The sequence below is a fragment of the Miscanthus floridulus genome, chromosome 2, assembly GCF_019320115.1.
Source record: "Miscanthus floridulus cultivar M001 chromosome 2, ASM1932011v1, whole genome shotgun sequence".
Taxonomy (NCBI): Eukaryota; Viridiplantae; Streptophyta; class Magnoliopsida; order Poales; family Poaceae; genus Miscanthus; species Miscanthus floridulus.
Window position 1 is genome coordinate 113,766,177 of NC_089581.1, and position 72,089 is coordinate 113,838,265.

General features: G+C 46.1%; 3 protein-coding genes and 1 pseudogene across 3 annotated transcripts; 2 read left to right on the plus strand and 2 right to left on the minus strand.

Moving 5' to 3' along the window:
• Positions 1–20,486: 20,486 nt before the first annotated feature.
• On the minus strand, positions 20,487–24,020 carry LOC136539392 (putative glucuronosyltransferase PGSIP8). The gene is made up of 5 exons (XM_066531350.1): positions 23,374–24,020; positions 22,183–22,444; positions 21,582–21,783; positions 21,345–21,492; positions 20,487–21,244 (listed from the first exon to the last, which is right to left on the minus strand). The coding sequence occupies exons 1-5, from the start codon at positions 23,637–23,639 to the stop codon at positions 20,701–20,703; spliced, it is 1,422 nt and encodes a 473-aa protein (XP_066387447.1). The 5' UTR covers positions 23,640–24,020; the 3' UTR covers positions 20,487–20,700.
• Positions 24,021–24,743: 723 nt separating this feature from the next.
• Positions 24,744–25,592, plus strand: LOC136536886 (probable carboxylesterase 18; the record flags this gene model as incomplete). Its single annotated transcript, XM_066529032.1, has 2 exons — positions 24,744–24,799; positions 24,866–25,592. Coding segments are annotated over exons 1-2 (783 nt in total), but the record flags the coding sequence as incomplete, so codon positions are not given.
• A 7-nt stretch (positions 25,593–25,599) lies between these two features.
• On the minus strand, positions 25,600–26,878 carry LOC136536887 (DIMBOA UDP-glucosyltransferase BX8-like; annotated as a pseudogene).
• Positions 26,879–46,297: 19,419 nt separating this feature from the next.
• Positions 46,298–46,750, plus strand: LOC136536888 (uncharacterized). Its single transcript, XM_066529033.1, has one exon. The coding sequence runs from the start codon at positions 46,298–46,300 to the stop codon at positions 46,748–46,750; it is 453 nt and encodes a 150-aa protein (XP_066385130.1).
• Positions 46,751–72,089: the final 25,339 nt, after the last annotated feature.

Genomic DNA, 72,089 nt, shown 5'->3' on the forward strand with positions numbered 1-72,089 from the left:
TGTTATCAACGGCAAGGGTGCATATAATCTGCTTCTAGGGAGGGATTGGATTCATGCTAATTGTTGTGTTCCTTCTACAATGCATCAATGCCTCGTACAGTGGATTGGGGATAAGATTGAGGTCGTCCCTGGTGATTCTTCTTATATCATCGCATCGGCAGAATCAGATACTTATGAGCGAACTAAATGCATATCAGGAGAAGCTTGGGAAAAAGAGTTCCTTAGAGTTGCTGATTATGAAATTCCACCGATCCAAGCAGTCGGTTCTGAAGAGGAGTTTTAATGGATAGGTTTGCCGATGATGGAAAATTAGGCCAAGGGTTCACATCGGCAGATGATTTAGTAGAAGTAGATATCGGTGATGGTGATAGGTCGAGGCCTACTTTTATTAGTGCTAAGTTAGATTCTAAGTGTAAGCAGCGAATAACAGATTTGTTAAAAGAATATAAAGATTGTTTTGCTTGGGATTATACTGAGATGCCTGGGTTAGACCGATCGATAGTTGAACATCGGTTACCTATCAAATCTGGATTTCGGCCACATCAGCAGCCAGCGCGCCGATGCAACCCTAATGTACTTCCTGACATTAAGGCCGAAATAACTAAATTAATTGAAGCAAAGTTTATTCGGCAATGTCGATACGCAGAGTGGATCTCTAATGTGGTTCCTGTTTATAAGAAAAATGGAAAACTTCGTGTTTGTATTGATTTCAGGAATCTCAACAAAGCCACACCGATGGATGGCTATCCAATGCCGATTGCTGATTTGTTGATTGATGCTGCGGCTGGACATCAAATTATTAGCTTCATGGATGGTAATGCAGGTTACAATCAAATATTCATGGCTGAGGAGGATATTCCCAAGACTGCTTTCAGATGTCCAGGACATGTGGGGTTGTTCGAGTGGATAGTCATGACGTTTGGTTTGAAAAATGCCGGTGCTACTTATCAAAGGGCTATGAACTTTATTTTTCATGAGTACATCGGCACATTAGTGGAGATCTACATTGATGATGTAGTGATTAAGTCTGGAGATATCACAGCACATTTAGCCGATCTGCGAAAGATACTGGAGTGCACAAGGAGGCATGGATTGAAGATGAATCCTAATAAATGTGCATTCGGTGTATCGGCAGGACAATTCTTGGGTTTTATGGTGCATCAACGGGGCATTGAAATCAGTGGGAAGTCTATTGATGCAATTAACAAGGTGATTGCTCCTGCCAATAAGACTGAATTGCAATCTTTGATCGGTAAGATTAATTTCATTAGAAGATTCATATCTAATCTGTCGGGTAAGATCAAGGCTTTCAGCCCACTACTTAAATTAAAAGCTGATCAGGAATTTGTATGGGGAGTTGAACAGCAATTAGCCCTTGATGAAATTAAGAAATATTTATCAAATCCTCCAGTGCTAGTTCCACCTCAACATGGGAAGCCTTTCAGGTTGTATTTGTCAGCTGATGATACAGTTATCGGTTCAGCTCTTATTCAAGAATTTGAAGGGAAGGAGCGTGTTGTTTATTATTTGAGCAGAAGATTAGTGGATGCTGAGACGAGGTATTCGGCTATCGAGAAATTGTGTCTGTGCTTATACTTTTCTTGTGTCAAATTAAGGCATTATTTGTTATCTGCCGAGTGTATGGTCATATGCAAAGACGATGTGGTCAAGTATATGCTGTCGATGCCGATATTAAGTGGTAGAATCGGCAAATGGATTTTAGCATTATCAGAATTTGAGCTACGCTACAAATCAACTAAGGCAGTTAAAGGGCAAGTGATGGCTGATTTTGTCACTCAGCATTGTAATACGGTGGATTCTTTGGGGATTGCTCCCTGGACACTTTTCTTCGATGGGTCCACATGTGGTGAAGGAGCAGGTATCGGCATTGTGTTAATTTCACCTCAAGGAAAGAAGTATGAGTTTTCATTGCCGATTGTTGCTACAGCGACAAATAATCAAGCTGAATACCAAGCCTTGATAAAGGGGTTAGAATTGCTGAAGGAGATACGTGCCGATGTTGTTGAAATCTTTGGCGATTCTATGCTAGTTATAAATCAATTAGATGGAATTTATGAATGCCGAAGTGAAGCTTTGATTCCGTATTATGAAAGATGTTTGCAATTGTTGAAAGGATTTAGAGATTTTCGTCTTGAACATATCTCTCGATTGCATAATGAGGAAGCTAATCGACTAGCTCAGCATGCTTCAGGGTATCAGCCTATTCAGGAAGTGCTAACATCGGCAGTTGATACCGATGACTGGAGGAAAGAGATTGTCGATTATTTAAAGGATCCATGTAGAAAGGTCGAGAGACGTATAAGGTTCCAAGCTACCAAATATGTGCTCCTCGATGATGAATTATATTATCGAACTATAGATGGAGTTTTACTCAGATGTGTTAGCAATGATGAATCGAAAAGCTTGATGGGTGAAATTCATGAAGGAGTATGTGGGGCACATCAATCGGCTTTCAAGATGAAATGGATGATCAGAAGGAATGGGTACTATTGGCCGACTATTCTTGAAGATTGTTTTAAATATTTTAAGGGATGCCAGGGGTGTCAAAAGTTTGGTAATATTCAAAGAGCGCCTGCATCGGCTATGAATCCTATAATCAAACCATGGCCGTTCCGGGGATGGGCTATTGATCTCATTGGTCAGATCTATCCGCCATCGAGTAAAGGACATAAATTTATTCTGGTTGCTACCGATTATTTCACAAAGTGGGTTGAGGCAATTCCTTTAAAGAAGGTGACATCGGTCAATATGATTGATTTTGTGAAAGAGCATATTGTTTACCGATTTGGTATTCCTCAGACTATCACTACCGATCAGGGTACTATGTTTACATCAGGAGAATTTGATGAGTTTGCTGTAGGTATGGGAATTAAAATTTTAAATTCTTCTCCATATTATGCTCAAGCTAATGGTCAAGCTGAGGCTTCTAACAAAGGGATCATCAAACTCATTAAGCGCAAAATTGAAGAAAATCCTAGGAGGTGGCATACAGTATTAAATGAAGCCTTGTGGTCATATCGGATGTCATGCCATGGTGCAACCAAAGTAACGCCTTATCAGTTAGTATATGGACACGATGCAGTGTTGCCTTGGGAAATTAAGGTTGGCTCTAGACGAATACGTTCTCAAAATCAGCTGACAGCCGATGAGTATAATACTCTTATGAAAGATGAGTTGGAAGATGTGGCGGGTCATCGGTTAAGGGCTTTAGTTAGTATTGAAGAAAATAAGAAAAGAGTAGCTAGATGGTATGACAAGAAGGTGAAAGTAAAAGAGTTTGCCGATGGAGATCTGGTCTGGAAATTGATTTTACCGATTGGGACTAAAAGTTCAAAGTTTGGAAAGTGGTCTCCTAATTGGGAAGGTCCATATCGGATAAATCAGTCTATTCCTGGTAATGCATATATTTTAGAAACCCTCGAAGGGGTTGTGTTTCCCAGAGCGTTAAATGGAAAATATTTAAAGAAATATTACCCTAGTATCTGGACAGATGCATAAAAGTATAAGTGCCGATAACAGTACTATCGGCTAAGAATTATGCAAGGGTATCAATGTCTCATAAAGTGCCGATACAATAAATAAGATTACACGTTCAGCAAGGATTGGATAGCTAATATCGCACGCAGGCGAATCTGGTCGGCTTCTTCCATTTCTTTGATATCGTCATCGGCAGCACCCTCCACAGGCTTGAGTTTCTTCTTCATGGCTAAAGCTTTGCGAGCTTGGATATCTCTTTCTTGCTGAAGGGCTTTGACGGCATTGGGTAGCTGGCTTTCTTCTTGTTGAGCATGAGTTAAGGCTGCATCAATTTCTTTCAATTCAGCCAATAGAGCTGCCTTCCTTGCCGATAGATCCAAGATTTTCTGCTTAAGTGCAGCACCCGAAGTCTGCAAGTTGACGATGCCCTTGTGCTTCTCATCAGCGATTTGTTTCAGTTGTAGCATCTCTCCTTTAAGTTGAGCTTGAGCTGCTCTATCGGCAATGCGCTGAGCAGCCCGTTGATATTGCAGTTGACGGCTTTCTAAGTGAGCTGCTGGGAAGAGTATTTCTTCAACATCGGCAGGGACCTGGCCACGAATTGTTTTGAAGATTGCCTTTGCGGGGTCCGAGTCATCTACCAGTTGGGCGGTACTTTGCTGTAGCAAGTTCAGGAGGGTTTCCAACTTGGATTTAGTTTCTGCCGATATTGTTCCCAGTGCAAGGGAAGAACTTGTTTCCTCTCCATCGTCGTCAGAAATGTCAATGGCAAAGGAAAATAGGCTGTTCGGGGAATCTTGTTCCTGAAAGAAAGACAAGGAGATCAATCAGGGGTAAGTATGAGTATTGTAAAATCAGATAGGTTGATCGGTTTACCTGTTTCAAGGCAATTTCCTGTGCTTGACTGGAGGAAGCAACCTGGAGTATGTCGTGTGGATCGGCTGAGCTTGCCGATGGGATATCCTCTGTGACTTCATCGGTGGTAGGCTCTTGAGGTATGATGACCGATGACATTGGGGCAGATGTAGGGATCGGCATAGACCTTTGTCGTTTTGGCTTGTGCTTCAGTATCTGTTGAAGCTTTGCGCTTTGCTTGGACATCGGCAACGATCGGCTGGGGGGCATCGACACTTGTTGGTTGTGAAGCTTGGGCATCTGGTACGTTTGCCGATGTACCCAATTGTTGCTGTAAAACAAGTGTGAGATATGATATTTAACAGATAAAATGTAAAGTCAAGAAGCTACCTCTGAAGGAGTGGTGCTTGATATCGGCGGAATTGCCGATGATGATCCAGTAGCAGCTCTTACCCCCTGATGATTAAGGTTAATATAGTTTGTGATTGGCATAAGTGAAAATAAACAAGGTTGTTACCTTAAAGGCTTTGACCAAGGTTGTAGCAGCGGCCGATGGAGTAGCCCTGGATATAGCCAATTTGGACTTAGAAGTGATGGTCTTGGTACGAATCTTCTGGTGGGTCAAAGCGGCTAAGGTGGGAGCGTTGTAGCCGATCGGCGATGTTGGGGAAATAGGCCGGAGGTTGAAGGGTTTCCCACTTTTGCTCACCGATGGTGCTGGGTGGTTAACCTGTTACAAGGGAGTCAGTTATTGATAAATGAAAGGAAAAGCAGAAGGGAGTTCAAAGAAACTTACCGCGTCGTCAGGGATGGCATATTCAGAATCGATCATGTGCCGATATGTGTGAGCAGAAGTCGCGAACAGTTGCTCTTTCCACTCTCGCCACCATTGCTTGTATGACTCGGTGATGAAAGATATTGGTGTCCAGGTGGATATATCAACATCTGTGGTATCGGCATCAGGAGAAAGTTGTACTACCTTGTTCCAGTCTGTTCCGCAGGTGATTGTTTCCCTGGGTTTGATCACATCGGCAAAGCAGAGTTTGATTGGCAGTTGCCCAAAAGCCAATTGGCGGGATACTGCCGATGGGTTGTAAAATTCATATGTAATGTTGGTGTTTTTCCCGCTGCCGAATGTGTTTACTGGAATTGCCCTGGGAGTGATGATAGCCATCATGAGCTCATTATCTTGATTCAGAGTGTCATCGGCAAAGTTGAAAAGAAGGGGGAATCTGTTTTCTTCGTCGATATAAGGCACCCAGGCCCTATGATCACGAGAAAGACCATTATAGAAGCTTTGAAAGAATCTGCCGATTTGGTCTTCGTTGGCTTCTGTTCCAGGAAGGACAATTATGGCTTCACCAAAATTGAGGGGTGAGCGTGTTGCCGATTCATCATCCCCGAGCACATAATCTTCGGCAATTTCTCGTGGGAATTGTTGAGCAAAAAAGTCCCATTGCAAACGTTTGTGCATATGGGCATTCAGCCACATGTTGATGAACCACCACGGGCCTCCCAGGTTGCCGATGGGTTCGCCAAGCAGAAGTTTCTGAGACACTTGGTGAAGAAGATGATAAGTGGAGCTCAGAAGGTATCGGCCAAGAGGAAACCTTACGCCATTAGCCAGAAGTTCAGCTGCAGGGAGGAAGGCGTTGGTTGGTCCTACTGATCGACCACAGAAGATAAATTTTTCTAACCACATATTCAGGAATGTGGCATGTTCCCTCTGGCTAGGTGTCCCGGTTTTCTGGTATTCTTGAATATATCCTGTCCAACCGCCGATGTTACGGGTATTCACTCTATATTCAGGCTTTCTACCATAGATGGAGCCTTCATCGGCAGTTGAGATGTCCAAGCCAGTAAGCATGTGGACATCGGCAAGGGTAGGGGTAGCTGGGCCATGTCCAAACATAAAAGTATTGGTCGTATCTGACCAGAAATAAGCAGCTGCAATTATCATTGATTCATTTTTCTGCATATCGGCAATAGAGAGCCTGATACATTGGTCTAACTTTCGTTCTGCCCAGTATACTTGCATCGATCTATTAACCCTCAAATACCAATCTTTCCACCCTTTGGTGGTTTTGGGCCAAGATCGGAATGTGTCTTTCCACAAGTTCAGAGAGAAATTTTGGGCTCTAAAGGGGATTCTGTTAACCTCTGCGTTGATCAGATCGGTTGGATCTGGGTTGCCCATTGGTCCAAGGCATTGGACGTGTGGCTGATCGGTTGGGATAATTAATTTGTTGCGCAGTTCCTAAGGTTATGGAATCCAGAAGACAGAAGAAAGGAAAAATCACCAACTGAATAAATTTGCAAAAAGATCAAAGTAAAAGGTAGTGGAAGTGGAGCGAACCGCGGGGACAGTCGAAGTTGATGGCCATTGTCTTGAGGAAGGTGGAGATACGAGCCGAGAACTTGAAGTTAGCGCCGGAGAAGGGTTCTTGTTGGTTGAGGTCGCGCGGTTGTTCGTCGGAGTCGCCGCCGGAGAGAGAGAATGCCAAGGATTGGAGGCTGAAGATAGAGGATGAGGGTTCCGGAGAAATCTATTTATAAGCCGGCCAGAATAAGGGTATTTTGGACTTATCTCTATGACGCGCGCATATAGGTCAAGGCGGTGCAGAGGGGATATGGTAACTATTCGCGCGATAATCAGGGGATTGTACAGATGAGTTGATAACAAGTAATCATGACTTGGAAGGGATATTGATACATGATATTTTAATTCTTAAAATGGCAGCATTATCATGTTAAGATCTTGCCGATGGGTTGTTGTTTTGGTATCTCAATCAAGGCAAGAGTGGTTGGCGATTGTGCGATATTTACTGAAGTGCGTGGATCAAGATTAGATTTGATTGGATTTGACAACAAATCAAGTTTTGGCTTGGGGAATGAGTTACGGTAATTGGGCAAAGGCAAGCGTTATCTGGAGTAAATTTTGGAGCATTAATGGTTTTATACTCCGAAATTGGGGGGCATGTGTTGACACCGTTTTTTGCACGTGTCAAAATAATCGGAGTGGACCAATCGGCAAGGGGAAAGTTATTGAATACTTTGATAGCCAATGAAAGCCAGTTTGTAAAAATGGTTGCCGATAGTTGGTGATGATCGATGGAAAGGTTGATTTGGACTCGGGCGTTGCCGATGAGGTTGGAGGAGTTGTTGTCGATGCCGATGAAAGGAGGCTTGAAGACTACTGCCGATGAGACAGGGAGTATGCCGATGAAGGAAGACTTGAAGACTACTGCCGATGAAGCAGAGAGTATGCCGATGAAGGAAGACTTGAAGCCTACTGCCGATGAAATAGGGAGTATGCCGATGGGAAGGAGGACAGTGAGATTTCCATCGTAATTGAGGCGGACAGGGAAATAGATAGGGGTTGATTTCCTTTTCTGTATTTGTTAGGTTATGATTCGTGTAAGAGTCACGTGTTTCCTTAGATATGGGATTGGTGTCCTAGTTGTGTTTGGTTGTGTCTCTTTAGATCAGGGTATAAATATGGAGTAAGGGGCAATGTAATAAAAAAGATCAATCAATATCAAAACCAACTTTTTACCCCTATTTGCATCTACTTACTTTTCGGCGACTTCGTCAATTTGCATATTTTTCCTTTTTACGAGTTCTCATTGATTCGGCGAGCTGCATCGCTTCAGTGCGACCTTCGGCGATTCTCGAGTTCCGTGTGAGCACCTCTTGGCCGTGACTTCCGGGCGTATCGCTGTTGTCAGGACCAAAGTGTTCGTGTCTTCATCCTTGTCGATTAGCAGGTCAAATCGACTGGCACGCTTTGGATATCGATTCGGGTATTAGCCCTTTGTGTTTGCAGATCACTTTTGCATCAACAGCACAGGAGGCAAGTGTTCAGTGTGACTGATCTCATTGCTACTCTTGGTGTGGAGGAGAATGCTAGGGCAAAGGACACTCATGGCAAGAAAGCGCATGAGGAAGGTTCTAGCGCCAATCTGATGCAAAAGAAGAACTTTCATGCCGCACAGAGGAAGAAGAAAAATAAGCCTGCAGTCAAGCCTAAAGCTGCAACTTTTAAGAAGAAGGGCAAGGAAAAAGAAAAGGGTCTTTGCTTTGTCTGCGGTGCATCTGACCATTGGGCAAAAGAGTGCCCTGACCGCAAGGACAAGCAGAAGAAGACCGCAAACATGGTTGTTAGCGAATCTGGAGGAACTGGGTACGGTAATCATCTACCTATAGTTTTTTCAGTTTGTCTCTCGCCTGAGTGGTGGGTTGACACGGGTGCTAACATTCATGTATGTTCTGATGTTTCTTTGTTTTCTTCTTATCAGAAACAAAGAGGTTGCTCCTTGCTGATGGGAAATGGTATGCATGCTGCTGTACTTGGTGTTGGTACGATCAATCTGAAGTTTACTTCGGGAAAGATCGTGCAACTAAAGAACGTGCAGCATGTCCCCTCCATCAAGAAGAATCTCGTTAGTGGGTCTCTATTGTGTAGAGACGGCTTTAGACTTGTGTTTGAGTCCAATAAATGTGTTGTATCCAAGTATGGAACCTTTGTTGGAAAAGGCTATGAAAGCGGAGGCTTGTTCCGCTTCTCTTTGATGGATTCTTGTGATAAAATTGTGAACCATGTGAGAAATGATGATGAGTCTAATGTTTCGCATTCCCGACTCTGTCACATCAATGTTGGTTGTATGACGCGCTTAGCTAGTTTAAAATTAATCCCTAAAATTGATCTGGTCAAAGGGTCTAATGCCATGCTTGTATTCAAGCGAAGCAACCTCGCAAGCCTCACAAGGCTGTGAAAGAGGCAAGAAATTTGGCACCGCTAGATCTCATTTATTCTGATCTGTGCGAGATGAATGGTGTACTAACCAAAGGAGGAAAGAAATATTTCATGACTCTTATTGATGATAGCACTAGATTTTGCTATGTGTACTTGCTAAAAACAAAGGATGAAGCAATGCATTATTTTAAAATCTATAAAGCTGAAGTAGAGAACCAATTAGAAAGAAAAATCAAATGGTTGAGGTCTGATCGTGGGGGAGAATACTTTTCACATGAGTTTGATTCATTATGCGAGGAACATGGAATTATTCATGAGAGAACGCCTCCATACTCCCCCCAATCCAATGGGATCGCCGAACAAAAGAATCGCACTCTAACTGATTTGGTTAACGCCATGTTAGACACTGCGGGACTTTCCAACGAATGGTGGGGTGAGGCTATATCGACGGCATGTCATGTCCTGAATAGAGTTCCTACAAAGAATAAAGAAGTAACACCATTCGAGGAATAGGAAAAGAAAAAGGTTGACTCTCTCATACCTACGTACTTGGGGATGCTTGGCCAAGGTGAATGTGTCAATCATCAAAAAGCGCAAACTTGGACCAAAAACTGTAGATTGTGTGTTCCTCGATTACGCTTTACACAGCGTCGGCTATAGATTCCTAGTTGTAAGCTCTGGAGTACCTGACATGCGTGTCGGTGCAGTGATTGAGTCCAGAGATGCTACATTCTTTAAGAATGAATTTCCTATGAGAGAAAATGTACCTAGCACATCTAGTCAAAAACCTGTTGATTCCCTCGTGGCGCCAACAGAACATCTTAAACAAACATGTGTTGAGAATCCTAAGGAGGATAATAGTGGAGCTACTCGAAAGAGTAAGAGACAGAGGACTATAAAGTCTTTTGGTGATGTTTTCACTATATACCTCGTGGATGACACTCCAAGCACCATTGTTGAGGCATTTTCCTCTCCCGACGCTGACTACTGGAAGGAAGCAGTGCGAAGTGAGATGGATTCAATTATGACCAATGGAACTTGAGAGATTGTTGATCGTCCTTATGGGTGCAAGCCTGTAGGATGTAAATGGGTGTTCAAGAAAAGGCTTAGGCCTGATGGTACGATTGAAAAGTACAAGGCAAGGCTTGTGGCTAAGGGTTATACCCAGAAAGAAGGCGAGGACTTCTTTGATACTTATTCACCAGTGGCCCGATTGACCACAATTCGAGTACTGCTTGCCCTGGCTGCGTTTCATGGTCTTTTCGTTCATCAGATGGATGTTAAGACGGCTTTCCTAAATGGAGAGCTAGATGAGGAGATCTACATGGATCAACCTGATGGTTTCATAGTAGAAGGTCAAGAAGGAAAGGTGTGTAAATTATTGAAGTCTTTGTATGGCCTAAAACAAGCACCTAAGCAATGGCATGAAAAGTTTGATAAAACTATGACATCTGCTAGCTTTGTTGCGAATGAAGCCGACAAATGTGTGTACTACCGCTATGGTGGGGGAGGAGTAATCCTGTGCTTGTATGTGGATGACATACTAATCTTTGGGACAAGCCTCAATGAGATTGAGGAAGTTAAGGACTTTCTGTCAAAGAGCTTTGACATGAAGGATTTGGGAGTGGCTGATGTGATACTAAACATCAAACTACTAAGGGGAGAAAATGGTGGGGTAACACTTGTACAAACTTACTATGTGGAAAAGGTACTGAGTCGCTTTGGTTATAGTGACTACAAGCCTGTGTCCACTCCCTATGATCCAAGCGTGATCCTGAGAAAGAACCGAAGAATAATGAGGGATCAGTTGAGATACTCCCAAATCATTGGCTCGCTAATGTACTTGGCTAGTGCAACGAGGCCTGACATCTCATTTGCTGTGAGCAAATTAAGCAAGTTTGTTTCAAATCCGGGAGATGATCACTGGCGTGCTCTTGAAAGAGTATTGCGCTATCTAAAGGGAGCGTCGAGCTTTGGCATTCACTATACTGGGTACCCGAAGGTACTCGAGGGCTATTGTGATGCAAATTGGATATCTGATGCTGATGAGTTAAAAGCCACAAGTGGATATACATTCACACTTGGAGGTGGCGCTATTTCCTGGAAGTCTTGCAAGCAGACCATCTTAACAAGGTCAATAATGGAAGCAGAACTTGCAGCACTTGATACCGCTACTGTTGAGGCTGAATGGCTCTGTGAGCTCCTTATGGATTTGCCGGTGGTTGAAAAACCTGTGCCCGCAATTTCTATGAACTGTGATAATCAAACAGTAATTATCAAGATAAACAGTTCAAAGGACAACATGAAGACCACTAGGCATGTAAAGCGGCGGTTAAAATCTGTCAGAAAATTGAGAAACTCCGGAGTAATAGCATTGGACTATGTCCATACGTCTAAAAATCTGGTAGATCAATTTACTAAGGGACTATCGCGTAATGTGATAGATAGTGCATCGAGTGAGATGGGACTGAGACCCACATGAAGTTCTAACGTAGTGGCAACCTGTCCTATGTGATCGGAGATCCCGTGAATTAGGATGGTGAAACAAGCTATGGGTAGACTGAGGGAAGAGACCCTTTTAATAAAGGTCAATCTCTTGAGTAATGCACTTCTCTTCCTATCTGTATGGTAGGTTGGTAAATACCTCAATGTGATCCGAGTGGCTTAATGAGAAGCAAAGATGTCGGCCTACAGGGCATCTTAAAGGAACACACCTATATGAGTTCGATTGCTAGTCACAATCTATGAGATTTGGGTAATCTCTAGATACTCATGAATAGGCCAGGAGTATGACTTATATGCTCCAACCAGAGGAGATGCTACAGGCAGCCTAGTATCAGTAAAGGAATCGAGTGAGCCTCACTTTGCACAAAACTATCAATTCAAGGCATAGTCCATTGGTCAGTTGTAAATGAGTGTAAACTCCTTTTCTAGATGGATGTTCAACTTAACAGTCTCCATTGAAACACTGGTATATCAAACAAGCTCAGAACTGAAGTCATTAACTGTGGACTTCTGAAGTTTGGTGGGGATTGTTAGATTAATTTGGGCGCCAGGCTCATTATTTATTCTAATTAATCAAATAAACTTTAAAGGCCCACAATTATTGTTAAGTGGAAAAGTGATTAGTACCACATGGGAAATTCACTAAAAAGGTTCTCAACTTAAATAGTGAGTCTTAGGACTCTCACATAGACAAGTTGAGAGGGAGAACCGGGAGGCCACACGCGCGCGCCGCCGCTGCCGTCGAGCCAAGCCGAGCCGAGACGCGCCGCCCGCCCATGCGCGCGCGCGCCGCGCCGGGCTGAGGTCGTGGGCGTGGGCGTGGGCATGGGCCATGGCCTGGTTTTGTCGCTTGGCCCAACTGAAACCCTAGCCGCCGCAGCCAACGCCCAACCACCCTATCCAGGTTTATTCCCCCGATAGGGCCTAACAGACAGATGGGGAATGGTGCAGCTATATGGGGGAGCGCCCCTGTCCGGTAGGGGATAGACCCGACTCATCCTCTTTCTCCTCTCCGCAACATCTGAGCACTGAGCTATTCGTCTGCATCTCCGATCGGAGTTCCCTGCGCGCACAGGGAGCTTCGGTAGCAGGCCTCCGAAACTTCCCCCGTCAAGCATACCTGCACAGGTAGGCGGGGAATCAAGTTTTTGGGGAGCGCCGGCTTTCCGGCGTGACTGCTGTCCCGTCTCCGCTTCTGCAGGTTCCTGTTCGGGGGCTTCTGCTTCCTAACGGGAGAGTCCCGTACTACTGCTCCGACACCGCACCTGTAGGAGTCTCCCGGTGCGACCTCCTATGCAACATGGTAGACACGAGGAGGACTGGTGGCCGCACCAACACCACCGACGGAGAAGATGGTGGCTCACTGTCCGCGGGTACCGGCAGTCCCACCCTAGGGTATAAATCTAATCCCACTGTGCGCTATTGTTCATATGCTATTCTGTTAGCGTTGTTAGCGTACTTGGTTGCTACACTGTTAAATACTATCTGCAGTAATGGTGGTGTTACAGTATGGTTAGTGGTACTGTTACTATTGTTTAAGTCATTTTTATAGATTAATATAAGTCATAAATTGACCAAATCTTCAACAATTTACACCAAAATTTAGGAGAAGAGCGTGGAAACTCGTAGGCTTTTAAGATTGTGCCAATCAAGGAGTCGATTATGTAAGGATTGGTATCTGCCGGATCGAATGCGACACTAGGATCGTTTTTCTTTAAATGACGTCAGCAGATAACGATGGTGAGATATGATTGACATCGAGAAGATACATATTGAACTCTGCAAAAGAGAAAAGATTAGAGTTCAAGTTATCTTAAAATAGGAATATTTTCTTTGTGACAAAGATTGTACTGAGTCGTACTCTAGTAGCATTCGTTTTAGTTTCCGGGTATAAATATCAAACCCCGGCTATTGTAAAGACAGAATCAATTAAATATCAGTTATTTACTTTTTTCGGTTCCAGCCACCCCTTAGGAGTAGGAGTAGAGTAGATCTTGACGAGTTCTTCAGCAAGTACGGCTGCATCGATCCGTCGACCTCCACTACTTGTCTGTAGGTACCGTCATGGCTTATACCTCTGTTCGTACGACTGCATCGATCCGATCGACTTCCACTACGACTCTGGTATAAGTTAGTTATCGACTTTTATCTAGTTCAAGTATGGCTGTATTGATCTGGTCGACCTCCACAGCTCGAACCAGATTAAGGTCAAGTTATCGGCTCTATCTAAGGGTGGCGTTCCTTAGGATAGATTCATTAAGTTACCGATATTGCTTATTGCTTTCATTATTTATTTAATTACAGCAATATCACTTCGCTCGATTGGGATTGATCTAGATCGGTCTTGCATCTTTTTTAACCAATCGTTTGTTAATCTAAACTGATCTAATCTGCACTTTAAACGATGAGTTATGTATTATCGGCTGTTTTACATCAATCTTGATCGTGCATAACGTGCGGTTAAGACATGTTTGATCTTAAGTAGATCTATTGGCTAGCGAAAACTGTTCTATGACTCGTTATCATGACCTGTGTGATTCTGCCTCACACCCCACTGTTAGCACCGTGGAGTGAGGATCATTATTTGGTAGATCTATTCCTGAGAGGGCATGACCTTAACTATACGCTATGCCTGAATCGGCTGTTTTAGTTGATATCAAGCGCTTTCACGAACAGTTCGCATCACGAGATCGTTGAAGTAGCGATAGGTTGAAAGATGTGTTAGCCCTATGATCTTATTATTGTATTACGACCTACATGATTCTGCCTCATACCCCACTGATATTAGTAATAAGTTAGGGTCATCAAGTCTATTGTTGTTTCTACGGCCTGCATGATTCAGCCTCATGCCCCACTGGTTATAGCGATAGATGAGATCTAACATGTTCATTAGATTTATTTCTGTTAAATGGTTGAATGTTGATGAACTATTTCTTTTATAAAGGAGTTCGATTGCTTACAGTCATTGGCTTAGCATGAATTAATTACTGTTGACATCGTATTGCCATTGACTAATATTTATCAAAAGAATAATATTCATCCTGAACGATAACCGATTCTTCTTATATAACCCCATGTGCTTTAACTGATTTATTCTTATGGATATGCTGGAATCGACTATTTAGTCGATCTCTTTTCATATCGGCTCTCAAAGCCACACATTCAGTACTGTCTGGCAACACTGATATGTTCCACCCTTAATTACTAATAAACTTTTTCTCCTTATCAATTGTAGGGTCAAATTGACTGGCACGTCTCGGGAGGAGTGCGCAGGATTAACCATCCCTGTGCTGAAGCTAGGCGGATCTCTAGCTCCATCGAGTGGACCCTTCTGGCTTGCTCTTGTGCCCTCGGCATGGGACAAAATTCTATGTCGACACATGTTTCTGGCATGCCCGGTGAGACACCACAATCGTCATGGCGGTTCACAACAACAACGATATCCTTATGATACATTATGAAGATCTATCTGATGGAGATAAAAGGTGTCATCAGCAAAGCTACAAAAGAGTTTCAGAACAAGTGGTTGTTGTTCTACACCAAAACACGTGACAACACAATTGTTCAGAAATTTTCACTACCAATAGTTCTATTACACGGGCAGACAGATACAACTGAAGCTGAAGATAGACGTTTCTTTACAGAAGTTGTAGATAAATCTATTCATGATGCCATATCAAGCCATAACGAAGCTTTCTTGGACATATTCCACAACGTCATGAAAGAGGCGATTCATGGGTTTCCAGTTGGTCAAGTTGGGCCAGCTTATTACAATATTTTAGATCCGTTGACCCAAGAAACTAATTAAGTCGGTACCAGCCATCAAGAAACAACAACAACTGGTAATAATGATATCCAGACAGTTCAAGGTTCATCTGAACAGACTCAAGAAACTACTACAAAGATGACAAGACTCTGGAGAGGGCTAGGGATGGATCACCCTTGATAACCAAGAAGGGTCTCTGCGTTGAATCAGTATCTTAGACCAAATCGGCTATGTTCCTCTCAAATATTGGTAGTATATTTCTTAGCCAATTTCTGGTCTCCTCCGACAAAGCTTCATTAGAGGAAGTGGCTGACGATCTGATCTCATCTTCATCAAAATATTCCTCAAGATTGAAAGAATAGCTCTGGGCTAGAGGATCGAGTGCCTATGTATAATGAAAATCTTGATTAGAAGAATTGGATCAGTTTATAATAGAATAAACAAGTAAAATGAGATACAATACCTTTTCTATGGTAGCTTCTATCTAAAGGGGAGGAACAACTGACGATACACCAGTAATATCTGGTTGAATCGGCTCGAAAATCACAACGTCGACATCTACAAGCATTGGAAGATTTTTAGTTCATGTTTACTACAGATAGATAAGTTGAGCAAATAACTCCCTTACCATTAGTTGTTTGTTGGACTAGGGAATCAACAATCTGAGTGTCAACGGCAGCAAGACCACCTTCAATGTCGGCAGGATTGTTGAGCGGGCTGTCAGGCTCCCGATCCTGCACAGGTGTTTCCTCAAGAAGTATCTGGCACAGTAAGAAATCAGATGAAGGGTAAAAAACTAAATGAAGGAAGTTAAGGAAAGTACCCCAATAAGCATCAAGGATAAAACTCACATTTTCTGCTGTTGTGGAAGTATCGGTTATTTCAACCGAAATCGGCTCCTTTCGTGGATTAGCCGATGGAGGTTTAGTTGATGCCGAGTCAGACGCCTAGGATGGTAGTTCCACACCCAGGGCAGGTTGAGACGCAACGCTCAATAACTGTGATGTAATGAAATCAACAATGGGATATCATTTTGAGAAGAAGATGAATTGGTTACCTAAGCAGCTGATGGCCTTGTTCTGCGGAGTCTCTTCCTAGTGGTGGTATTTTGGATTGTCCCTTGAGCTGCCTTGCGCTTTGAAGATTGGTACGTCACGATAGTAGAGGCAGCCTAAGTTTTCATCAATTTTTCAGTGAAGGTGCAACCGATCCCATTCTTGAAACCGGGCACGGTGGCTGGTAATCTACTGGACCCCCTTCCTATCCAAGCTCGGAGGATCAAATTCAACGTCCTGAAAATGTCGATTAGGATGGTTGGCAGAGGAACCGGTCAAGCATTTTTTGAAAAGAAATAGCAAATTACCTCTCTGTCAGAAGCAAATTCTCCATTCAGAGCTATATACAAAGGGTGGACCGATCCACAGAAAAGATGGGAATGCCATTCTTGCCATCAGGAGTCGAAGAGAGTAGAAGAGAGGTTGACTCTAATCCAATCATGTAAACAGAGGGAAGGAAGATCTGATCCCAGCTGAAAAACTCTTTCGGCTTCTAGTACTTGACTAATATCTTCCCATGGCTTCAGTATGTTCTTGAAGAATAGCTGAGCAGGCAATTGGCCAAACCAAACTGATGAGCTACAAATGATGGGTTATAAAATTCATATGTTGGGAGGTTGTTTGGAATGAAAGAGCCTGTAGCTATTTTGCAACGACCATGATGAAACTCAGCTGGAAGAACACAGGGCTTGACAAAAGAATTGAAGATTGCAGCCGTCACATCGTCTGAACAACCTGACTCAAATCAAAACTTGAATGGGAAGGCCAGCTCATCATTCTCATCATCATACGATAGCCAAGTCAGGATGTCTACACCAAACCCTCTGTAGAACTTTTTGAAGAGATGACCAATATCGAAATCGATTGTTATGGCCGATGCAGCCTCACCATAGCTCATGCACTATCGAGTTCTTCCTTCTTCACCTCTATATTCCTCATCAAAGTTGGAAGAAGGAAAACTCAGACTTTTAAGATCAGGCCTCACAAACTTATGCATATACATGTTAAGCCACAGTTGTATTAACCACCAAGGGCCACTGATAGTATGCACTGGTTTATTCTTCAACAATTGGGCAGCCACCTGGTACATCAGATGATAAGCAGCTCCTAGCAAATACTTTCCAAGAGGGATATCCTTGCTTAATGCTAGGTGCTCTGCCATGAGCTTGTGATTATAGGTTGGACCACAGGATGACCCGTAGAAAATGAATCTTTCCAGCCACATGTTCAGAAAGGTCACATATTCCCTTTCACTGATAGCTGATCCATCTTTAATGTGGTTCAAAATATAACCAGCTCATCCTGTGCAGTCTGCAATTTTGGCTAATTTCTTGGATCCAGCACTCAAGTACTCGTAAGGCTGCATTGATCCAGTAATTCTAAGGCCGATCAACATGTAAACATCAGCTAGAGTGATGGTCATTGGACCATGACCAAATACAAATACTTTCAGGGCATTGGACCAGAAATAAGATGCAGAGATGAGGAGTGAGTCGTTCCTCTCTATCCCAAACAACGAGAGGGTCAGACATTGATTCAGATCATAAAGCTCTCAATCTCCACCTTTTTTCTCAGACACCCTACGAAACCAATTTCTCCATCCTTTAGGCATCTTTGACCAATTTCTAAAGAGAGTTTTGTTATTCCAAGAGGACAAATCCATTACAGATTGTTTGAAAGGGATTTGGTTGGTTTCTTGGCGGATGAAATCAGATGGATCGGGATCGCCCATAGGCCCAAGAAAATAGATATTGGGGGCAACAGCTGATGGGATCAAGATTTCATTCCTCATTTCCTAAGAAATCGGACAAAATCAGTTTGAGGAGAAAAGAAATGCAAGGTAGCGGCCGATAATTAGAGAGTAGAAACTCGAAAACGTACCTCAGGGACATGGTCGATGGTCGCCATTACAGCCAAAAAAATGGTTTGAATCTGGCAAGGATCGCTTGGATGACGGCTTATTGGAACTGATGGTTTGCTAGGGTTTGGGGCCTTGACGATGATGACATTGACTGTTAAAGTTGGCTCGACAAAGAAGGAGAAAGCAAATAGGCCGAGTGGGTTGGAAAAGATACTGTTGGGATGTTATATAAAACTCGGGCCAAAAAGTCAGGAGTCATGCGTGTACCTCAGGATAGAGCAGTTGCAGCATGGTAAATCAATGAACTAGAATTTTGGGATAAAATTATTTTATCCTAAAATTGGGGGACATATGTTTACACCAAAATTAGGAGAAGAGCGCGGGAACTCACAGGCTTCCAAGATTGTGCTAATCAATAAGTCGATTGTGTAAATATTGATATCTACCGGATTGGATGCGACACTGATATTAGTAAAAAAAATTAGGGTCGTCGAGTCTATTATTGTTTCTACGGCCTGCATGATTCTGCCTCATGCCCCACTGGTTATAGCGATAGATGAGATCTAACATGTTCATTAGATTTATTTCTATTAAATGATTGAATGTTGATGAAGTGTTTCTTTTATAAAGGAGTTCGGTTGCTTATAGTCATTGGCTTAGCATGGATTAATTATTGTTGACATCTTATTGCCATTGACTAATATTTGTCTAAAGAATGATATTCATCCTGAACGATAACCGATTTTTCTTACACAACCCCATGAGCTTTAACCGATATATTCTTATGGATATGCTGGAATCGATTATTTAGTCGATCTTCTTTCATATCGGCTCTCAGAGCCACACTTCGGGACTGTCTGGCAACACCGGCATGTTCCGCTTTTAATTACTGATAAATTTTCTCTCCTTGTCAATTGCAGGGTCAAATTAACTGGCACGTCTCGGAAGGAGTGTGCAGGATCGACCATCCCTGCGCTGAAGCTAGGCGGATCTCCAGCTCCATCGAGCGGACCCTTCCGGCTTGCTCGTGTGCCCTTAGCACGGGACAAAATTCTGTGTCGACAGATGCTACCTTAGTATATGTTTCTAGAAAAAGGACGTACCCAGTGCAGAGAGCTTCTGCTCTGGGGAAGGGTGTTAGTGGGGCCTTACCCTTAGTTTATGTTTCTACTTAGTATTTATTTACTCATGTTTCTGATTGCTTCTGGCTAAAGTTACAGCTGATTACTTTTGTTGTAGATGATTTTGATGAGATATTTCACGTCATCAGGTCAAGGGGCTAAGATTGTTCTTCGCAACCTGAATCACAGGACAAGTTAATAGTTCAGTCTAGGCAAGATGCTGAAATTTAGAAAGGCATGTCTTCTTTTTCTCCATCAGTAGAGAACATGTCCAGTTGAGAGCACCTCATTTTCTATTCCATCTCATCCGCTGTGATGTAGATGATTGTTTGAGGTACTCTGATTGCAAATTGAGTATCGTCCCAAAACAAAATTTAGAGTACTGCATCCCAAGCTGTTATTGTACTGCATCAAAATCACAATCGGGACCATTGTTGCATTTCGTGATTTTATTTTTCTGGGTAGGATAAAGAAGCAATTTAGAGTTTAAAATTTGTATCAAAATATAAGATGTTCTGAATCCTCAATCTTCTCTCTCTTCTGTTTTTGGCAAGAAATATTGAGATTACTTTTAAACTGATGTCATTAAAACAACCAATCAGTAATTAAGGAAATTAACAATTGAACTACTCCCTCCCTTCTATTTACTCAGGCGTAAGAAACAAGCTAAAACACTGTTTCGGCTGAAAAAACAAGCTGAAAAGTATGAATTTCTATTTACTCCCTCCCGTTCGCTTCGCTGAAAAAACAAGCTAAAACACTGTTTCGGCTGATTTGTTGTGAGAGAAAAACACTATTTTAACTAAAAAAACAAGCTGAAAAGTATGAATTATAAGAGAAGCTATCAACGCTAAAATTCGCTTAGATATACTTCCGGACGGAGTAGCTCTGTTGAGCAAATCTGTGACATACTGCTAGCTTGTTTACCATATAGCACTTATTAATGGGATCGTGTATTTACATAGTTTCCACCATGGAGACTGCAAAAAGGAATTTGTTCAGAAATAGTTTGGACGATCCAAGTTGGCAAGAAGTAAGGTACTTTGCAACAATCCCCTGTCCCGTTCCATGCAGCAAATATGCTTTTTTTTTTCCAATTCAGTACAACTGGCCTACTTTCCTGTATCTGCATCAATCATGGTTGCTGCAGGCAATGTTTATACATTACTACGAGTACACAATGGAATGCCTGAGCGGAAACCACCAGAATCAATCGAGAATTAACTGATCTGAATCAGCTGTTCATATGGAGACGAAGCATCTCAAATCTGTGCATAAAAGAATCAGAACAGCTTGCTGAATTCAGTCTCCTGTGTTGGTTCACCAATTCGGGGGAAGAATGGATCCCTCTCCAGCATCGTCTGCAGTGAGTCCATCATCCTCACCATGGATGCCCACAAGAACGGCGCCGAGCAAAATGCATATCCAAAGACTGCCAGAGCCCTCACAACACCATCATGGTACCATGGGAATGCCATAACTATGAGCATGCCCACAATCGCGAGCCACGTTGTAAGCACGTCAAGTGGTGGGAGCAGAAAAACATTGATAACGAGCACTGACAAGGCAAGCACACCAAATAGGTAGATAGACCAGCCCATGATCGGGTGAACTGTGCGTGGGATCACAAAGAATGGAACGGAATATGCAGCCACCACGGCCACAATTGCAGCCAGCTTGATCAGCCACTGCACCAGAGCACTTAGCTTCTCAGGCCGTCGGTTATAGCACAGTTTGGTCATCCCTGGCCTTGCCAATCTGGTGACTGTTATGATAACTATGTACATTAAAACCTCCATCAGTATCACTGGCATTTCAGCAGCATACCTGTGAAATGTAAGCAGGTACTTGTTAAGTGGATATAACAGAAAATGAATTATGTCTGCTCAGGTACGTAATTTGCTTCTGTGTTGCTTTATTGACTCACCCAAGATCGTCCCAGCGCTGCTTGTGCCAGGAAAGTCCTAGTGGCAAGACCGGCCAGGACCACCAGTACCAAGGTTTAAACCAAGGTGCGCTGGGGAATGTGATAACACTGTTTGGCCCACACGGGACATGCCAATGTAGCTTGAGATCTGTAATGTTCAATCAAAAGGATGGTTGAAATTTTCAGAAGCAATAGCCACAAGCATTGGTATTGAAGCTGTGTAGCTGCAGCACTCACAGTAGTAGGATGCATCCATTTGATAGCCAAGAGGAAGGCGATAGGTCCCATTGAGCTTCGTGCCATTCTCAGGAGGGTGAAACATTGGTTTGTCGAGCAAGTCTGGGTAGCACCCAATCAAAAAGCCTTGGTCAGCACCATCAGAGTTTTCACGGCCAGTCTCTAGGTCATGAAGCATGCCCTTGAATACATCAATAGAAGGCTGCAGATTGAAGAATCCAATATTAGTCTAGTTGGCCATTACATGTCTGAGCACAACATATCTCAGTGTGTGAGTTTAACAAGAATCAATTTATGGATGGTGGGTATTTTCTTTTCTATGCATCATTCATACTGGCAGAAGACGTATACTTCATCTTTGGGGGTATGCATGCTCAAATTCTATTAGTTTGTAATTGGCATATGACTAACTTGTGCCATTATTAACACAGCTGTATATGCAGGGAGACTGTTTCAATTTATGATACATATTGTTACTAGACTAAAGAGGTTTTGTACGACATAGCTAAGTCAACAAGCCCTCACGATTTCAAGCAAAATGACACAAATTCTGGTTGTATCGGACAGGTCACAAGTGGAACAACAAAAGTTCAGGACATACCTGGAGCACGAAAAGACCAGTGTGGAAGTAGCACGGGTTGATGAAAACAGCACAGAACTGTCCACATTGGAATAGCTCGTCTGTGTTCTGGAGGAAGATGTTATCGGAATCAATCATGACGACACGCTCATAGTCCACCAGGGTCCACGCATACAGCTTGTTCAGTGTCAGCTTGAACCTCTTGTTGATCCCTCCTAGGTTGCCCTCGTAAGGATTCCTGAGGTTCTCCACTATCACCACCCTCAAGCCATCCTCTTCTGTCCTGCATAAGTCCCCATGTATTGTCAAAAGGTGCTCATTTCATTTCACATTCTGCAGTAAAAAAACTCGTAGTTCATGAAATAAGTATTCCTATGGAAATAAAACAAGCAGAAAAATGTTTTGTTGACCGTCGTGAAATGATCAAGTCATGTCTTCGGGAGATTCACTGATCGCTATTAATCATTTGGGACTGACATTGAGACCACCAATGAAAAGAGATTCACCGATCGCTATTAATTATTTGGGACTGACATTATGACCACCAATGAAAGACACAAGTATTAGCTATGAACCTGGTCAGACAAACTACGGAAAACATTTATTTTCCTACAAAAGAAAATCCACTGTGCAATCACTATTTAAAGAAAAAGGAAAGTTGACCAGTGCAATTGGATAGCAGACAATTGAAAAGTACAGGTTGCAACCAGCGACAGGAGGCGAATAGTCAAAGCTTCAGAGCTGGTGCATCCATGACAGCATATATAACGGCAAAATAGCATTGCAGATGCAGTGCATATGTCTCCATGTGAATGGCCGAAGTTACCCCCACAAGAATTTGAAAAAACAAAGGCAACCAGGAGAAGCTCCCTCTCTGCAGGTGGTCCCTGCTCCACTTTCCAAACCTGCAAGTCATCGTGCTCCTGGTACCCGAGACACGTCACCCCCTTCCTAGTCTTGGCCTTCAGTTTCTATACTGTAGTTTGTGCCGCAGGGAGACGCGACGCGGGTTTGCAGTGCGTAATAAAAATTCGAATTAATTACTGCTAAAAAATGGCATGGAAAGTTTTCCTAGGAATGGCATCAAAATCTGGATTCGCTATTGGTTGATGATCAAGTAGTGCCCCTAGGGGAGTCGAAGTCGAACAACGAAGACGCGTCGGAGGAGCGGAAGAAGAAGGAGGGGCGGGCGGCGGAAGCAGCAGCACTCACATTGCGCGGATCCAGTCGCGCGGCACGTCGGCGGAGGCGATGAGGACGCGGTCGGCGTCGGCGCGGACACGGGTGAGGGAGCGCATCATGACGCGCACGGCGACGTAGAACTCGTAGTCCCGCGGCGTGCCCATGTACATCATGGCGGCGTACGCGTGGCGGTGCCGCGGCGGCGGGCCCTCCACCCGCGCCGCCGCCGCGGTCACCGCGAGCAGCAGCAGCAGCAGCGACGCCGTCGCGCTGGCGACCGGCGGCAGCCCCGCCATCGCCGCCGTTCCCGCGGTCCCACTTCCCCTCGAGCGCGCGCGAGGCGAGGGTCGGTCGCCTCAGCCGGCCGTTGACTAGCCTGGTGATCAGCGAACTAATAGGCGCGCCGCGCGGCGCCGGGGCCCGGTGGTCGCTAGGCGCTGCTGGCCTATTTGCCTTGCTCGGCAGTCGGCACCCGCTGGGTATGTACTGTACGCCCCCGGATGGTGTTTTGGGGGGAGGAGAGATGAGGGGGAAGATGCTTGGATCGGATGCCTCGGCTCGATGCTTCTCGTCGGCAAAAGCAAGAGACGAACAGGGGGGAGAGGGACTAGGAGGGAGGTCAGCAGAGGGGATGCAGGGGAAACGGGGCGGCGTGCGTTTACTTATGAGTTCTCGGAGAGACACCTGCCCTGCCTTCTGCCGGAGTAGCAGATGCTTTCCCCTTGTCCCGCTGGTACGCTCGGGTACGCCCACCTGGTACGCATCTGACACGCGGGACCGAGTCTCCGTCTCCGGTTGGCCCCGCCGTCCAGCGACGGCGACGGTTCGGCTACGCGCTACGCGTCGGGTGGCCGACGGGGGCGGGGGAGGGAGAGGGAGACGACTGGGCGGTGCGCTGCGACTCCGGTGTGGGTTGGTGGGACGGCCGGGATGGACCGGACCCGTTCTACACGCGCTTGACGACTCTACACGTTTTTGTTGGTGGGAGGGAAGGCATGGCTGGCTGGCTGGCCGATTGATGAATGGGCGCACTTATTTTTCTTCCGAGAAGACAACCAGATTTTTACGCCTCGGATTGGTTATTTGGTGTACTAGTAGAGGCTAGGCCGGCTGGACCGCTGGAGTAGATGGTGTTCACGTAGCTGGACTTCAGCATTTGTCCTTCCGATTTTGGCAACTGGAGGTCCCGTGGGCTTTCATTTCATCCGTGGTGCTGGTAATAAAGAGGGGGCAATTATGTATTTGACACTGGAATAAATCAGTCTTTTTTATTTAGCACTAAAAATTTTAAACTTTTTTATTTGGTATCAAGTTAAAAAAATTTTCTGTAAATGGTACTACCATCCATTTCCGTCAGTTGATTGCGTTAACTCTGTCATGTTTCTTTTAGAAGTACCAAAATGCCCCTTCTCTTCTTTGACTTCGTTCCGTGCAGACTTTGTTTGACACTGCTTCGGTACTGAGTACTGTGGCAGACTGGCAGTGAGGTGGAGTGCCGGTGCGTATCCTAACGGACTGCCAGAAATGGGAGGCTCGACGACCACGCCCCCCAGACGCTGTCCCTGCCGTGGACGTTGCACGTCCAGCTGGCCGCGCTCGCGCTAGCGCACCGCCGGGATGGCAGTGTCCGGCACCTTCTATTCTCCCTCGGCGACCTCAAGTCTGGTGCCACGTCCCGCCCGGATGCCTCGGGGGTGCGCTCCGCCGACGTCACCATCGACGCCTCCTGCGGCCTGTGGGCGCGCATCTTCTCCCCCTCGCCCGCCACGAACGCGGACGCCGAGCCGGCCCCCGTTCCCGTCGTCGTCTACTTCCACGGCGGTTCCCCGCGGCGTACGATGACGGCGTTGCGGCATACGACGATGGCGTACGACGACGGCGTCGTGGCGCTCCGCTACCTCGACGCCAACGCCGACTCCCTGCCGGTGGCCCACGTCCCCGTCGACCTCTCCAGCTGCCTCCTCGCGGGCGACAGCGCGGGCGGCAATATCACGCACCACGTGTCGCAGCGCTGGGCGGCGGCGTCCGTGTCCGCGTCACTGCCCGTGAACCTCCGCATCGCCGGCGCTATCCTGATCCAGCCGTTCTTTGGCGGGGAGGAGCAGACGACGGCCGAGGTGGCGCTGGATGGGGTGTCCGCGCTGTCGGTGTCGGGGACCGACCACTACTGGAGGGAGTTCCTGCCGGATGGCGCCACGCGGGACCACGAGGCCGCGCGCTTGTGCGGTGAGGGCGTCGAGCTTGCCGACACGTTGGCTATGCCCCAGGCGGTTTCCACAGGAAGGGGTGGCCACTGTTGGCTATGCCCCAGGCGGTTTCCACCAGCTCGGCCGCGGACATGCTGGCGAGGCTGCCGAAGCTGACATAGAGCACGGACGCCGGGGCTTGCGCGTCGAGCCACTCAAGGCAGCTACGGTCTTGCAAGAGCAGGCTGCTCGAGGCCGCTGGAGAGAGCTTGTGGAGCGGGCCGATGTCGAACATGGGCACGCCAAGGTCTCGCCGGAGCGACGCGAGTTCGCCGGACTCGAGCGTATCCATGGTGTTGAGGATGAGGCCCAAAGGAGGTCGTCACAGCCGTCACTATACGGGAAATCACCTCGCTTATTACGCCGTGATAGGCTCTGGTGGTGGACGGAAAGTCCCGGACGCGGTATGGCGGCATCTCCCTCATCGGCCCCTCCAGCTACGACTCTGCAGCGGACCGAATCATGGAACACTCAGGAGCATGCATGAGGTGGGTTCTAGTGTCGTGCACTTGCGTTTGTCATGGATGAGAGCGTGCGCGTACTTACCTTGCGCCGTCTGGTACCCCTTGTCGCAGAGCATGGGGAACGCCGTGAACATGCGGAGGCACGCAGCGCTGCCGGTGAGCAGCGCCAGCGTGGGCACGTCGAGCCCCCGCGCCACGTCCAGCAGCGTCAGCAGGTGGGCGTCAGCGACCAGGCACGCGACGTCGTCCCGCGCTGCCTGATCCTCCGACAGCAGGGCGGCTAGGCGCCCCCGGAACGGAGCCTCGCAGGCGCGGTTCACGGCGAGGATGTGCTCGACGGTCACCTGGAAGACATCCGACGGTCTATTTATTTTTTTTCTATTTAGCATCATGGACTTTTGCTACAATCAAGGACATTTATGTCATTTTGCTAGCCACTTAACACCGTTACTGGTTTAAATGGACGACAGTGCTATTTACGAAAGAAAATTTCAACTCGATGCTAGATAAGGAAGTTCAAATTTTCTACTGCCAAATATGAAAGACCGATTTATTTTAGTGCCAAATACATAATTATCTCAATAAACAGCCCTAGGATAGGGAGGGAGTGAGGGACGCGTCAGCACGGCTACGGCTAACGTGTCATCCAGCTGGGTGCGGACGTGTCACGTGTGGTCCTTCCGCCGTTGCAAACTCCCTGACCTTATTACTACCGGCACCTGACGTGATAAAACCTAGCTCCGTCTGTTTCATCTCCTGTGTCTCATCCAAGCCGCCGGACGGCGGGACGGGCGCCCGTATTTCGAATTCGATGGTTAGCAGCATGGATCCAGGACGAACATGTTTGGACCATCACTCCATCAGCTTCAACCTTGAAAGGGACAAGAAAAAGAAAATGACCCCCGGACGTGTATGGACCTGACCGTCGGACCCCTAGGTCGAGCTCGGCTGCTCGGGTCCACTCCCTCCGTCAAAAAGAATATAAAAATCTTGTTTTTTTTTTTCAAGAAATCAAACAATCCCAAACGAGAGTTAAGGAGTTCCTAGTTGCTAGTACGAGTACTATAAATCTCGTTTTTTCAAGAAATAAAACAATCTCAAACCAGAGTTATGGAGTTCCTAGTTGTTAGTACGAGTACTGCCTTTGGCTCGGCTCACCGGACTGGAACCACACGCGATACGCATGTGCAGCAGAAGGGTTCTGAGGTGTTTGGAACATATGACTAAAATTTAGGAGGTGTGTCGGAAGGATATTGTACGGGGTATTCGGATATTAATAAAAAAATAAATTACATAATTCGTTAGTACTCCACGAGATGAATTTTTAAGTCTAATTAATCCATCATTAGCACATAATTACTGTAGCATCATATATATTATCAAATCATGGACTAATTAGACTTAAAAGATTCATCTATCAAATTAATCATAAACTATACAATTAATTTTATAATTAATCTATATTTAGTACTCTATGCATATGTTAAACATTCGATGGAACGACGACTAAAATTCAGACACCACCTAAAGCACCGGAGGATAGTTACAGCTGCCTGTGTCCGTGTGTTGAGGACTTGAGGTGCGCTCTACTAGCTACTGCTCACTTTTTCTGGCACTGACAGATGGTGCCGCATCAACGTCATCAGCGACAGTTCGGAGATCATAACAAGGTGATGACGTAACCAAACGAGTTAGTCCCAAACGAGTCCGGAAAATACTGGTTGGTTTGGTTACGTCATAACAAGGTCAACCGCCCTGCGTTAATTATAACAACGTCATAATTAACAAGGTCACCGATCATAACAAGGTCATCAGCGACAGTTTGGTTACGTCATAACAAGGTCAACCGCCCTGCGTTAATTATGGCACACCCTAGTTAAAGATACAAAGGCACGCCGAATCGGCGGCCTCACAGGCTGTCCATGTACGTTCTTTTTATTTAGTGCGTTAGATAGAAATTCCACGGCTCAGACGAGGCAAGTAACAACCGGCCTTCCTACGCATTCAATAAAAAGGTAGTTGTGAGTGGACAGATAAAGGCAGCCTTCGCTGTCGACCGGTTGGGCTGGCTGAAAAATATCTACCTCTCCACTCGCTTCTCCCTGCCTTGGCTCTCTACCTCGCTGCTCCTCTCTCTCTCTCTCTCTCTTCTTTGCGGTGCGGGCATACGGATGGACGGATCCGGCGGAGGCTCTAGTGGGCGTCACAGCGGCCCTGGCGTGCGGTCCCACCTAAGGCAGGCCCCAGGCGGATGTGGCGCGGGGCGAGCGCGCAGCGGGCGTGGTGGCGCAGCGGTGCGGGCCGGGAGCGCACCGCGGCGGCGCAGCGTCCCGGCATCATGGCCTCAGCAATGGCGGCCTCCCACGTGGAGGCGGCGCGGCGGTGCTGGGTGAGTGCTCTCCTCGGCACGGTGGTGCGACGGCGGGGTGGGCCCCAAGGGTGGACGTGAGCTCAGGCGGGTCCCCCTCTCTTCTTTACCTGCACGGCTACACCATGGGTTGCTCACTGGTGGCTGCTCCGGCAGCTCCACGGCCGGATCCGGTGCCTCCATAGCCAGATCCATCCATCCTGGTAAGTCTCCTCATCTCGTGAGTGCGCGGGCACTGGTTCTAAGCCAGCCGACCACCAGTAGGGCGGGCTAGCCAATATCTAGCCGCCCGTCAGCCGCTATAGGTGCTTGGGAAGGCGTGCGCGAGCTGGGCCTACAGGGCACCGCCCGACCAGCCGCTAGCCTCGGCCTCAGGGCACGCGCAAGGCGCGGCTTACGCCAGCAGCCTAGCCCCACTGGAATGCGAGCACGCAGACGTCTGACCTTCCTAGCTCACCACCGCGGCCACGGGGCGCGAGCGATGCTAGAGGGGCACAAGTGCGGCCCTGCCCCACGGGCGTGAGCGCGCGCGGGCGCCTTCGGCCCTGCCGCCGCTGCCGCCGGCCTCGGCCACAGGTGCGCACGAGCCTAGTCGGCCGCCGTAGATGACGCCCCGCCGCCGGCCAGGCGCCTCACCGCCGTCTTGGAGTACGTCACCACCGTCCTCACACTGAGAGGTTCATGTGCCATCCTTCTCGATCTCGATCTGTGTCCGATTTTCACCTTCTTCTCGATCTCGATCTGATTGTTGCGTCTTTTCTAGATCTGATTTGGTTATGTATTGTGATTACTTACGTGATTTCCATGCCAAAGAATCGCTCCAGACGTCGGCAACAGCCCCCCCTCTACCAGGTTTGCCAGGCGGACCGGCGGTGGCAGACATCGAGATGACCAAACCAATTCTGTTTTTTTCAGAGAACACCGGACAGTGATGGTTCAGTTTGCTGCATGCCAAATTGACTTGGATTGCCTCATACTGTTGCTCCATACTTATTTATGTATATGTACATGCCATCTTTATATGCACAAATATGATGTTATAGCATTTCCTTATTGTTGATTCATGCTAAAAAATCGCTTTGTCTTCACAGTTATATGCCAATGGAGATATGGAGGATCTTGATTCACAATGGAACCTCATGCTAATTATAGTCTCCACTTTTCTTCTTTCAATAATGAGAATATAAGATTAGGAGTGTTTCTAGATTTATGGTAGTCCTTCTGCCATTTCTGTTTGGCCTAAAGTTTCTTTATGCTTGGATGCTAATAGTACTTAATAAACTCACCAATACTTTTGTAATTACGTTTGGTTTGATCTGTAGTTTTCTCCATGTGTGCGGAATATAATTTCACTACCATCATCCCTTACATGATGGCGTGCTTATCCTAAGTGTCGCCTCAGCAATGTATACATCAATCGTCTATTTAATTTGGATCCCTCTCTACAGGAGAATGGCGAAAAGGGAAATAATTTCTTATCCAACTACCCAATCATGCTATCAGCTTTTCATTGCCTGTTCCATCTATAATTCAAGATACTTGGTTACCTAGCAAGTGAATTAGATATTTCATTGTTTGTTTTGACTGCAGCAATATTGTCCATTTATATCCTATGATATTATCTTGACAGCAGTTCACTTTGAAAAAGGAAATTTTGTTCATCTATAGAGTCCCACCGTTTCACCAAATTAAGATTCCGTGTTAATATATTGTGATGCAAGAACTATTCAGCTCAGAATGCGAAAGTTCGCCTAATCAACATTGCTTTTTATAGGTCAGGGATGGGACGAGGCACAACTAAAATATATTGTGTCCAAATCAATGTGCAATTGAAGCAACTGACACCAAATCAATCTTTCAAGGTTTGGTCTCAAGGTATTTCATATTACATCTTCAGTTTGTTGCTTGATATTTGCTATCCCCTATTGTTCATAGAAATATCCAGTTTCTGATATAGCGAGCCATGCATTTGGATAGATATACTTATTGTGGGCTATCATGCTGCAAAACATGAATCGTGTCAGATCATGTATCCTTGCATAATGATAGATCCTGAACGTGATCTAGCCTAGCCAGATTGATCAAACAGTTGACCTGGCTCTGATCATGTCATCTGTTTGATCTATTGTTGCCTCTAGAATGCATCTAGCGCAGGTAGATTGACCAGTCATTATTGCTACTATAGCTCTCTTTCAAAAAGACATTATTCATATAGTTATTTATCTTTATCCTCTCATCCTTAGTTGGGCTGGCAAGGAGATGCCTCTGGCTTGAACTCTGATTTCTTTGTGCTGATGCATCAATCCTTCACCTGTACAGCTCCAGTTTACTTTGATGCATTTCACAGTACTGCCTTATAGATTGCTACATTCTAGATGGGCATGCCTTGGTAGGGTTCTTCTACCAAATGATAAAATTGAAGCATCCAGATAGGGTTAGTATTTCTTACATGAAACCTGCCAACTATTTAGGTTCTCCATTCAACTTGGGATAGCCTACTCCTGCTCTAATTTCTCCTTGCCAGGTTTTTAGATGCCCATGCTATAGTTTCTATATATGTAGGTTTCTAATTTCTCTTTATCATCATACATGCACATATACACTTTCTGAACCTTCCCCTGTTCTAATTTTTCTGATCAATTCTTTAGATATGCTCATTATTTGTTATTTTACAATGCCAGTTCTTTAGATTCCCCAGCACAAAGAAACCAGAGTTCAAGCCGGAGGCATCTCCTTGCCAGCCCAACTAAGGATGAGAGGATAAAGATAAACAACTATATAAATAGTGTCTTCCTAAAAGGACACCCTGGAAGAGTTGGTGCAAGATTCTTCAGCAAGTATGCAATGCCTATGATACTGAGCTGGTTCCTTTGGTGCCAACAGGTGCATACCAAAATTGTTAGTTACTGTTGTGTGTTCCCATTTCAACCACATATGCAATAGTAATAGGTGGACGATGCATATTACTAAATGTGGTTTCACTTCTCCACGTAGCTGCGTAATCCATTTGATTGCATCGACAAAACTGAGTGACGAGTAAGAATCACAAGGTCCTTGATTTAGATGTTTGTGACTTGCTTCATGCCTCATTTGTAACAACGAATTTTTTAGTGCATAGTATACAGATTGCTACATTCAGAAAATTCAGATTCATGTCATACTTAAAATTTATTCACTATTTTGTTGGATGATATGCTACAACAACAACAACAACAAAGCCTTTAAGTCCCAAACAAGTTGGGGTAGGCTAGAGTTGAAACCCAGCAGAAGCAATCAAGGTTCTGGTATGTGAATAGCTGTTTTCCAAGCACTCTTATCTAAGTTCTAAGGCTAAGTCTTTGGGTATATTCCATCCTTTCAAGTCTCCTTTTATTGCCTCTACCTAAGTCAACTTCAGTCTTCCTCTGCCTCTCTTCACATTACTATTCTGGCTTAGGATTCCACTACGCACCTGTGCCTCTGGAGGTCTCCGCTGGGATAAAATTATTCTTTTGCCAATATGGTGACCAGCTACTACCTCTGACAAAAATGGCAGTGGAAAATCTAATCAACGGTTCATGCCTTTCATTTTCACCTTCTAATTGATATTTCAATGCTTCATCACATTACTGCTTCTATTGAGATATTTTGCTATTTTTCATATGGATCAATTTTTACAGGAATCTCTTTACAGGAAATTATAATAGTTCAATTTCGGTGTCCATGGGTATGTTGTGATGTTGGACCTATCTATTTTTTTGATACCTGGTGCTTTTTGTGCTGCTGGTCTCCTAGGCTGGGAAAATACTATAGTTCAAATCTGCAGTTCCTCTCATCGAGCGCTACCTTTGGGTTCTTTAGGTTCAAAATTCTAATGTCCTTTATAGACAATACTGAGTGTACCTGCCCTCTGAAACTTGGTTGTTTTTCCACATTTCAATTATTGATTTTTTGGCTTTCAAAGTGCCTGTTCTGTTTGTTTTCTCATGCAGACTTTAGGCTGAGTGCAATATGTTCTATATTTTTACCTTCTCCTTACATGTCTACATTTGAATTTTTCCTAATCTAGTGTGTTCCTTTTAACAATGTTCTATCTAAACTTGTATTTTATTTCCTTTTAACGCTGGGGTGAGAAGCGAAGGTTCAGCTCACCACTAATGACGGCGGGCGGCGCTGGCTGTTGATGCTTGTCATCGTTCCTGCCACGCGGTCTGCGTCCCTCGACTCACTGCATCCTCCCTGCGCCGACAGGTAGGACCAGACCTCTCTATCTTGTCCTAGGTCCCTCCATCGACCTCGCCCTCGCCGAGGCATCCAGCCATGCCAGCAGGCCGCTACCAGCTGTGCTTGCTACTAGTCGGCCCAGACACTTGGGTGGTTGCCACGCTGGATGTGATTTTCCTATGCTTGTTGCTCTGTACTGCTACTGCTTGCACTTTAGGTGCTCGATGAAATGCCAGTTCTATTTGATAAATTCATTGCAGTTTCTTTCAATATATGTTCTTGGTTTCCATGGTTACTACCTTTCAGTGTGGTTGCACACCTTCACTCAGGCATTTCAAAGACTAGCATCACTCGGTCATTTGAAAGAGAATTAGCATCTGCGTTAAAGAGGTTCTTTCAGCCAGAAGTGCTTGGAGATAGATGCTAATGATTTTTTTTATTTGTGTGAGCCCATCTGCCTAGCTTTGCATTCTTAGTTGTTCCAATCTCATCTTCATTGATAGAAAATAGGGTTTTAAAGTTTCGTCTCAACTCATGTGCAATGCTCTTTTCAGGATATCGCACAGGGATAGATATCACACAGGGATGGATATTGCTTAGGAGCCAAAATGTGTAGTTCAGTTTAGATAGATTTACTGATGCTCCTTCTGTTATCTAAGGTACTGGGTAATATAAAGAGTAATTATTTTATCTTGCTCTGTTATGAAACTATAGATGTATAAGTATAGATAAAGGTGGAGCTGTTGCAAATGAGAATGAATGGTCCTTCGTATCTTTGTTCCTATTCAAGTAAAGCTATTTACTACATCTTCCCACTTTTATGCAGTCTACTATACCTTTTAATTTAGCAGCGTATCAGACAACATTGCTCCCATGTATAATGAAAGCTAAAACAAAATATTATGAATAATTGATGGAGGTTTATACCCAGGACGGTAAATGTAATTTTACCTTAGTGCACATATCAGCATTGCCCAATTAAAATATAATTTCCTTTTATTTAGTGCACTGTATGGAATATGATGCCATTTATGAAGGGCTCCATGCAATGAATTGCTATCTTAGATAGGGAGTGCACTGTATTAACTACGCAATTCTCATATTGGTGTTTACATGGTGAATGGAGAGAAAAGTTTGCTTCATCTATCACTCTTATTTTAGCCTACTCAATTCCATTGAGATTATTTTTGGATGCTTAATACTGAAACATGTGTGAAAACATGGTCGTAGGTTGCCTCTTAATCTCAGGTCTTTTCACGGCTGATATGTCTTATGTTAGGGAATAAGATCGCTTTGGGGTGTCTTGGACATGATATATTCCGTCTGCCTAGCATTATTGTCTTAGATAAGAAAAAAACCTCTTCCCTGTGTGTTTTGTTAGCTGATATAAATGCTCATTGTCCTTAGCAATTGGGACCTCAATCGGATACATCCTCTCTATTTTATCTTTGGATTGAAATTGTTTTTGTCTCTGGATTGGCTACATAGATTCAAATATTTATTCTTTTTTTTAACTACTTGCAACCTGGCATTATGCAGTCTGCAGCGGGCTTGATTGGGATTTGTGCAGGTAGCGAGTTTAGGGATTTTAGATAGTGAAATACGAGCAATACACTTTGTTGTTCTTCTGGTTTGTTTTGCCTTTCCTGACTTCGCATTTATATACTATGGTAGTCTATCTGTGTCCCTCGAGCCTCTTAGATTTTCTTTAAAAAAATATTAGGAAAACCTTCTACCGCAATTGTTAGGTTGTTCCTTCTTTCAATCTTTGTTTTAATAATTTTCCCTTTGTCTTTATTTCTCTCATTGGTAGGGTCTCCTAGTTTTTTGCATTGGTGTTTGACATAGCACATATGACAGAGCTTCGGTAATTACTTTGATGCCTCCTATTTGTTTACTATGCTACAGCTAAAGCCAAAATCATGAATTGTCTGCTTCTAGCCTTTCACTGTATGCCGTGGACACGTTTACCTTTCGGAGGTTGATTCAGGTTTTGCCTGTACTACAAAAGTAGCCGGTGACCCAAATCATGATCTTATTCAACTAACTTTATTTTATTTGTGCCCTTGTGCTTCTTTCAACTGACATATATCATATATCATCTATGCGAATTCTACAAAATTATAGTATAACATGGGTTAATTTTTTTGATCTTAGCAGCTGCAATGAACTATGGGGTTTATGCAAGTTGACAACTTAATATCGACTAGGCTTCTCCAACTGCGTTTTGATCTAAGAAAAAAAATCGAAACCTATTGCCCTTTGGTGGAGTTTAGGATGGTTGTCATGCCAACCTAATGCCGCTTGCTGCTTCTTGTTGATCTGGATCATTCAAGCCCAGCTACATCGCCTTTTAATTAAGATTTGTAGACTTTGCAACAGGTTCTGAAGTTTTTCCCCTAAACAGACTCGGCCAACGCCTGTGTGTTTTTTGTTTCCCGACTAATAATGCTATTCCTCCTTCAATCTAATTCTGCACATCATTAGCTGATTAAAGATAATGTTTCCCTCAGCTAAACTTTGTCATGTTCATGATTGGTAGTTAGCACAAGCCTTGGTTCTTCTTGTGTTGTTAATTTACTCTTGTTTCCCTCTCTCTTTGCTGATTACCTGACTATGGGGTGCTTCTGATGCCTAGATCGTCTATGCATTGTGATGGTCTGTAAAGGCTCAGGCATACAGTCCTATGGGATATAATCTATGAAGGCTTAAACATGGTTGCCCTGTCAGGCTGCCATCTGCCCCTTCCTTTTGCTTAGAAATTATTACTATATTTATGACTGATGCGATATTCCTTTGCTTCAAGTTCTGTAGGCTGACGGTAGATATGTAGTTGCTGGACCACCTGCCAGAAAAGAAGAGATCAGCTTGTGTGCTGCCATTTCACCGATTGCTGCTGTAGCAACACCCCGGTATTCTAACTTTCCTTTCTTACTTTGGTCCGTTTGCTTGATTCCCATTACCTGTCCTCATCTCCTTTTTATTTGTTTTGCAAGGATGTACTGGTCCAGGTCCTTGTTTGGGGTCTTGCTTATACTATACCACACCATGTAGCTGTGATATTGCCTAGGCAAAGGTTAGACACCTCCCTATCAACTTTGCCATCTCATCCTCTTTGTTTGACCCCTTCAGTATTCTGTTATGGTTTTCCCGATTCAGTTCTGTAGCGGAAAAAGACTTATGAGACTTACTTTATGTAGTCTATGCCCAATTCCCTCATAGTTGTGGGACTTATACTCTGTGCTCTTACTAAACTCTATGCGCTTAGCTCCATTATCTGCCGCTGTTAGCATATAATTTTACAATTATTATAACCTGCCTTTCTCTCATGAAACTTGGCACTTAGGCTACAATTTCTGTTGTATGCAAAAATTGCTCTGTTTTGTGGAGACTAAATGCTTGCAATGTTGCTACATTTCTAAGGCATGATTATACATACTCTCATTTCCTTCCATCTTCCGTAGGTTCTGTGGACTCATCGGTATGAAACGGCCTGGACATAAACTGTAGTAGTAACTCACAACCATGCCATGAGCTCAGGTGGCTCCATTTCATGGCCTCATCTATTGATGTATCTCCACTTAGTACAACTTCTACTTTAGGTTTACTATATTCTGCATTTGTACCATACGCCAGCTATTATGCGTGTGATATATGAATATGTACTTGCTCCCATAAAAATTATATATTGCAGTCTATATATTGACACTCAAAATCTTTCCTGTTGCCTGCCTACGCACCGCGTTACTCAATGATGAAGCACTTGCCTCAGCACCAACTATAATCACCCAACCAAGCTGATCATCTCTACACAATGTAGTATCTCAATATTATCTGTATCAAACATCTACCCATGTATATTTGAGTAATGGTATCCTATACCTATCTACTTCTACCTATACAGCCCTAGAAACAACCCCGCACTAATACTATGCTAGGTACGTAAAAATTTAACCGCAATGACAATTGCAAACGACCTCGCATCACAATATAGCTGTTATAGGAATTGCACCGCTATTTATTTGGTGAATGTAAGAAATAACTTAGTCATGCGTAGTCAAGTTGTGGACATGCCCTATGCCCTCAAAATTTGAATAAATCCATGAAGCTTGAATATTTATTCAGCTCTTCTTATTTCAACAACTATCTTAGGGCCTCTCATTGGGTAGCGGGCGCATTACAGGGATATACAATATGATTGATGCCACCATAGTAGGAGTTAGGATAGCAAAGATGGTCATGGTGACCTCATCTTCAGCTAAGCACATCTTGAGAGTGTCAGCTTCTTGCTTCTAACAATGTACTTCGGCTCCTGCTTGATGTTTTCTTCGATAGTCTCCAGCTTGCAGCATTTGTCTCAGGCTTCTTCTTAAAATGTTGAAATAGGTTGGCATTTGAATAAGAGGCTTATACGGGTTATTAGTGTTGAGTGTGGAGTGCCTTGTTGTGAAGGGGAGCTGGGGGGCATTTTATAGGCGATTGACGGCGGGTTTAGAGGGTGGGTGCGCACCATTATCAGCGGCACTGAGCAGCATTAAAGGCTGAGGGAATCAGGTTTGTGGGGGACAGCAACGGTAGCATCAGGCCAATGGAGGTGACATCACGAGCGGTGTCATGGGGCGGTGCGACATGTGATGGGTGGTGGTGCAGAAGAGACAGCGGCGTTATGCTAAGAGGACGGCGCCAGTGTGTGGGAAAAGGAGCGTGGGTGAGTGGCCACTGGCGGTGCGCGCAACTTTAATTTGCATGCGGTCTGCTGTGCGCTTTGTTGGTTGCATGGGTGTGGAGTAAATGTAGCTAACTCGGGCGCACCCAAGCAGCCGAGAAATGGAGGCGACGTGGAAGAAAAACATTGGCGGGTCACGAGGTGGGGAGAGCATCGGCCATGGTGTGCTCCCTGCGCAAGCTTGAGTGGAGGGAGGAAAAAGGAGGGGAGAGGGGTTTGCTCAACGAGGAGGCATGCGAGCGGCCGTGCCCCAAAAGAAGAAAAAGGAGGGGTCCGGTACGGGGGCGAGGGTGAGAGTTGAGAGCCGACAGGGTGCGGGAAAAGGAGAGAAAATGAACTATGCGAGTGAACAAGGCGAGTGCAGCATAGCCAAACAAGAGTTGAACACAAGTGGGTCCTGGTATTGACAGCGTCCGTAGGTGTCGATGCGTGCGTAGCGCGATTAAATCGGACACTAGGATTGGGACATTGTGTCAATTTAAGCGTTTCGATCACTCCAGACTACTCGAATAGTAACTTTTCCACACTCTCCGTCCTCATGAGCTATGTGCTTCTCCTTTTCCTAGCCTCTGGTCCGCTCTTGATCCTCACCCTCGTCCCCCTACCAGACCCCCCTTCTTTCTCCTTTTGGGGACATGGCCACCCGCACGCCTCCCTCATCGAGCGAGCCCTCTCTGCTCTCCTTTATTCCCCCCTCCGCTCGCTTACGCAGGGAGCACGCCATGGCCAACTTTATCCCCACAGCGTGAACCAGCAGTGTATTCCATCCATGCCGTCTCCACTTCTAGTGCGCTGCACCCTATCTCTGTTCGCCACTATAAGATGTCCTTGGTCCTTGCTCTTCTTCTTCATCCCCATCCCTCTCGAATCCGAAGCAGAGCTATGAGATCCAGTCATCATTGTGGAACTAGGTTCACCTGATAGAGGCAATGGTGTAATCTAAGAAGAAGGGGTCTGGTTTTTGAAGAAGTTCAAGTCTATCGTTGGTTAGTTTGGTCTTAGGGTTCACGATGTTTTACTTCTCCGTCTCCTATTTTTGGATCTGTTGGTCATATGCCTTGTTTTGGATAATCATTATCTTGTTGTTTCTCCATTGCCCTCGTCTATCTCGACTTTTGGAGTAAGCCTTCGTTGTCCTAGGTTGCTCTTAACCATGTAACTCTAGATCCCGGTGTAATTTAGTGTTCGATGTCGTGTAATCTTTCGTGTAATTTCAGATTTACGAAATGTGTTGCAGTTTCTCCTAAGGGGAGTGGATCCTAATTCACTCTTTTGTAAACCCTTGCGTTAGGAGATGTACTTGTGTTGTTGTTTTCACTCTTACCACCTATAATTTAATCCTAGACAATGTTGTACTTTGAATCTAGGTGTGTTAGTTGCTTGAGCCCAACTCCATCAAATACTTCTTTCCACTAACATGTCATTGATTTGCTGGCCTAGAATAGGCACCATGTAATGACAACCAACCTCTATGTTCGTTTACAACATTATAATGAAAAAAACCAAGTTACCTTTCCTTCCCATATTTTCCCATTTAATGTACCAAATAGACCAACCTTTCGTAGCAACGCGTTGAGGAAACATATTACATGTATGAGTCATATTTCCTAAGATTTTTCCTATACCAAGTACATCACCCACAACAAAGCGTGGGCAGGCGTGGCTAGAAGTGTTGGTTTTGGGGGGGGATTTAAACAGTGTTAGATTTAAAATTAGTTTATAAAAAGTGTTAAAAGAATTCGTGATGGGCCGACAGCCGACGCACAGGTCAAGTGGTCAAGGCATCACCTCAATTCTCCTCTCCCTCCATGCTACCATTAGATAGAAACAAGTTGGGCAGGTGGACACATTTAATGCCTCCCCTCCATGCTACCATTAGATAGAAACAAGTCGGGTAGGTGTATAGATTTATTGCCTCTCCTCCTTACCATCAGATAAAAATGATTCATCGACCATGTAGGAACATTTGTCCTTACACATGCATCCATGCATCTAAGACATGGCTTGGTTTGTGTGCACGTTGCTCTTGAGGTGGTCGGTGGTTGGGGTTGGTCGCCAACAGGGAGAGAACGATGTGCCAAAAAGCTGAGACCAGCTTCCCTATATGTTGGCAATAGTGAAAGGACGTATAGGACGTGCACTCATGCATATCTTGTTTGTACATTATACTACTGCATTGCTGGCAGATACGCCATCCATAGTGTCACGCATGTCATATTGTGCATGACCTACTCATTCCTGTTCTAGATTTAGTTATGCACTGTGGCTTTGTCCTCCATGTTCGCCCGTGGTTCACACCTGTAGTGACCCACATCTCCTCGTACCCCTTTTCTGTGCTCTTGTCGGACCCTTGCCCTACAGTCATACTACTCAGTAGTGGCACCGCACATCGCTTGCCTCAAATGCACGGAATTTGGTCGATTCATTCATAGTGATCCCGCGCAGGAACCCTAGTGAACCGCATTAGGACCACAGACCGCTCTGCCTTTATAAGCAGAGCCTGGCTTAGCCATTGGTACCACCACTCGGCGCACTTTAGCTCGCTTAGCTTTTCCTTTAAGCACCACTGGCCTTTTGTAATGGTGGAGCGGTCATTGGTCCTAGCGTAGTTCACTATTTAGTCTACTGCGGAGACCAATAAAAGGAAAGCGGCAGGATTTTTACGCGCACAAAATGAGCAGTGTCCGAAGCCATTCCCTAAGGTATCTAGAAATTCACTAAGTAAGTTTGAAAGCACTAGACATCTTCACCTACGTAGGGTGGGTCGATAGCAGGTGAACACATTTGATGCCTCTCCTTCATGTTACCATCAGATAAAAACAAGTCGGGCAGGTGAGCACATTTAATGCCTCTCCTCCTTACCATTAGATAAAATTGATTCACCAACCATGTAGGACCATTTGTACTTACACATGCATCCATGCATCTAAGACACGGCTTGGGTTGTGTGCACGTTGCTCCTGAGATAGTCGGTGGTTGGGGTTGGTCTCCATTACTACAGCTACCATAATTGCATCTGCATCCATGCTTGCAGAGGCGCTCGTTCCTTGTGTCTTTGTGCTTTGCGTCGCCTGCGGTTACACCTACTGTCAGGGACCAAATACTAGGGTATCCAATGAGGTGGAATTGATGAACCATCGATCGATTTACACTCCCAATCAGATGAGAACGTTACTGCATCTCTTGTCCGAAACAACAAGAGACTGGTTCCGCCTCGCCTGACCCCCAAGGGTAGACTCCGCCTCGCCCGATGGCCGAGGGCAGACTTTGCCTCACCCAACCCCCGAGGGCTAGGCTCTGTCTCGCCTGACCCTCGAGGGCTAGGTTTCGCCTAGCCCGATGGCCAAGGGCAGACTCCGCCTCGCCCTACAAGTGCACCCTACTCCATCCTAAGGATGAGCACATGGTATGACTTGACACTCGAGTCAAACACAGCACCAAGGACCATGCCTTGTGCCATGGTAGGAAAAGTACTACTAGGGAACGATGGGATAGGTGCTTTGGACCATTCCGGCACTGCATAGTCCAAACAGTATTGTAGGCGCTGCCTTCAGCCCTCAGACACGGAACCTGACATAGACATATGACATCCACTATGGTCTAGGGAGAGACTCACGCCCTCTACAATAACGAATGTGCTATCACCATGCTGTGGTCCCAAAGGAGCGGCGCCCGCTCCACGGCCCCTTAGGCCCACCAGATCGGAGCACTCACCTCGACCTCCAGATGCCCTCTCCAATCAGAAGGCCTTGCCCATAGCGCTACATCAGACTCCAACCCCGCATCCCTTCGACCGGGACTTGTAGGAGCCAGAAGGCATGTGGAGCAAGGCTAGGCAAGGCTCATAAGTCAAAACCACTTTACCAGAGTCCATACCCTGCGCGGAGCAGTACTCTGTAGCCATCCTGACATTCTACAGTGGCATCGATAGTGTTATAGCACCTACCATTATCTGGTATCCACTGGTATGGGCAACAAGGCTTGGTAGACGTAGACAACAAGGCTTGGTAGCATACGCACCCTTTCCCTCTCACTTGTAAAGCCATCCCCTTCACCTATAAAAAGGGATGTGCTTCCTCCAACAGGGGGACCAACTTTTGACGGACAACACACATCACACACAGTCAAGCTGCTACCAGGCTCTTGGCATCCTTTCGACCCTTCCATCAGAGACCTAGGACCTATCCCTCTCTTGACCGTTTGTGCCCCTACTATGAACCATTTTTGGTGCTAATATCATGAGCAGCAACAGACTGGACGTAGGGACATTCAACCCAAACTAGTATAAATCTTGTGTCCTTTAGCGCACCATCTGGACCTAACGCGCATAAATATAAATTTACTTGCCGATGCTTGTTCGAAACACTGACAATTGGCATGCCAGGTAGGGGACTTTGTGCATTCCAAATCAGGCCTCAGATGGCTAACCACGCAATTAGCTGGGTCCTAGGCACACACGTGTGTTTTGGTGACTTGGATTTCATCATCACACTGGGAGGAGAGCTGGAGCTGGCCCACGTGGCCGTCCAGTTTCTCCCCTCCATCAACTTCAGCTATTAGAGGCTTGAGGGCCAGCCTGGCGTCTCCCTTGGACCCTAGTCATCCAGGGAGGCCCCACGCCACATCACCCTCTCTTTAGAACGCTCCACACAGCATGCCTCGATGGCGTTTCCATTTGGCCTCCGTAACGCTATGGCAACCGCTGGCCACCTTTTGGCACTACACATGGTTCAGCCTCCCATGAACAGTGAGTTTGTGGGGGCAATTGAACATGACACAGATACTCTCCATAGACTCCTCATGGAGGAGCCAGGATAGTCCTCTAGCTCTAACTCCAGCAAGGGGAGCCATCACCCTTCTCAGGAGTGCTTCATGGCACAAACCCCTAAGGGGCGTGTCAAAAGCATCTCCAGGGAGGAGGCTACCCCGACAAACAACCCTGATGGTAGGTTCAGAGGGGAGCCTACGGCCCCATCTTGCTTGAGGATGGAGCAGCTAAGAGTTCGGAAGCTAGAGATCGATGAGGCTAGACAAGGGCTCGTGCGGGAGTATGCGGACATCAATCGTGAGATCGAATGCCACAAAAACGGTGGGCATGCGCACACCATAGCCCATAATGTACACTAGAGGTTCCTCACTGACAACGGGACCCTCCCTCACTTCGCTCGGGTGAGCCAAAACATCGCCGCTGCGACAGCCTTGCTACACGGCCTTCTAGAGGCTGCGACGTCCAAGGATCTCAGGGCCCACCGAGAAATTCGCACGTTGCTCGAGCGTGCAGCGGCGTAGCAGGCAGAAAGCTCGTTGTCTCGATGACACAAGCCTAATGCTAGCCAGTGCATGCCCTCAGTGTGCCCCACCAAGGACACGTCTGTTCACCAGACACCGCCAGGCGGCAGGTAGCACACCGCTGTCCTAGTACATCAACGTCTTAGCCACAACCACGACATGCACAGCACCATCGATGCCCGTAGGCGCACCCGTGGCAACGCAAGGGAAGGAGCCCACCATGGCTATCATCCTTGATGCGGCAAGGACCAGAGCTTGAGCCCTGGCCTGCTAGGCCCTTAGGCCTTCGGCCAACATATCCTTAACGCTGCTTTCCCACCAAGGTACCGACCTCCTACCAATATCCCTAAATATTCTGGGGAAACAAACCTTAGGCTTTGGCTCAAAGACTATCGGCTTGCCTGTCAAGCCGGTGGTGCGACTGATGATGATTTCATTATTCACAATCTCCCGCTATTCTTGGCCGATTCGGCACGAGCGTGGTTGGAGCACCTACCGTCCAATCCATTCAAAGTTGGGCGGATCTAATGGAGATCTTTGTGGGGAATTTTCAGGGCATGTACAAACGCCCTAGAAACCAATGGGACCTCAAGAACTATTGCCAGAAGGCCGATGAAACCCTCAGTGGGTACATCTGGTGCTTCTCCTGGCAGTGCAATGAGCTCCCTAACGTCGCCGACGCTGACATGATAGGAGCCTTCCTATCCAGGACAACCTATGAGTCTTTGGTTCACAAGCTAGGGCGTAGGGGCCCGTAGACCACCAAGGAACTCCTCGACATCGCCACCAGCCATGCCTCATGAGAGGAGGCGGTCGGAGCCATCTTCGACCGTTCCGATGGCAAGGTGAGACGGGACGAGGGTGCTGGCGAAGGCACCTCCAACTGTCCCGCCAAAAGAAAGAATAAGAAACAACGGCGTGACAATTCGCTCATGGCCACTGCCGACCGCAAGGGTGGCTGGAAGTCCATGGAGGGCACTCCGAACCACTTTGAGGAAATGCTCGAGGGGACATGCCCAAACCATGCTTTCTCGGCCAAGCATCTATACAAGGATTGTGGCCTCATGTGCAAATTCTTGTCCGAAAGATCCAACAAAGGGGAATAGGGGAAGGATCTGCCCCCCGCTACGGACGACACCGAGGAGAAGGATGACGCCTTCCTGACTCCAAATAGCGCCCTCATGATCTTTGGAGGATCAATGGCTTACGACTCCAACGACGCCAGAAGATCACATGGCACGAGGTCTATATGACCAGACCGGCCACGCCTACTTTCCTCCGGTGGTTAGAATCTACCATAACCTTCGATAGGACCAACCATCCGGATGCTGCCCCACACCTAGGAAGGTACCCACTTGTCATTGACCCAATCGTCGGCCCAAAGCGACTCACAAAAGTACTGATGGATGGAGGCAGCGACCTCAACATCATGTACGCCAAGACGCTCGACGAGATGGGCGTCGACCGAATGAACCTCCACCCCATTTGAGCGCCTTTCCATGGAGTCATGCCTGGCAGACAGGCCATACCAATGGGATAGATCAATCTACCCATCACTTTTGGAGATCAGTCCAATTATAGGACTGAGACCCTCACCTTCGATGTGGTAGGGTTCCTTGGAACCTTGCACGCCATCCTAGGATGTCTATGCTACGTGAAGTTCGTGGCCGTCCCCAACTATACATACCTCAAGCTGAAGATGCCGGGTCCCCGTGGGGTCATCACCGTCGGCACCTCCTTCCGACGTGCTTACGAGTGTGAAGTCGAATGCTGCGGCCACACCACCATAGTCGTCGCCTCCAAAGAGCTCACCACCCTTAGGGGGGAGGTCGCCAAAGAAGCACCCGACGCAAAGAAATTGACCGGGTCATTCAAATCGGCAGAGGGCTCCAAGGAGGTCCTCATGGACCCCAACATCCCTGAGACTAAAAAGATACGCATTGGTACCGTGCTCTCCTCTGAATAGGAAAGCGCGCTCGTTGACTTCCTTCGTGATAACAAAGACATCTTTGTGTGGAAACCCTTAGATATGCCAGGCATCCCGAGGGTGGTCGCCAAGCATACCTTGAAAATCCAGCTAGGTTCCAAGCCGGTGAAGCAACGCCTACGCTGCTTCGATGAGGAAAAGCGTAGGGCCATCGGCGAAGAGATAGCAAAATTGTTGGCCACTAGGTTCATCAGGGAAGTACACCACCTAGAGTGGTTAGCAAATCCCATTCTTGTGCGAAAGAAGATCAGGAAATGGAGGATGTGTGTCGACTACATGGGCCTCAACAAGGCATGCCCAAAGGACCCATTTCCTTTGCCATGCATAGACCAAATAGTCGATTCTACCTCAGGGTGCGAAACCCTCTGCTTCCTTGACGTATACTCCGGCTACCACTAGATCGCGATGAAAGAGTCCAACCAGCTCATGACATCTTTCATCACCCCCTTTGGATCATTCTGCTACATTTCAATGCCGTTTGGTCTGAAGAACGCTGGGGCAACTTACCAGCGCTGTATGCTCAACTACTTCGGGGACCTCATCGGGTGGACCGTTGAGGCCTACATCGATGACATCATAGTTAAGTCCAAATGGGCTGACCACCTTGTCACCGATCTTGAACAAACCTTTGTGAGACTCTGGGCAAATGGCATCAAACTCAATCCCGAAAAATATATTTTTGGGGTCCCGAGGGGCATGCTGCTTGGCTTCATTGTCTCCGAGCGCGGCATCAAAGCCAACCCAGAGAAAATCTTAGCCATCACAAGGATAGGCCCGATCTAGAACATAAAGGGGGTTCAGTGGATCGCTGGGTGCCTCGCCACCCTTAGCCGATTCATTTCATGCCTCGATGAATGAGGACTCCCCCTTTATCAACTCCTAAAGAAAGCCGACCGCTTTGAGTGGACAACCGAGGCCCAGGAGGCGCTTGACATGGTCAAGCTACTTCTAACAAAACCCTCGGTCCTGGTCCCTCCAAGCGATGGAGAATCCCTCCTACTGTACATAGCGGCCACCACACAGGTGGTCAGTGCCACCTTAGTAGTAGAGTGGGAAGAAGAGGGGCATGCCTTCAAGGTGCAGCACCCTATGCATTTCATCAACGAGGTACTATCCGACTCCAAAACCCGCTACTCCCAAATCTAGAAACTCCTCTACACCATCCTCATCACTAAGAGGAAACTACGCCACTACTTTGAGTCACACCCTGTGATAGTCATGATGTTGTTCCCCCTCGGTGAGGTCATCCATAGCCAGGACGCCACAGGAAGAACCATAAAGTGGGCGCTCGAACTGATGGATCAAGGCATTACATATGCCCCTCGAACGGCGATCAAATCCTAGGTGCTGGTTGACTTCATCGTAGAGTGGACTGAGGTCCAGATGCCACCGATGGTCGTCGATCAAGAGTACTGGACGATGTACTTTGATGGGTCACTGATGAAAAAGGGCGCCAGCATGAGACTAGTCTTCGTATCACCCCTTAGAGTCTGGATGAGCTACATGGTTCGGCTCCATTTCCCCTTATCAAATAATGTCACCGAATACAAAGTGCTCATCAATGGCCTATGAATCGCCATCGAGTTGGGCATCTGATGCCTCAACATCAGGGGCGACTCCCAGCTGGTCGTCAATCAAGTCATGAAGGAATCAAGCTACCATGATGCCAAGATGGCGGCGTACTACCAAGAAGTCCAACGGCTGGAGGACATGTTCAACTGCCTCGAGCTCAATCACATCCCAAGGCGCCTCAATGAAGTGACCGACGTGCTCACAAAAGCAGTGTCTAGCCAGGAGCCAGTACCAATAGGTGTCTTCGCCAATGATCAACATAAGCCCTCGGTGCGCTATGAGGGGTCGGGACAGGCCGATGATGGCCCATCTGACCCAGCCCCAAGGGCCGACCCACCAACTGCTCCGTCCGACCCCGAGGTCATGGAACTTGAAGAGGATCCAGCAGTAGAGCCTGACCCTCTGAATGACTTGAGAACGCTTTTCCTCGACTACCTCCTCTATGACACACTACCGATAGACAAGACAGAAGCACGATGGCTCGCATGTCGCGCCAAGTCCTTTGTTCTTGTAGAAGAACTCTACAAACGGAGCCACACCAAGATCCTGTAGCTTTGCATCCCTAGCGAATAGGGAAGACTTCTACTGAGTGACATCCATGATGGGGTCTGTGGTCACCATGCCACACCGAGGACCTTAGTTGGAAACGCATTCCGACAGGGCTTCTACAGGCCCACCACAGTAGCTGACGCCGAGCAAATTGTACGCACCTACGATGGGTGTCAGTACTATGCTCGACAGACTCACCTCCTAGCCTAGGCACTCTAGATGATCCCCATCACATGGCCCTTCATGGTCTTGGGGCTCGACCTAGTTGGACCACTCAAAAAGGCACCTGGGGGCTTCACCCACCTGCGTGTCACCATTGACAAGTTTACAAAATGGATTGAAGCTCGACCAATCTTCACAATCAAATCCGAGCAAGCTATGGCAGAACCTCCTAAGAAATTGGCCCACGTGCACCTATCATTGTCAAAACAGACCTCTGATAGCGTACACAAGTTCCCAACAACTTAACAGGTCTATCGGGTGTCCTTAGGAAACCCGAATCATCCATGAATCTTTCTGAACAGGATCCCAATCACAGACATTGTAGATTACAACAGTTTTCAATATACATACCAGAGATTATAAAGCAGAAGATTTAAGTTTTAATATTACAAACTAGTTGTTTCAAACTTACATAACCATAAGTGTCATACAACCATAGTAGTGGGATAATATTACATTAACATTATTTATCATACAAACTAGTGCCTTGTCCAAAGGCCATTCATCATTCCTCATTGTCATCGACTTCAAACACTGACATGCAGCAGGGACCAAAACAAGCCTGCGCATGCGACTCACCTGCAATAAGGGTTAACAAACCCTGAGTACAAAAGTACTCAACAAGACTGACCCGATGTAAAAGGGGGTGAAAAACTTTAGAGATGCAGGTGCTAGGGCAAGGTAAGGATGTAGCAAGATTCAAAAGTTCTTTGCCAAAAGCTTACTATTCTTGATCCTATTTTCAAGTTTTACCCCTCATTCTTCTTAGTTCATTATCTCAAACTAAGCGTTCATATCCCATGTTCCATTCCTTTTCTCAAGTTTTAGTAATTCACCAGTCCTGCATTACTTCTATAATGAATCGAGTCTCCATATCCGTGGAGCACTGGCAATTCGAATTAATTCAAGTCCTAGCTGGGGATTCCTTATCACACAACATATGTAGAACTTAATCTTGCATATACCAACCTCACTACCGGATCCTCCTATACTAAGCTGTCTGCACGCCACCCGAGAGCACAGCACACTTCAAATCTAGCCACATTCCAGCCACAAGGGTACATGCTACTCCCGCCATCTCTCCACTCCTAGTGCATGGGCATTCGTCTTAGTATTGGATTAGCTAAAGTAGGCTTACTGGAGTATGTGACTAGTACTACAAAGTGTCTCATTCAGAGGATCCACAATGAGTGGCCTTTAAGCGACATAGTCGGCAACATTACCCAACATTCAAGATAAGTCACCCGACTAGTCTCTAGTTCATTCTATCTTCTTTCTTTCTTTGGCCAGTATGCCATCTTTGATTGTATCAAAGTTTTTACTTTAAAAGCCTACCATAAAGCATACTAAGCATTCTACGCCTTTGTAAATGAAATCATCATCAAGGATGGTAAACAATTAACAAGGTAGGCAATGCATCAAGTAGGTAACATTTGAAATAATCAACTTAATGCAATAGGTAACATAGGTGATAAACTTTTCAAAGTAAACAAGGTAATGGTTTAATGCATAAACCAAGGCTTGCCTTCGTTGACGATCTCGGGTTCCGGATCAGTACCACAAATATCGAATCCCGAGACAACCGAGGATTCTTCCACAACTTGCTCAACTAGGATCGGTTCACTCTTGGATTCTACATGAAATAATAACATATGCTTCAACATGATGATAATGTAAACATGATGCTTTCATGGTGCATGAAATATAATAACACCTTGAGTGTAACTTTCCTTCACGGTACAGTTGCAAGCCAACAAAACCAACTTGCAATTCTACCATCAAGGACCACACAAGTGACTTGACCAAATTGATCTTGAAACCCTACTGGTCATAAAACATGACCAAAACAAGATCAAACTCTAACCTAACACTTAGGGTTTACTTTTATTTATTTTTGAATTAATTTGGAAATAAGCCCAAAAATGAACTTGTTCCAAATGACCTCAAAATTTTATGTAAGCTTTCTCATGACAGATTAGTGAACCAAAAGAAAGCTCATAATTTTTGGAATTATATAGTGGCCTACAAAAATCATAGAAATTACATTTATCAATTAATTGAGTAATTTTCATCACATTCAAAAATTACTGTAAATCCTATTTCATATTTTTCCTAAATAATATTCATCACAGAGAGGTCACACAAAAATTTTCATAATTTTTAGAGCTCTAAATAAATCTACACAAAAATAACAAAAATAGACACTATTCATCCATTCCTGAAAATAGAAAAATTCCATTTGAACTACACAGTCGCTGACATACGGGACCCACTTGTCATCCCTAAGCTTCAGCTTTGACCGTGGCAACGACGGCGCTGACCAATGCTGTCTCGCCGATGGTGAGCCCAATGGCGATGGCCAAAGTACCAAAACGTTCACAAGGACTAGGCGCATCGATCTGTGGCATTACGGAGGTTGATTACGACACGGAACAAGACTGACACCGGCCATGGCGGATGTGGCAGCATGATGATGCTACACTAGTGGAACAAGGATGGTAACGGTGAAACAAAGAGTCTAGGAAGCATTAGTAGCTCACCCCGAATGTGTTGAAGCAACGAGCGAGACCGGAGAAGCTACGGTGACGCGGTTCGATGGTGACAGTGATCACGGCGGAGCAGACCTCGTCAACAACGGTGTTTCAGCGACTGTAGTGGGTAAAATGACCAAGCAAGAATGGATTAAGCACTACAGCATCAAGACGAAGCTATAGAGACAACAATCAAGGGCAACGACTCACCAGATGATGCTGGCCGTGGTGAAACGGAGCTTCGGTTAAGGTCGCCGGCCACGAGGAAGAAGAACGTGGTCAACGAGTTCTCGGTGAAATCAAGCTATAACAACAGGTCGGTTGGAGGCACAAGGAGCAGGTGGAACTAGGATACTACTTTGCTAGGACTGGCTTGCGCTGAGGAGGCGAGGGGAGCTCGCCAGAGCTGAGGCGGCAGCGTCGGGAAACAGAGGAGAGAAAGAAAAGCAGACGACGGCGTCGGGGCTTTATAGCGCGGCCAAGAGAGCGAGGGGATGACACGCAGTGAGCATCCCATGCCAGCGTGAAGCCAAGGGCGCGCCTGGAAGGCCGGAGAAAGGATGCCGGCGGTGGAGCGGTGGTTGTGCTACTGTTCACAAGAATTACAGAATTGCCACTGAGTTTATTTTACAAATTACTCTCAAATTTGTATAACAACTAAAAAATCTCCAAAAATAAAAGTTGTTCAAAATCAAAAGTTCTACAACTTTGCTTAAATGAACATTTTCAAATTTTGCCTCCATTTTGAAATTTGAATATGGGGTGCATTTGAGCATTTGAATCATTTCAAAATTACTCCAAATTTTATATGTAAACTTTAAAAACTTTGAATACCAATGTTGATCCTTATAAAATAAGCTTCAACTTTGCTTTTTGTCACACCCCCAAATTCCAAATGGATTTTGAATTAGACAAAAGGGGCAAAAAGGACTTTCATGGTTTGAATTTGAATTCAAATTTGATTTGTTTTCCTTTTTACTTAACTTTGATTTTTGACCAGTAACATAGACCATTAGGGTTATTTGAGTTAATTGACACATGGTCTCACATGATCGCATGAAATTTGACACTTGTGGTCATGATCTTTATTTAGAGTTTTGGATCACATACATCCCATAAAATAACAACTTATGAAATAAAGCTTATTTAGTGAATGCATTCAAATTTTTCTACTTTATGAATGCTTTGCAATGCATATGATGACATGTCAAGTTTTAGTGCTAGGTCAAAACACTAGAGGTGTTACAACCCTTCCCCCTTAAAGAAATCTCGTCCCGAGATTTAAAACCTAAGGCTAAGTAATGGAAAAGGAGATGTGTCAAACTAATCACATCATAACTTTGTTCAAAAAGCTAGTGAGGGGTTTTCCATTCTTTTGACAAAAGGGACAAGTTACAACATAGACAAGGTATTGCAACTAGATAGAAGCAAAGAAGTCACGAACATTTTCTTCTAAGTAATCATCGGACTCCCAAGTAGCTACATCTTCAGTGTGTTGATTCCATTGTACTTTGTAGAACTTGATTGTACGTTTTCGAGTGACTCGATCTTTCTGATCTAAGACTCTAATGGGGTACTCGGCATAAGTCAAGTCAGGTTCTAGTTCTACATCACCAAAGTCAATCACTTGGTCAGGTACTTGAAGACACTTCTTTAACTGGGATACATGGAAGATATCATGCAAAGCTGACATGTGATCTGGTAGCTTGACGCGATAGGCGATCGGTCCACATCGTTGTTGGATTTGAAAAGGACCGACGTAATGGGGCACCAACTTTCCCCAAATCCCTAAATGATGAACTCCTTTCATCGGTGATACCTTGAGGTAGACATGATCTCCCACTTTGAATTCTAGCGGTCGTCTCCTCTTATCAGCATAGCTTTTGTGTCAGGATTGAGCTACCTTCATATTAGCTTGTATGAGTTTAACTTTCTCTTCAGCTTCCTTGACCACATTCGGCCCAAAGAACCAACGTTCTCCAGCTTCTGACCAATTTAAAGGTGTCTGGCATCTACGGCCATACAATGCCTTGAATGGTGCCATTTTAATGCTCTCTTGATAGCTATTATTATATGAGAATTTAGCTAAGGGAAGGCATTCATCCCATTTAGCACCATAGGAATGGACACATGCTCTCAACATATCTTCAAGAATTTGATTGACCCTTTCAGTTTGTCCATCTGTTTGCGGATGATAAGTAGAACTGCGGATAAGTTTAGTTCCCAAAGACTCATGTAGACTTTTCCAAAACTTGGATACGAACAATGACCCTCTATCAGAGACAATGGTCTTGGGTGCCCCATGCAGACTGAAGATTCTATCAAGATAAAGCTTTGCATACTGTTCTGCTCGATATTTATCTCTGACTAGTAAGAAATGAGCTATCTTGGTTAGGCGATCAACAATAACCCATATTGAATTGTAGCCTGCAGATGTCCTAGGCAATCCCACGATGAAGTCCATACAGATATCTTCCCACTTCCAAGATGGAACTGGCAATGAATGTAATGGACCTATAGTCTTCATGTGAACCGCTTTGACTCTCTGACAAATATCACATTTGGCCACATATTGAGCTATTTCTATTTTCATTTTGGTCCACCAATATCTCTTTCTCAGATCATGATACATTTTGTTGCTACCTAGATGAATGGAGTATCTTGTAGAATGAGCTTCATCAAGAATCTGCTTTTGTAGCTTTGGACTTTTGGGTACTACCAATCTATCTTTGAACCATACGACATCGGATTCATCAATATTGAAATATGTTGGTTTTCCAGATCTGACTTTATCTTTGATATGGGCTATACCCTTACTTTTCCGTTGAGCAGCAATGATCTGATCTTTGATAGTGGACTCAACTGCAATATTGGATAGGGAACCTTGTTCTATGATTTGTAAATTCAGATGCTCCATCTCTTGACACAATGTTCATTGCATAGGTTTCACAGTTAGACAATGGCAATGACTCTTGCGACTCAGGGCATCGACAACCACATTAGCCTTGCCCGGATGATAATGCACTTCTAAGTCATAATCTTTGATAAGTTCCAGCCATCTTCTTTGCCTCATATTCAACTCTAACTGAGTGGAGATATATTTTAGACTTTTGTGATCCATATAGATATGACAGATGTTGCCCAATAAATAATGTCACCAAACCTTGAGTGCATGAACAATAGCGGCTAATTCAAGATCATGGGTGGGATAATGTTCTTCATGCTTCTTGAGTTGTCTGGAAGCATACGCTATGACTCTGCCTTCTTGCATAAGAACACAGCCAATACCAATTCCAGATGCATCACAATAGATATCGAATGGCCTCTCGATATCAGGTTGTGCTAATATTGGTGCAGTTGTCAGCAACTTCTTCAATGTTTAAAAGGCCTTCTCACATTCTGTTGACCATACAAACTTAGTTTGATTTTTCAGCAGTTCAGTAATCGGCTTCGTAATTCTAGAGAAGTCAGGGATGAACCGACAATAATAACTTGCCAACCCCAAAAAACTATGAACTTGATGAACAGTGGCATGTGCTTTCCAGTTAAGGACTTCTTCTACCTTGCTCGGATCAACCTCTATACCTTCAGCAAATAACACATGACCCAGAAATTGTACCTCCTCTAACCAGAATGCACATTACTGAATTTGGCATATAATTGGTGTTCTCTTAATCGTTGTAGAACAATGCGAAGATGTTCCGCATGTTCCTCTTTGCTCATAGAATAGATAAGAATGTCATCAATAAACACCACTATAAACTTATCCAACTTAGGCATGAAAACTAAGCTCATCAGGTACATGAAATGAGCCAGGGCATTGGTCTGCCCAAAAGACATGACTAGATACTCATATAGACCATATCGGGTAGTAAACGCTGTCTTCGGCACATCTTCTCATCTGATCTTAATCTAGTGATAGCCTGATCTCAAGTCTATCTTCGAGAACACCTTAGCTCCCGCAAGTTGATCAAAAAGCAAATCAATTCGGGGTAAGGGGTATTTGTTCTTTATGGTGACTTCATTTAACAGCCGATAGTCAATACATAACCTTAAGGTTTGGTCCTTTTTCTTCACGAAGATAGCAGGGCATCCCCAAGGTGATGAACTAGGTTGAATGAAACCCTTGTCTAACAACTCTTGTAGTTGGATTTTTAATTTTGCTAGTTCTTTGGGTGGCATCCTATATGCTCTTCTGGACATAGGTGCCATTCCTGGTTTCAGATCAATTCTAAACTCTACATCTCGGTCTGGTGGCAGACCATGTAGATCATCGGGAAAGACATCCGCAAGTTCACATACCACTGGAATTTTCTTGGCTTCTTCAACAGTAGCTGCACAGACTGTTCCAACCGTACTCTTAGGAAAGGGAAGTTGGATGAGAAGTTTGGTTTTGCTATCAGGTACATTTACCCTTATGGTTCTATGCATGACATCTATGATAGCCCTATGTTGAGTTAACCAGTTCATACCAAGGATCACATCTATATCTTGATCCTTTAATATCAGCATATTGGTAGGGAACTCATAACCTCCCAAATCAATAGGTACATGCTGAACTACCTCCCTTGTATAGATTTGTCCCCCGAGCGACTGTATATGATATGGTTCTTTTGTTTCCCCAATAGTTATCCCATGCTTCACAACAAATGTATGATTGATGAATGTATGGGATGCACTAGAATCAAATAAGGTGATTGCAGGATGCTTAGCAATGGGAAACAAACCCAACATTACTGGTTCTCCTTCTGGAATAGATTCCACCTGAGTATAGAAGACCCTTCTAGTTTTCTTCTCAGCCTGACCCTTCTGACTGTTCTAAGCATTGCCCTTGTACTGATTCTGAGCTTGAGTAACAGGGGCTTTAGGTGCATCAGGATTATTCTTATTGGGATATGAACATTCTCGGGAAAAGTGTCCAGGTTTACCACAATTATAACATGGATACTTGTGATTCTAGGGAGTAGCAGTGCAGTTTGCATTATTTGTATTATTTTGCTGCTGCGGTGCTTGATGAGGATAAGGCATTTTAATTGTAGGGTGAATAAAGATTTGCTGCCTACTTTGGCTTTGTTGGGGGCAGAATGGCATAAGACCATGATTTTGAGGATGGTAGACTATCTTTTGATGCTTTCCACTCGATGATCTGGAAGCAGATATTCTCTTTTTCTTCGCCTCCTTGTGTTGGTGATAATTCTCCTCTGAAGCGATAGCAATGTTGACTGTCTCATGATAAGTTGCGTTGCCACAAGTTGCCATCATGGTCTGAAGTTTAATGTTTAGGCCTCTAAGGAAATGATTCTTCTTCTTCCTGTCAGTATTCACATATTCTATAGCATACTATGACAGGTGATTGAAGCGCCCAACATAGTGCATCACCGGGTGCTCCCCTTGCTTAAGAGCCAAAAACTCTTCTAACTTCATGGTCATCACACCATCTAGAATATAGTGTGCCCAGAAGGCATCCTTAAACTCCATCCAGGTGATTTGGTGACCAGCGGGCTGTACAGCTACCAAATTTGCCCACTAGGCACCAGCAGCTCCTCGGAGTTGCTGTGCCACAAACCTTGGTTTCTGAATCTCGATATAGTGAATCAGCTCAAACTTTTGCTCAATTGTCCAAAGCCAATCGTCAGCTTCTAAAGGCTCTTCTGCCTTAGAAAACATAGGCAGACGTGTATCCGTAAAATCAATATAGGTTGACTCGTCATTTCCATTATTACGGCGGACACGATTAGGGTGTGGTGCCTATTGGTTCTGAGCCAATTACCTTAACAACCTAGCATTCTCTACCGTTGCATTGACGAGTGTGGCTATGGCATCTGCCATAGTCGGAGGCATTGGTGGAGGATTTGGGATATCATCATTGTCATGCAAGGTACTTGTGCCAGCTCGGGTGATAGGACAAGGCATCTATTAGAGAGACACGTTTATTTACATTCTTATTTATTGAAAACAGTTAAAAGGTTTCATGCTACAAAGGGTTACTTATTTATATTACATGTCTTGTATCCCACAAGACAACCCTGGTTTACTAGAAAAGCAGTAAAGGAACTATTACTACTCCAAGCTCTCAGTCATCGGCATCCGTGTCCATACCGGATGAAACCTCATCTTCATCTAAGAAGTACACTAATTCCTCAGGATCCTCCTCCTCTTCTTCATCTTGGACTTCTCCTAGATTTACAATCATTTCTTCATCCATAACTTCACCATCCCCATGAGGAGGATGAAGTTGAGCGTACATCATGTGGACATTCTCATGAAGAATGGCATTGTCCATCTCCAGGTCTTCTATGTAGAACTCCAACTCATGGACGCGTTCATTGGCCGCATCCTCTTGTGTCCAAGCTTCATTCCGCAACTCAGTGTTCATGGTGATGTACCTTCGCATTTCAGCCAGCTCCTCTTGATCTTTGGCATGAGCTTGATGAAGAGTGTTGAGCTCCATGGTAAGGTTCTCGATGTTGGTGGGATTGCTTGAAGATCCTTCCTCTCCTAAGGTCCTAGAACTTCCTTCACCAAGCTCATGGTTTCGCGGCGCCAACTGGTGACAAGGGACTCCATGAGGTCCGGTGGACTTGCGTGCGGTTATCTTGGTCTTTGCCATAGCCTGTAGAAGTTAGGGTAGGACTATAAGGATAGCTTGAGGATAATGGATGTTAGCAAGAATGTGATTGGCATTACTTACCCAACCACTTTTAAGGGGAATTATTATGCAAGGTGTTCAAGCATGATGCATGAATCGATCTTACGAATCTAGGTAGAAAAGATTTATATAATCAAAAGTACTAGATTTTTAATACATAGGACAAACCTAATCATATTATCCGCCACAAACTTTTAATAAGATAGGATTGAGGCTAGATCAGAGGTAAGAAGAAAGAAATTTGAACTTTAAAATATCAAGTTTACTTTCTTTGATCCAAATCAATTTGTAGGTTTTCCAAAGTAACCTACAATGATCTTAGATAGGACCTGCTCTGATACCAGCTGTGGTAGAACCTCCTAAGAAATCGAGCCCACGTGCACCTATCATTGTTTCAACAGACCTCTGATAGCGTACACAAGTTCCCTACAACTTAACAGGTCTGTCGGGTGTCCTCGGGAAACCCGAATCATCCACGAATCTTTTCGAACAGGATCCCAATCACAGACAATGCAGATTACAATAGTTTTCAATATACATACCAGAGATTATAAAGCGGAAGATTTAAGTTTTAATATTACAAACCAGTTGTTTCAAACTTACATAACCATAAGTGTCATACAACCATAGTAGAAGGATAATATTACATTAACATTATTTATCATACAAACTAGTGCCTTATCCAAAGGCCATTCATCATTCCTCATCGTCATCGACTTCAAACACTGACATGCAGCAGGGACCAAAACAAGCATGCGCATGTGACTCACCTGCAACAAGGGTTAACAAACCCTGAGTACAAAAGTACTCAACAAAACTGACCCGACATAAAAGGGGGTGAAAGACTTTAGAGATGCAAGTGCTGGGGCAAGGTAAGGATGTAGCAAGATTCAAAAGTTCTTTGCCAAAAGCTTACTATTCTTGATCCTATTTTCAAGTTTTACCCCTAATTCTTCTTAGTTCATTATCTCAAACTAAGTGTCCATATCCCATGTTCCATTCCTTTTCTCAAGTTTTAGTAATTCACCAGTCCTGCATTGCTTCTATAATGAATCGAGTCTCCATATCCGCGGAGCACCGGCAATTCGAATTGATTCAAGTCCCAGCTAGGGATTCCTTATCACACGACATATGTAGAACTTAATCTTGCATATATCAACCTCGCTACCAGATCCTCCTATACTAAGCTGTCTCCATGCCACCCGAGAGCACAACACACCTAAAATCCAGCCACATTCCAGCCATGAGGGACACACTACTCCCGCCATCTCTCTACTCCTAGTGCGTGGGCATTTGTCTTAGTATCGGATTAGCCGAAGTAGGCTTACCGGAGTATGTGACTAGTACTACAAAGTGTCTCGTTCAGAAGATCCACAATGAGTGGCCTTTAAGCGACATAGTCGGCAACATTACCCAACATTCAAGATAAGTCACCCGACCAGTCTCTAGTTCATTCTATCTTCTTTCTTTCTTTGGCCAGTATGCCATCTTTGATTGTATCAAAGCTTTTACTTTAAAAGCCTACCATAAAGCATACTAAGCATTCTACGCCTTTGTAAATGAAATCATCGTCAAGGATGGTAAACAATTAACAAGGTAGGCAATGCTTCAAGTAGGTAACATTTGAAATAATCAACTTAATGCAATAGGTAACATAGGTGATAAACTTTTCAAAGTAAACAAGGTAATGGTTTAATGCATAAACTAGGGCTTGCCTTCGTTGATGATCTCGGGTTCCGGATCAGTACCACAAATATCGAATCCTGAGACAATCAGGGATTCTTCCACAACTTGCTCAACTAGGATCGGTTCACTCTTAGATTCTACACGAAATAATAACATATGCTTCAACATAATGATAATTTAAACATGATGCTTTCATGGTGCATGAAATATAATAACACCTTGAGTACAACTTTCCTTCATAGTACACATGTAAGCCAACAAAACCAACTTGCAATTCTACCATCAAGGACCACACAAGTGACTTGACCAAATTGATCTTGAAACCCTACTGGTCACAAAACATGACCAAAACAAGATCAAACTCTAACCTAACACTTAGGGTTTACTTTTATTCATTTTTGAATTAATTTGGAAATAAGCCCAAAAATGTAAGCTTCCTTATGACAAATTAGTGTACCAAAATAAATTTCATAATTTTTGGAATTATGCAGTGGTCTACAAAAATCATGGAAATTACATTTATCAATTAATTGAGTAATTTTCATCACATTGAAAAAGTACTATAAATCCATATTTCATATTTTTCCTAAATAATATTCATCACAGAGAGGTGATACAAAAAATTTCATAATTTTTGGAGCTCTAAATAAATCTACACAAAAATAACAAAAATAGACACTATTCATCCATTTCTGAAAATAGAAAAATTCCATTTGAACTACACAGTCGCTGACATACGGGACCCACTTGTCATCCCTAAGCTTCGACTTTGACCGCGGCGACGATGGCGCTGATCGACGCTGTCTCGCCGACGGTGAGCCCAACGGCGACGGCCAAAGTACCAAAATGTTCAGAAGGACTAGGCGCATCGATCTATGGCATTGCGGAGGTTGATTACGACACAGAACAAGACTGACACCGGCCATGGCAGATGTGGCAGCACGGCTACGCTATGCTGGCAGAACAAGGCTAGTAACAGTGAAATAAAGAGTCTAGGAAGCATCAGTAGCTCACCCCGAATGTGTTGAAGCAATGAGCGAGACCGGAGAAGCTACGGTGTCACGGTTCGACAGTGACAGTGATCACGGCAGAGCATACCTCGTCGACGACGGTGTTCCGGTGACTACAGTGGGCAAAACAACCAAGCAAGAATGGATTAAGCACTACAGCATCGAGACAAAGCTGTAGAAACAACAATCAAGGGCCACGGCTCACTAGATGATGCTGGCCGCGGTGAAACAGAGCTTCGGTTAAGGTCGCCGGCCGCGTGGAAGAAGAACGTGGTCAGCGAGTTCTTGGCGAAATCAAGCTTTAACAATAGGTCGGTTGGAGGTGCAAGGAGCAGGCGGAACTGGGACACTACTTTGCTGGGACTGGCTTGCGCTGAGGAGGCGTGGGGAGCTCACCGGAGTTGAGGCGGCAGCGGCGGGAAACAGAGGAGACAAAGAAAAGCAGACGATGGCATCGGGGCTTTATAGCGTGGCCAAGAGAGCGAGGGGATGACACGCAGTGAGCATCCTGTGCCAGCGCAAAGCTAAGGGCGGCCACGGGTGCGCCTGGAAGGCCGAAGAAAGGACGCCAGTGGTGGGGCGGTGGTTGTGCTACTGTTCACAAGAATTATAGAATTGCCGCTGAGTTCATTTTACAAATTACTCTCAAATTTGTATAACAACTCAAAAATCTCAAAAAATAAAAGTTGTTATAAAATCAAAAGTTCTACAACTTTGCTTAAATGAACATTTTCAAATTCTAGCTCCATTTTGAAATTTGAATTTGGGGTGCATTTGAGCATTTGAATCATTTCAAAATTACTCCAAATTTTATATGTAAACTTTAAAAACTTTGAATACCAACGTTGATCCTTATAAAATAAGCTTCAACTTTGCTTTTTGTCACACCCCCAAATTCCAAATGGATTTTGAATTAGACAAAAGGGGCAAAAAGGACTTTCATGGTTTGAATTTGAATTCAAATTTGATTTGTTTTCCTTTTTACTTAACTTTGATTTTTGACCAGTAACATGGCCCATTAGGGTTATTTGAGTCAATTGACACATGGTCTCACATGATCACATGAAATTTGACACTTGTGGTCATGATCTTTATTTAGAGTTTTGGATCACATACATCCCATAAAATAATAACTTATGAAATAAAGCTTATTTAGTGAATGCATTCAAATTTTTGTACTTTATGAATGCTTTGCAATGCATATGATGACATGTCAAGTTTTAGTGCTAGGTCAAAACACCAGAGGTGTTACACAAGCTGTGTTGTTCTTCCTCGACATCATCCACGCTTTGGAGTACCAAACTCCATCATCATAGACAATGGCACACAGTTCACCGGTAGGAAATTCATTCGATTTTGTGATGAACAACACATCCAAATCGATTAGGCGACTGTCGCGCACCCCCAGACGTACGGGCAGGTCGAGCGTACAAATGGCATGCTCCTGTAGGGCCTCAAGCCTAGGATCTTCATCTGGTTGAACAAGTTTGGCGTGCATTGGGTCGCTGAGCTCCCAGCGGTGCTTTGGAGCCTAAGGACAACTCCTAGCCGGGCCACCGGCTACACACCTTTCTTCATGGTCTATGGTTTCAAGGCCGTTCTCCCAATGGACCTTGACTATGGAGCTCTAAGAATTAGAGCATACGACGAATAGGGGGCCAAGGCATCCTACCAAGATGCCATGGACCAGCTAGACGAAGCCCGCGACATCACCATCCTCCGTTCATCCAAGTACTAGCAGGCATTACGACGGTATCACAACCAATGGGTGTGGGACCGAGCCTTCAACATAGGGGACCCTGTCCTCCACCTCGTGTAGAGCAACAAGGACTGCCACAAGCTCTCCCCACCCTAGGAGGGGCCATACGTCATCGTGGAAGTACTCCGCCTAGGCGCCTACAGGTTGAAAACCATCAACGGCGAGGTCTTCACCAATGCCTTGAACATTGAGCAGCTACGTCATTTTTACCCTTAAATAAACACATGTTTTTTCTTATTAGCTTTTGTCTTTACAAATCCCCTATCTTTAGTGATATCCGACCCCTGCAAATCGTGAGGGGCTGGACCTCACTTGGGGGCTGATACAAATAATACAAGTATGTTTATCTTGCAAACACTTCCTGTGTTATCTTTACAATCTTTCTCTAAGGTTTCCATTCTTCTCATAACAAGTCCTAAAGACTAAGATTTTAGGAACAAATTCTGAGTACAACTGGTAGGACTGCGGGAGACCCATGCCCCAATGGCTACAACCTCTTTGCTCACTAGCATAATCAGAACTAATTCACCCGCACTCCTAGTTTTTGCAACTTGAGCCATGGGAAGGCATCAAAACCTCTTCTACAAAAAGAGGAAGCTGAAAAGCTGTTTGTCGTAACAAAAGATGGAAAATTTGTTCTTTTTTGCACAAATTCCCCACTTACATAGTAATTTCATCACGCAAAGGACTAATGTACTCCTAAAATTCAAAGGACTGTTCACTCAGGGGCTCCCCCATGAACTTATTCAATTACAGTCTCTGCTTAGCTTTACTACAAGTACTACTGCGGTCGCCACGCCACACTCTCCATCGGCAACGTCTAGGCATGTATATGGGCCAGTTCGTCTACTGTGGCTGCCACACCATGCTCTCCATCCGCGACGTCCCACCGCTCCATGGGATCTTTGAAGGCATCATCATCTACAATGTTGAGCACCGCACCGACGAATGCGGTGCCCCTCCACTGGGGCGTTCAGGGACTATGCCATCGACATTAGCTCCAACCCCAACAATGGCATCTAGGCAGGGGGCGCTTCCCGCTAGAGGAAGGCCACAATGAACGATAGCAAGGTCAACAACACTCGACACCCTCCAGTGCCCCTCTTCCATCGGTGGCGGTGGTCCCCCCACAGCAAGGGCAGCTCCCACTATCTCATCTACGTTGGACGACCTCCGGCTCAACATCACGCTCTGGATTCACAAGCAGATCTATGAGTTGTTCTCTCCCTCGCATCACCCTCTCTTATGCAGGAACCGCCACATTCGGTGGAAAGGAAGGAGAAGTGGTAGCGACTCAGAGGCTGGCTAGGGAATGGGACAAGAACTCCTCTCCCCCTCTCTATTTAAAGAAGGGGCACAGTAGCGAAGGAAAGGTGAAAGGTTGGGACAAAAAACTCTCTGCCTTCCCCTATTCAATACAAATGCGAAATCAATGCTGACAGAAATCTGAGGGGACACACTGGAAACAACGGGACGCGCTCTGGTCGACGGGACACCGCCTGGTAAGTCAGAACATTGCCCGGGCGTGGCCTGCCACTAATGTGCCCTGGGCATGAGAACCAGGGCACGCTCACTTGTAGGCAACTCTTCGCTTCCCCAGGTAGGACCATGGAACAACCCAATGATGGAACCTCCCTCTTGGGGGAGCCCAACGGGCCTCTTAGGTCGATCAGACAGCCCAGGAAAACAACGAGCAAATGACCAATTGAAAGATAAGCACCCCTGTTTACTTACTTTGAGTGTTAAATTCTTTACCGAACCTCTGATCCCAGCAACGGTAGGGGCACGGACATCGCTTGGGGGCTACCGAGGGCGTTTGTTTGTTTAAACACCCTCTTAGCCCGACCCCTCCTTACGTTTGAGAAGCTGGAAGCATGGGGGTGTGGGAATAAAATGTTGAATACAACTAGATGAACCACCAGACCCTACGCCCCGATGGCTATGGTGTTTTTTGTTCACCAACATAATCGCATTCATAGTTCCTCACATCACTAGCCTTAGCTCCTGCCTTCCCAAAAGGAGTTTGGAGGGGTCCACCTATAGAACCCCCTTTAGGGGGAAGCTGACAGATCACTTAAAAGTCAATCGTACGGCTCGGATTGCCACCGAGAGACAAAAATAAAAAATCACGATGCTCATGCAGGTCACGCCGGCCCCGTCGTAGGCGTCGAACTCAAACCTCGCATGGATGTATCCGATAAAAAGCTTCCTGTCCCTCATACCACCAAGGTAACATTACCTACCCCCGCTTTTGTTTCGATTAAGCTATACGCTAAATCCATACATCCAAACATTGCATATGCAAATCCTTGCATCTCAACGCTTCGTGTCGCGTCACAAAGCGGTAGTCGCCTCATTCAATATGAGCGATGCCTGACTGAGGTTCGAAGGCCAGCCCATGAAGGGCTTGAGGCCGCCTCATGTCAAACAGAGCTAGGGGAGAAAAACTAAAATGAGCCCCAGTGGCCTCGCCCGACCCCATTTAGAAGCAGACGGGGACATCTTGACCTTTCTCGTTCGATTCTAACCTCGAGCCAGACCCATAGAATCTTCATCGAGGAGAGGCCAATGGTCCACCTGAGCCCAGCAAACGGCTCGAGCATCTGCCGGGAGGTGGGTTAAGAAGTAGTGGAATGCCACATGAGGGCTCTACCGACCCCATCAGTGAATGATGGATCTAGATTCCACACGAACATACCCGTTAGCGAGCTTATTGAGCGCGACATTCAAGCCATCGAGGCAAGTATCATCAACTCAGCCCCTTTGGTCACAGAAACCGAGGACGGGGTAGCACGGAAAAACATGGCTGACCCCTAGCAGACCCTAAAGGGCTCAGGGGCTCGAGCCGCTCGATCTAGGATCGAGAGACCGAGGTTTGACGGCTGACCAGCGAAGGGTCTGGGCCACCTCACATCAAACAAGAGCCAAGGGAGAAAACACAAATGAGCCTCAATGGCCTTTGCCCGACCTGCGTTAAGGCGAATAGGGTCATCTCAACCTTCTTGTTCAATCTAGCCTCTAGCCGAGCCCATAGAAACTCCATTAAGGGGGAATCTATTTGAAGGCAGGCCAAGGAGTGACAGAACGCCACTGAGGGCTTCACCAACCCTGCCGCAAAGCAAACAGGATTAGATTCCATCCAAACATCCCCGTTAGCGAGCTCATAAAGCACATCACTCGAGCCATCGAGGCAAGAGACGTCGCCTTAACCCCTTTGGTTGTGAAAAACCGTTGATGGGACGACGATCACGAACAAATCGGCCCTTAATCGAATCCCCACCACACATGGGGGCTCAGGGAAGGCCGAACCAGCGATAAGATCGAACGCACGGTCACACAGCGATCACCAAAGTCCTAGGTAAGGGGTATGAGCAAATACCAACATAAGTTCATGCCTACCATGGGTCGGATCTCTAGTAACATCTGACCTCAGCAACCGCAAGGGGTCAGATCTCACTCGGGGGCTGATAATGGTATGGCTACCTCCTTTCTTTTTTTTGAAAAATCATTTCATTAGACCTCCTCCTCGCATCAAGACTGGCAGCAAGGTTTGGGGGAACAGACTGGTAAGACTGCAAAAAGCCCACGCCCAGATAGGTGCGGTAATTTTGCTCACCAGCACAATCAAAATTTCCCCTAAAAAACCTTGGGCCCTACGGTCTTAACAAACGAATGGGTCGATCATCTAAATCTTTTTTCATCGCAAAAAGAGAAGAAGGTAAGATCAAACAAACAAAACAAAAGTGCGAAACAAAGTCACAAATCCACTTTTGGACACAAAAGTACCAACACTTGTTCACATATTACAGATAAGTGTTTATCAAACTTATTCAACTAACTACTTCCACGAAGGGAGAACCTCTTCTTTTAGTCTATTCGCCAGGTTCTGTGCAAGGGGAGCCATCGCCTTTTCATCTCGTCCAGCTCATCATCTTCATAGACAGGCGTGAAGCCATGGCTCATTACCTCCAGGTTAATCTCCCGAACATAATAGGAATAGGCAACAACAAAGGCTTAGGTGATCCTAGCATGAAAGGCGTCCTCCTCAAGTTGGCCCACCCACGCTATGATACCCACGGCACGAGCCGCAAGCGAGCTAGTTTCCACTAGCTACGCCACCCTCAGGGCATCGATGACCTCCTCGACAATGGCTTGTAGAAGGTCATGCTCGTCACTCTTGGTCCAAAGGATCCCTCACACTTTGGTAAGCTCCTTCTCTAGCCTGGCAGCGACGCTCTCAGCATCCAACCTTCGATTCACCGCCACTCCAAGATCCGCCCGGAGGGAGTCGGCCACCCCACACGCCACATTGCGCTCCTGGATGGCCTGATCACAATCCTCATGGGCTGTACTATGCTCCGAGCGAAGTCTTTCCTCGGTCCGGCATAGCTCGTCCTACTCACGCAACCGGGTGATTGTCTCAGTGTCCCGGTCCACCCTCTACTACAACGCCATAGACCTCTCCTCAGCCTTTAGCTTGAGGTCTCGCTCTATCTCCAGCTCCGCTAGGAGCTCGTCGGCCCGCTCACTAGCCACAGCATCCTTCTATAGCAGCTTGTCCTGCTCCTTTTGAAGCCTGGCGGCCTCCTCCTCGTCCAGCTTCACCCTCGCTGATAGGTCCTAAAACATCCCATGAGCCTCCTCTACATCCCGACATGCCTCATCCTCCTACTGTTGGGTGGCAGCAAGCTGCGCTCCCACATCTCCTCACAGCCAGGCCTCCTCGGTGAGGCGGTCCCATTCCGCCTTTTGCTCACAGAGGAACTAGGACTTGTTTTGGCTATGAGCAACAATAGTCTAAAAAGAAGACCGGTATCAAAAAACACGAAACCACAGAAATACATGAAGAAAGAAGAAAACAAGGGAGAAGATCAAGCATATACCTGGCTAGAAGGAACGAGGATTTCATGCAAGGCACCACTGGCCTCCCTCAAGGCACCCTTCACCGCCGAGAGCCCGACGTCAAGATTCTCCTCCCACTCCAAGCTCTCGGCAGCATCGTCAAATGAAAAAAGAACCGACGCTGGGTCCTAGGTGGCCATCCACTGGACCGGCGGCTCGCCCCACGTAGGGGAGCAGCTGCCTCTCGACAACAGGGCCAATGGCGACTCCCTTCTAGTCCTCCCCACCGCCGTCACGATGCCCGAAGACACTCCGGCCATGTCGTCCTCCATCAGGCCCACCTCAGGCGCTGTGGCCTAGGCCGCCAGTGGCATGGATTGCACCGCTCCCTCGGACGCCGCCATGGCAACATCCGGTCCCACCAGGCTTGCTACAATCATGAGCACCACCACCTAGGTCTCCGGTGGCATGGACTACGCTGCTCCCATGGACGCCATCGTGACTGCATCCAGATGCGCCTGGCTCATCGGGGTTGGGGACTGCCCGTCCATGTCCCTCTCTGTCCCACCCATGTCGAACACTGTTGTTTGAGCCACTAGAGACGCGGACTATGCCGGCCCCTCGAACACCACCATGGCTACATCCGGTGGCTCCTGGCTGGGCATGGTCATGACCACATCCGCTAGCGATACCGGACTCCCGGCTAGTAGGATTGCACCTACCATGGAAGACACCGCCTACTCAGCAACCACCGAGGGCGCAGGCACCGCTGGACCGGCCGACATGGCCGCAGCATCAGCGCCACTCCTGCCCAAAATAGGGGTGATGTCGGGCAGCGCAGTCTATCCTACCCAGAGGGCAAGGCTCTTCTTAGGCGCCAGCCCCAAAGAGCAGCCCATCCGCAAGAATCTACATGAAGGTGAAGGGCATAAGGTCAAAACAGAAAAATAAAAAGGAGGAAAAATAGGGGAATCAGTGGCTTACTCTGACACCTTCGGGTGGCGGGAACGCTTTGGGGACGAAACCCCAGACCCCCCGACTCGCCTGGGCAGGCCCATTTCGAGCCTACCCCCTATTCCTAGGCAGGGAGCTTGTCTCCCTTATCTCTGAGGGCACAGCAACGAAGCCGCCCCTCTCTGTCAATGCCTCGGGTAGGGTAGTGACACTACCCGCCTCCATCATCTTAGGGGGCACGGCAACATAGCCGCTTCCCTCCATCAACACCTCAGGGGCAGCAGTAGGTTCGCCTCCCCCATCCACCGATCCTCCACAGGCACCCCGCATGAACTGGCAGACTCTACGGCTCCTACCGGCCCCGAGGACAGGCTAGAGGTTCAGCCCACCTCGGCCGACCTCACGGACTCACTTCCCTCCGTGTGGAATAGGAAGGGCCCCTGCATGGATAGGTGGGCACTTGTCAGCGTGTCCTCGCCCACTAGGGCATCCCAATCCACATTGGCAGCTACCTCATCATCACCGTTGTCGTCATCATCATCATTGTCATCATCTTCACTACTGGTCTCCTCTCCTCGATCTCGAGCTTGCTGCCTCCATATCGCCTTGTTCTTCATGGGCTCCCTTGTCATCTTGTCCCAACCGGCCATGGCGTGGTTCATTGCCATCCAGGTTGGGTCCTTTGGTAGCGGAGCCGAGCTATCTTTGAAGAACAGTCCCCCCGGCTGGTCTTGCAATCCCGAGGTTAGCATCAGGAGGCCAGAAATTCAAATGAAAAGAAAAGCAAGGGGAAAGGAAACTTATGAATTCAACAAACCCTAGTTCTGGCCGCATTGGGGGATGCCATAGCACCAATACATGAAGTCTAGGACGATGCCGACGGAGTCCTTCATGGGCTCCATTGCCTCCTTAATGTGCTACGCCACTTCAGAGGGAGGAAGCGCTTCGTCGGAAAGCACCATCCCTTTGAACAACGCTCCGGGCACCATCTAATACAGGGGAAGCACGCGCGCCATTAGTGGCACAACCCTCCTCACGTGGTAGGCGCCGATGATCCCCAATCCCTTCATGCCCCTCTCCTTCAGAGTTCGGAGGGTGGCAAGAAGGTCATTAAGGTGCTTCTTCTCCTTGCCCGTGACACCCCACCCCCATGACCCTAGGGTCTCCATGATGTAGCGCCCGGTGAAGGCTAGCAAGGGGGCAGCGGCGTCATTCCTAACATAGAACCATTACGAATGCCACCCCTTGTTGGAGGTAGATAGACGCATTAGCGGGTATGCTCCTGCCTGGTTGCTACGGAGGTGAATGCTGGTGCACCCCACCAGTGCATGTAGCTCTTGCTTCCTAGCCCGCCACTTTAGAAGATTGACGGCGAAGAGATACCGCCACAGATCAAAGTGGGGACTGATCTCCAAGAACCCTTCACACAGGGCGACAAACACCATAATGTGCTGGATCCTATTGGGGGTAAGGTGTTGAAGCTCCACCTGTTAGTAGTCCATCAGTCCTCGAAGGAACTGATGGGCGGGCATGGTGAATCCCCGCTCATGGAAGTGGGCGAAAGACACAACATATCCTTCAGGCGGCTCTGGTTCCTCCTCTTCACTAGGCAAACACCACTCCTCGATGGTGGTCAACGGGCGAAGGAGGCCTTGGCAGATGAGGCCTTCTAAGCACTGAGGGGAGATGTTGGATTTGTACCCTAGGTCCATCACAACGGCGGGAGCAGTATGGGGAAGAAGGCGGCAGTGAGTTTAACAGTGGAAGCAGTGTGCATGTTGGAGGCTCTGGCGATTGATGGTGGAGGTTGGCGATGCGAAGGTAAAAAGGCGAAGTATAGAACCCTAGGGGCAGACCCTATGGTTTTATAGGGGCGACGTATGCGAGAAGCGCAATCGTCCACCTTGATCTCCAAGCCTGCCATGTGAACCACCGTGTCACCTCGTGGGATACGCTCCCATGATCCCTATCCTTTCCCACTAAAATTGCGTTGGACAGATCACCTTCCCAAGTAGACCAAACTCCCTTCCCATAGATGGAACATGGGTCAGAATGCTTCTTCTCTGGCCCACCTAGGCCTGGAATGTCTAGGGATCGGCCCAACGGTCTTGACGACCAACCCAACAGAAGATGGGCCTATAAGCAACTGGAACCTAGGTACACGAACATCAACCAATCCTTGATCTGAAGTCGAGCCCTAGCCAGGTTAACCCTGGACAAAATCCCTGCAAATGGGACACCAGCGTTCCCTTAAAGCTTTCCAATTTACAAAACCAAACCTCATAGCCTTACCCGCGAAGGGTCTGAAGCACCCCCAGGCGAACCTGCTCAAATCACCTAGGGGCTCAGGGGCTACACCCATCGGGTGCACTCATGCACACCCTCTGGCAGATCAAAATACCCCCCGGGCAATTTTGCTCGAATCACCCAGGGGCTCGGGGGCTACACCCATCGGGTGCGCTCGCGCGCACCCTCTAGCAGATCAAAATACCCCTTGGGTGATTCTACTCGAATCACCCAGGGGGTCAGGGGCTACTATCGGGGACCTAATACCGAGGTATCCAATGAGGTGGAATTGATGAACCATCGAATGATTGACACTCCTGATCAGATGAGAACGTTACTGCATCTCTTGTTCAAAACAACGATAGACTGGTTCCGCCTTGCTTGACCCCCGAGGGTAGACTCCGCCTCGCCTGACGGCCGAGGGCAGACTCCGCCTCGCCCGACCCCTGGGGGCTAGGCTCCGTCTCGCCTGACCCTTAGGGGCTAGGCTCCGTCTCGCGCGACCCCCGATGACTAGGCTCCGCCTCACCTGACAGCCGAGGGCAGACTCCGCCTCACCCTACAAGTGCACCCTACTCCATCCTAAGGATGAGCACAAGGTACGACTTGACACTTGAGTCAAACATAGCACCAAGGACCATGCCCTGTGCCATGGTAGGAAAAGTACCGCTAGGGAACGACGGAATAGGTGCTTTGGACCATTCTGGCACTACAGAGTCCGAATAGTATTGTAGGCGCCGCCTTCAGCCCTCAGACACGGAACCTGACATAGACATACGACAACCACTATGGTCCAGGGAGAGACTTGCGCCCTCTACAATGATGGATGTGCTGTCACCACGCTATGGTCCCAAAGGAGCGGTGCCCGCTCCATGGCCCCTCGGGCCCACCAGATCGAAGCACTCACCTTGGCCTTCGGATGCCCTCTCTGATCGGATGGCCTTGCCCACAACGCTACATCAGACTTCGACCCCACGTCCCTTTGACTGGGACTTGTAGGAGCTAGAAGGCATGCGGAGGAAGGCTGGGCAAGGCTCATAAGTCAAAACCACTATACCAGAGTCCATACCCTATGTGGAGCAGTACTCTGTAGCCATCCTGACATTCTATAGTAGCATCGACAGTGTTGTAGGTGCCTACCATTATCTGGTATCCGCCGTTATGGGCAACAAGGCTTGGTAGATGTGGACAACAAGGCTCGGTAGCATACGCACCATTTCCCTCTCAATTGTAAAGCCGTCCCCTTCACCTATAAAAAGGGATGTGCTTCCTCTAATAGGGGGACCAACTTTTGATGGACAACACACATCACACACAATCAAGCTACTACCAGGCTCTTGGCATCCTTTTGACCCTTCCATCAGAGACCTGGGACCAGTTCCTCTCTCGACCATTTGTGCCCCCTACTACGAACCATTTTCGGTGCTAATAACACGAGTAGCAACAGACTGAATGTAGGGACATTCAGCCTGAACCAGTATAAATCTTGTGTCCTTTAGCGCACCATCTGGGCCTAACGCGCATAAATATAAATTTACTTGCCGGTGCTTGTTCAAAACACCGACACCTGCCATGACCCAAGTCTTCCCGCACTCTTTTTTGGGCACTTGTCAGAACCTTGGCTTGCAGTCATGTTAGTCATTAATGGCCTTGGACTTCACTCACCTTGAACGCATAGGACGTGCATTAATGCATAGCCTATTTGTGCATTATTGTGCTGTATTGCTAGTAGATACGCCATCCATAGGTGTCACACGTGTCGTAGTGTGCATGGCCTACTCATGCTTGTTACAGAGTTAGGTCTGCACTATGGCTTTGTGCTCCGTGTTCACCCATGAGTCACGTCAGTAGTGACCCACATCTCCTTGTACCCCTTTTTGCACTCTTATTGGACCCTTGCCCTGCAGTCGTACTACTCAGTAATGGCACCGCACGTCACTCGCCTTGAACACGCGGAATTTGGTTGATTCCTTCACAGTGATCCTACATAGGAACCCTAGTGAACTACGCCAGGACCACAGACTGCTCCACCTTTATAAGCAGAGCCTAGCTTAGCCATTGGTACCACCACTCGTCGCACTTTAGCTCACTTAGGTTTTCCCTTTGAGCAAGCTTTTTGCTCAGCCCTTCTTTGTAGCCACCGCCAAAAATGGTAGGAGCCTGGGTTAGTAGTTACTGCTTGAACATTGAGGGTTTTCCTAGAATCCTGCATGCCACCCTGCAAAAGCTCAGAGTCAAAGATCATCCTGAGTATGAGGGCCATGAGTATGAGAAGCATGGCACCGATTGGTGTGAGGTTATCATCTACATTGGGAAGAGTGAAGAGTTCCCCGACATCACCGAAGCCTAGAGTGTGACCACAACCGGGTTTAGCTTCATCGACACCTACCAGGTTATGGCCCGCAAAGCCTTGTGGTACCTTTGCCAGCGCTATGAAGAGCCCGTTGCCCATACCCCCATGAGGTTCTTTCCACCCTTGGATAGGAATTGGCGGGCATGAAGGGCTTGCATGGAGGCTTTGCAAGGGCGGGATGCGCAAGAAGATAGTCCTACCATAGTGCACTTGACCTCGTACCTGCTTGCTCTAGATGAGCAGTATGACCGGCAAGCCTTAGAGCTGAGGGCATGCCTTCGGCACGCCGAAGAAGCCGAGATCTTCACTCAGATGCTCTAGGTGTAGCTCACTAAAGCGCATGCTAGTGCTGCAGCTGCTGAGAGGTAGGAGACTGCCATGTTAGAAGCTCTAAAGGAGGCTGAAGATCAGCATGTTCATCAGCTGGGTGAGGCCTATCTGTTCACTAGGGCCAAGCAGAGGACGCTAGTTGATGAAAGGCAGGATGCCCCGATCTTGGAGGGGATCCCTATCCACCCACCTGAAAGAAGGAGAATCGGTGATGTAGAACTACCAACACCTCCACCTTTGGAAGTGTTAGAAGCAGAACCCTTGGTTCCTCTCACTTAGCCATTGCCACGAGAAGATGCAGATCCATAGCCAGGGCGGTAGAAGAATCCCCCGAGCACAGGAATGAAGATGCGTGATTCCAAGGTAGATTAGTTGCCTTGAGATATTGTACCCATAGTAGTAGTGCTTTTCACCGCTGTCCTCCTGTATTGTACTCTTGTCATTGTTGTCGTCCATAGTTATTGGATGCGTGTTGTAGTTTCGCCTAAGGGGAGTGGATCCTAATTCACTTTTTTGTAAACCCTCGCGTTAGGAGAAGTACTTGTGTTGTAGTTTTTGCTATTTTCACCAATAATGTAATCCTATCCAATGGTGTACTTTAAATCTAAGTATGTTAGTTGCTTGAGCCCAACTCCATCAAATACTTCTTTCCACTAACATGTCATTGATTTGCTGGCCTAGAATAGGCACCATGTAATGACAACCAACCTCTATGTTCGT

Bases quoted from the DNA above. Each gene is read 5' to 3' on its own strand.
- LOC136536888 (XM_066529033.1), top strand. From the start codon at position 46,298: ATGGCGGCGTACTACCAAGAAGTCCAACGGCTGGAGGACATGTTCAAC.
- LOC136539392 (XM_066531350.1), bottom strand. From the start codon at position 23,639: ATGGCGGGGCTGCCGCCGGTCGCCAGCGCGACGGCGTCGCTGCTGCTG. The intron at 21,784-22,182 runs GTATGTCCTGAA...TTCAATCTGCAG, and splicing joins CTGGTCTTTTCGTGCTCCAG to CCTTCTATTGATGTATTCAA. The intron at 21,493-21,581 runs GTGAGTGCTGCA...TGAACATTACAG, and splicing joins AATGGATGCATCCTACTACT to ATCTCAAGCTACATTGGCAT.